This window comes from Salvelinus sp. IW2-2015, linkage group LG2, assembly GCF_002910315.2.
Source record: "Salvelinus sp. IW2-2015 linkage group LG2, ASM291031v2, whole genome shotgun sequence".
Lineage (NCBI taxonomy): Eukaryota > Metazoa > Chordata > Actinopteri > Salmoniformes > Salmonidae > Salvelinus > Salvelinus sp. IW2-2015.
This window is the reverse complement of record NC_036839.1, coordinates 10,656,900-10,728,988: the sequence shown is the minus strand read 5'-3', so window position 1 is coordinate 10,728,988 and position 72,089 is coordinate 10,656,900. Positions and strand designations below refer to the sequence as shown.

At 41.9% G+C, this 72,089-nt stretch overlaps 1 protein-coding gene across 2 annotated transcripts; it reads left to right on the top strand.

The window, feature by feature from the left end:
- Positions 1–24,903: 24,903 nt before the first annotated feature.
- On the top strand, positions 24,904–54,885 carry stat4 (signal transducer and activator of transcription 4). 2 transcript variants are annotated; one of them, XM_024001920.2, is made up of 23 exons: positions 24,904–25,022; positions 25,530–25,658; positions 27,778–27,913; positions 30,323–30,421; positions 30,690–30,861; positions 34,624–34,709; positions 35,820–35,971; positions 36,109–36,267; positions 36,501–36,593; positions 38,966–39,025; positions 39,251–39,271; positions 42,888–42,981; positions 43,293–43,334; positions 44,757–44,840; positions 48,231–48,329; positions 48,427–48,562; positions 48,893–48,945; positions 49,256–49,350; positions 49,789–49,925; positions 50,291–50,482; positions 53,225–53,270; positions 53,463–53,562; positions 54,483–54,885. In XM_024001920.2, exons 2-23 carry the CDS (start codon positions 25,531–25,533, stop codon positions 54,504–54,506), a joined length of 2,208 nt encoding a protein of 735 aa, XP_023857688.1. In that variant the 5' UTR covers positions 24,904–25,022; position 25,530; the 3' UTR covers positions 54,507–54,885. The 2 variants fall into 2 exon arrangements, with proteins under 2 accessions (XP_023857688.1, XP_023857679.1); XM_024001911.2 differs by having other exon boundaries at positions 43,290–43,334.
- Positions 54,886–72,089: the final 17,204 nt, after the last annotated feature.

The window sequence follows — 72,089 nt, the reverse complement described above, 5'->3', positions numbered from 1 at the left end:
CCAAAAGAGCAGTTCAAGAAAAGTTAATAAAATATTACCAAATAAACGAAAGTAAAAAAAATGATAAAAAGTAACACAATAACATAACAATAACGAGGCTATATACAGGGGGTAGCAGCAGTGTACAAAACAAATGTAGGGGGGGGGTCAATGTAATAGTCCGGTGGCCATTTGATTAATTGTTCAGCAGTCTTATGGCTTGGGGAAGAAGCTGTTTGGTCCTAGACTTGGCGCTCCGGTATCGCTTGCCTCTGACACCGCCTATTATATAGGTCCTATAGGTCCTGGATTGCAGGAAGCTTGGCCCCAGTGATGTACTGGGTCATACGCATTACCCTCTGTAGCGCCTTACGGTCAGATGCCGAGCAGTTGCCATACCAGGCGGTGATGCAACCGGTCAGGATGCTCTCGATGGTGCAGTTGTAGAACTCTTTGAGGATCTGGGGACCCATGCCAAATATTTTCAGTCTCCTGAGGGGGAAAAGGTTTTGTCGTGCCCTCTTCACGACAGTCTTGGTGTGTTTGGACCATGATAGTCCATTGGTGATGTGGACACCAAGGAACTTGAAACTCTCGACCCGCTCCACTACAGCCCCGTTGATGTTAATGGGGGCCTGTTCGGCCTGTCTTTTCTTGTAGTCCACGATCAGCTCCTTTGTCTTGCTCACATTGAGGGAGAGGTTGTTGTCCTGGCACCACACTGCCAGGTCTCTGATCTCCTCCCTATAGGCTGTCTCATCGTTGTCGGTGATCAGGCCTACCACTGTTGTGTCATCAGCCAACTTAATGATGGTGTTGGAGTCGTGTTTGGCCACGCAGTCATGATTGAACAGGGAGTACAGGAGGCGACTAAGTACAAACCCCTGAGGGGCCCCAGTGTTGAGGATCAGTGATGCAGACGTGTTGTTGTCTACCCTTACCACCTGGGGGGCGGCCCGTCAGGAAGTCCAGGATCCAGATGCAGAGGGAGGTGTTTAGTCCCAGGGTACTTAGCTTAGCAATGAGCTTCGTGGGCACTATGGTGTTGAACGCTGAGCTGTAGTCAATGAACTGCATTCTCACATAGGTGTTCCTTTTATCCAGGTAGGAAAGGGCAGTGTGGAGTGTGATTGAGATTGCGTCATCTGTGGATCTGTTGGGGCAGTATGCAAATTGGAGTGGGTCTAGGGTATCCGGGAGGATGCTGTTGATGTGAGCCATGACCAGCCTTTCAAAGCACTTCATGGCTACAGACGTGAGTGCTACGGGGCGGTAATCATTTAGGCAGGTTACCTTCGCTTCCTTGGGCACAGGGACTATGGTTGTCTGCTTGAAACTTGTAAGTATTACAGGCTCAGTCAGGGAGAGGTTGAAAATGTCAGTGAAGATACTTGCCAGTTGGTCCGCGCTTGCTTTGAGTACACGTCCTGGTAATCCATCTGGCCCCTCGGCTTTGTGAATGTTGACCTGTTTAAAGGTCTTGCTCACTACCGAGAGCGTTATCACACAGTCATCCAGAACAGCTGGTGCTCTCGTACATGCTTCAGTTTTGCTTGCCTTGAAGCGAGCATAAAAGGTATTTAGCTCGTCTGGTAGGCTCGTGTAACTGGGCAGTGTCACGGTTCTCTAAAGTAGAACCCAGAAGCAGACCAGGACAAGGAGAGTAAGACGAAGGTGAGTATTTATTTACAAGTTTAAATGTAGTGATAGAAAAATCCAAGTAGCGGAGCGGGCAGCGGAGGTGAGTTGATGGAATTGAGTAAGCAGATCCAAGGAAGTAACTGAAGTCACCAACGACCAGGTGTAGGGATGGGATTGATTGTTCCGGGAATGACTGTAGCAGAAAAAACGGAGGTAAGTTCAAGCAAGCCAAGACGTACAAAACAACAAAACAAACTCTATCAACACTGGAGGCTGATACGCTGGCACAACATACTGTTCATGGCTAACGGATCCGGCAGGGAATGGATGTCAGGTTAGCGCTTATGAAGTGGAGGGGTGATGATCAGGACCAGGTGTGCAGATAGCTGATGGGATACAGGTGCGGGTACTCAGAGATCCTCCAACTAGCTACGGTCGCCCAGCAACCAGACAGGGGTGCGTTCCAGACACCGAAAAAAACTCCAGGACAGAAACACAGGCAATAAAACAGAACTCAGGAAGCGGGGATTCGTGACAGTACCCCCTCCGACGAACGCCACCGGGCGTACTACCCGGAGCGCGCCAGGGTGAAGGCGTAGGAAGTCACGAAGCAGGTCAGCATCAAGGATCTGACGCCGAGGAATCCAACTCCTCTCCTCTGGACCATAATCCTTCCCAATCCACAACGATACTGGAACCCTCGACCCCGCCGCTGGAGTCCATGATGCGGCGCAACCGTGTAGGCAGGACCACCTCCGATCATCCGAGGGGGAGAGGACGGAGAGGGGGCAACAGAGGACTGAGGAGACCCGGCTTGAGGCAGGAGACATGAAAGGTGGGGTGTACTCTAAGCCGTTGCAGGCAACTTGAGTCGAACCACACAGGATTAATGATTCTCTCTACCACAAACGGAACAATGAACTTCTGTGACAGTTTCTTCGACTCAGTCCGTAGAGGAAGATCCCGTGTAGCCAACCAAAACCTTATCTCCCGACGGTATAAATAGCGGGAGCAGGAATACGGGCGACGATTCGCCTGGATCTGATACCGCTCCGAAAGCTCTAAGGAGGGCCTTCCTGCCCGATGCCAGCGGTCCGGTGGCAACGACGAATGTGGGCCTGGACAGAGGGAACCGAGAGATCCCTCTCCTGAGAAGGAAACAAGAGAGGTGGTAACCATACAGGCACTGGAAGGGAGACATCCCAGTTGCAGATGAAGGAGAGTATTATGGCAATACTCGACCCAGGGTAACTGAGAGGACCAAGAGGTGGGATCAGAGGAGACAGACACCGCGCAGCGTGGACCCATCTTCTGTTGCTCTTCTCCCGCCTGAACCATTAGATTGGGGGGTGAAAACCAGATGTGAGATCTGACTGTAGCGTCCAATGGCCAACAGAAAAGACTCCAGAACAGCAGAGGTAACTGAGGACCACGGTCAGAAACCATAATGTCACTGGGCAATCCGTGGACTGAAAACCTCCCTAACAAGGATCTCGGACGGTCTCAGTGGCCGATGGATTCTTGAGATGAGGACAAAGTGACGAAACTTACTGAATCTGTCACATGGTCAGAATGACCGTGTTCCCAACAGAAGAGGGCAAACCCGTGACAAAGTCCAGGGCCAGATGCGACCAAGGCGCCGGGGAATAGGTAGGGGGTGAAGAAGCCCAAAGCTGGGCCGATTGGGTACTTTATTCTGCGCAACAAACAGACAAGCGGCAAACAAACCTCCGGTATCTTCTCCCATGGCAGGCCAGCCAAATTCGTCTGCGCAGTAGCAGCCATAGGTCCGGGCAAACGCCAGGGTGACAAGCTATATCTTGCTGCCGTGGGGACCCACTGAAAGGACATCAGAACGGACCGACTCAGGCAACGAACAACCGACCGGGTGGACCGTTACCGGGGCCGGGCTGCGTCCGAAGGGCGCCATCACATCTGCCTCAATCTCCATGTAACGGCTTCCAACACAAGGTTCTGGGCATAATCGTCTCAGTCTTGGCCCCACTCTCCTCCGTCTGGAGACATCGGGACACGCGCCCTTGCCGTTCTTCGACCCGAGGTCCGGAACGTCAGGGGAAAAAATGCAATCGTCCAAAAACAAAGCCCACCTGGCCTGACGGGAGTTGAGACGTTAGGCCGATTGCACGTAAGCCCGATTCTTGTGGTCAGTCCAGACCACAAACCGGTTGCTCCGCTCCTCCAACCAGTGACGCCACTCCTCCAAGGCAAGCGCTTCACAGCGAAAGCTCCGTTTACCCACATCGTAGTTTCCTCAGCTGGTGAAGACGAACAAGAGTAGAAGGCGCAGGGATGGAGTTTAATACCGTCAGTGGAGCTACGCCTGGGACAGGATGGCGCCCACCCCCACATGTCAGATGCGTCCACCTCAACAACAAACTGACGGGAAGTGTCAGGTTGAGAAAGAAATCGGTTGCGTTGGTGATCGCTCTTCAAGTTGTCAGAAATGCCGCGTCTGCCTCAGGAGTCCAACAGAAAATTCTGGTGCAAGACGTCAGAGCAGTTAAAGGGCGGCCACCCGGCGTAAATCACGGATAAACCTTCCGCTAGAAGTTCGCAAATCCCAGGAATCTCTGGAGCCTGCAATCACGTACCGGGCCGGGCCCAATCCCCGAACCGCCCGACACCTGTTCTTGTCCATCTTGATCTACACCCTGGGAGATGATGTAACCCGAGAAGGATGTAGTGGGGGCGTGAAACTCACACTTCTGCCTTCACAAACAGACGGTTCTCCAATAACCGCTGCAGGACCTGCTTAACATGCTGGATGTGCTGGAAAGCTCCTTGGAGAAAATTCAGGAATGTCATCCAGGTAAACGAACACAACCAGCCCGATCATACCCTCCAGCAACGTATTCCAAAACTTGTGGAACACTGCTGGAGCGTTGGAAAGGTCCAAACGCATCACCTGGTACTACGAAATGTCCCATAGGTGTGATTGAACCCAGGCAACCACTCGTACCCCTCTTTGATCCGAACAGATGATACGCATTGCGTTAGATCAAGCTTCGTAAACACAGTAGCACCCTGTAGAAGAATCGAAAGTGAGCTCATCAGGGCAGGGGTACTTGTTCTTGACCGGTAATATCATTCAACCCCCGATAATCAATACACGGTCGAATGAGAGCCTCCTTCTTTACTCAAAAAAAAAAATCCAGCTCCCAGGGGTGATGAGAGGACGAAGAGACCTGCACAAGAGACTCCTTTATGTAGGTCTCCAGGGCTTCCCGCTCAGGTCGAGAGATACTGTATACCGTCCCTTGGGAAAGGCACTCCAGGGAACAGATTAATCGTTACAATCATAAAGGTTCGGTGGGGAGAAGTGACTGAGGCTTCTGCTTACTGAACACCTCACACCAACTCGTGATATTGTTTCAGGAACAGGGACATCAGGAGGAGCCAGACTCAACTGACCCGACTGGGGACAGCATGAGAACAGGCAGTCCTGCAGGCAGCTTAGCATGCCACTCATGCTCCAACTGAGTTACCTTCCAGTCACCCATCGAAACGAGGGATTGTGTTCTCTTAGCCAGGGTATCCAAAGAACCAGAGGAACATGGGGGAAGGCAAAATGAAAAAGAAATAACCTCTGAATGATTCCTCGACAACAACATCTTAACCGGTTCAGTCTCATAGTGATCCGGCCAGACTACTGCCGTTCAGAGTGTTGCTTCAATGGCTTCCGGTAATTGCTCCTTGGAAAGCCCCAGCTGTTCCACTAAGTCGGCATCAATGAAGCTGTCATCGGCACCTGAAATCGATGAAAGCGTTAATCGCTAAACTCTGATTCTTATTTATGAGGTAGCAGGAAAACGAGGTCTGACAGGGCTCTTGAGAGGTTGAAACTGGCTCGCAACAAACCTCCCAAACTAACGAGCCGGAGCAGTTTACGGGCGCTGAGGAAACGGAGATGTAATGTCCCGAGCTACCACAGTAGAGGCAGCTGTTGGTCTCACGTCTACGTTGGCGCTCGTCCTTGAGTTACCCGTGCCGCCCACTTGCATAGGTTCAGGATCTGGCGGCAGGACTCCTCCACTAATCCCGTGTGAGAAAACATGATTAACCTTCTGGTCCACCTCCTGACCCGAATGGTAACCGAGTAGCTGATTGATTGGACCGGACCCACTGCTTCTCCCTCCTTCTCTCTCGAACTCTGTTATCCACCCTAATAGATAATGCGACCAAACTGTCCAGGTCACAAGGCTCCGGATAGGAGATCAGCTCCTCCTTGAGTTGCTCCGACAACCCCTGGTAAAAAGCCGCTTGTAGTGCCTCCTCATTCCACCCACTCTCCACAGCCAATGTCCGGAACTCAATCACAAAGTCTGCCACGTAACGAGCTCCTTGGCGAAGAGAGAACAACCGCTTAGCTGCGTCCTTACCTCGGACTGGATGGTCAAAAGCTTTCTCATCTCTGCCGTGAACTCCTGGTATGACGCCATGCAGGTGTCCTGTTGTTCCCAACAGCTGAAGCCCATTCCAAGCTCTACCATGCAGCAGTTCAATAACAAAAGCTATCCTAGCCTTGTCTGTGGCGTAAGAGTGGGGCTGCAGATCAAACACTAAACCACACTGCATAAGAAATGAACGGCATCTTCCCAAATCCCCTTTGTATTTATCAGGCGTCGGTACCTTGGGCTCACGGAAGGAAACCGCTCCAGAAGCGGCAGGTGAGAGGGGTGAAAACAGGTGGTGGAGAATCTGCCGGCAAACTGAGCGTGATCCTGGATACTCGCCAAGCTAGCAGAGAAGTTCTGGAAATCGCTATCTCCTGTAGCGCCGTGCTGTGTTGTCCCAATATCTTCCCCTGATGGGTAATGGCATGTCGAACGGAGTCCAGGTCCGCTGGGTTCATTCCTGTCCGGATCGTTCTGTCACGGTTCTCTAAAGTAGAACCCAGAAGCAGACCAGGACAAGGAGAGTAAGACGAAGGTGAGTATTTATTTACAAGTAGCGGAGAAAAATCCAAGTAGCGGAGCGGGCAGCGGAGGTGAGTTGATGGAATTGAGTAAGCAGATCCAAGGAAGTAACTGAAGTCACCAACGACCAGGTAGGGATGGGATGAGTGTTCCGGGTGAATGACTGTAGACAGAAAAAACGGAGGTAAGTTCAAGGCAAGCAAGACGTACAAAACAACAAAACAAACTCTATCAAACTGGAGGCTGATACGCTGGCACAACATACTGTTCATGGCTAACGATCCGGCAGGGAATGGATGTCAGGTCAGCGCTTATGAAGTGGAGGGGTGATGATCAGGACCAGGTGTGCAGATAGCTGATAGGATACAGATGCGGGTACTCAGAGATCCTCCAACTAGCTACGTCGCCCGGCAACCAGACAGGGTGCGTTCCAGGACACCGGAAAAAACACTCCAGGACAGAACACAGGCAAAAACAGACTCAGAAAGCGGGATTCGTGACAGGCAGCTTGCGTCTGGGTTTCCCTTTGTAGTCCGTAATAGTTTTCAAGCCCTGCCACATCCAACGAGCGTCTGAGCCGGTGTAGTAGGATTCAACCTTAATCCTGTATTGACGCTTTGCTTGTTTGATTGTTCGTCTGAGGGCATAGCGGGATTTCTTATAAGCGTCTGGATTAGTGTCCCGCTCCTTGAAAGTGGCAGCTCTAGCCTTTAGCTCGATGCGGATGTTGCCTGTAATCCATGGCTTATGGTTGGGATATGTACATACGGTCACTGTGGGGATGACGTCGTTGATGCACTTATTGATGAAGCCGATGACTGAGGTGGTATACTCCTCAATGCCATTGGATGAATCCCAGAACACATTCCAGTCTGTGCTAGCAAAGCAGTCCTGTAGCGTAGCATCCGCGTGGGGGCGAATCTGACCACTTCCGTATTGAGCGAGTCACTGGTACTTCCTACTTTAGTTTTTGCTTGTAAGCAGGAATCAGGAGGATAGAATTATGGTCAGTTTTAACAAATGGAGGGTGGGGGAGAGCTTTGTATGCATCTCTGTGTGTGGAGTAAAGGTGGTCCAGAGTTTTCACCGGGGACGTCCGTAAAGAAGTTTTTAGGACATCACCTTATGGTCCCGCCAAAAATTACTTGTTTTATTACACATCACCCTTTGTTACTGTTGTCAAGCACTTCAAGTCTCTGATTGGTGAACCACTGATTCATTCCAAGCTCTTTGTCTGTTGGCAAGGTTAGGGACACCCACATAGTGCTTTCAACATACAACATATTTGGCACACAATTACCTTGGGAATTTTCATTTATACAGTAACTATTATTCAACATGTCCTCACATGGGTTTTGAACTTACAACCTCTTAGTTCACGGCATTCCGATCTTCCTGCTACGCCACCATGTCCGTGTGAATGACTGAATTCACCTGTATTGCTACACTTTGCACTTCAAAGTAAATCTCAGCTCTGTTAAAGGTACTGACAGACTGACAGACATGGTGGCTTAGCAGGAAGATCGGAATGCCGTGAACCAAGATGTTGTGAATTCAAATTAACGTAATCAATGTAATCCTGTTAGTCAAATATGTACTTTGAAAGCACTGTTCATGTGTGTGTGTGTCCCTAACCTTGCCAGCAGACAAAGAGCTGTGAATGGATCAGTGGTTCACCAATCAGGGCCTTGATGGGTTTGGACATTTTTTTTTTCTTCAAGTGCAGTCGCAAAAACCATCAAGCGCTTTGATGAAAATGGTTCTCAAGAGGACCGCTACAGGAAAGGAATAGCCAGAGTTACCTCTGCTACAGAGGACAAATTCTTTAGAGTTACCAGCCTCAGAAATCGGCAATTAACTGCACCTCAGATTGCAGCCCAAATAAATGCTTCACAGAGTTCAAGTAACAGACACATCTCAACATCAACTGTTCAGAGGAGACTGCGTGAATCAGGCCTTCATGGTTGAATTGCTGCAAAGAAACCACTACTAAAGGACACCAATAAGAAGAAGAGACTTGCTTGGGCCAAGAAACACGAGCAATGGACATTAGACCGGTGGAAATCTGTCTGATGAGTCCAAATTTGAGATTTTTGGTTCCAACCTCCGTGTCTTTGTGAGATGCAGAGTAGTTGAACAGATGATCTTTGCATGTGTGGGTCCCACCGTGAAGCATGGAGTAGGAGGTGTGATGGTGTGGGGGTGCTTTGCTGGTGACACTGTCAGTGATGTATTTAGAATTCAAGGCACACTTAACCAGCATGGCTAACACAGCATTCTGCAGCGATACGCCATCCCATCTGGCCTGCGCTTAGTGGGACTATCATTTGTTTTTCAACAGGACAATGACACAAGACACACCTCCAGGCTGCGTAAGAGCTATTTGACCAAGAAGGAGAGTGATGGAGTGCTGCATCGAAGGACCTGCCCTCCACAATCACCTGACCTCAACCCAATTGAGATGGTTTGGGATGAGTTGGACCGCAGAGTGAAGGAAAAGTAGCCAACAAGTGCTGAGCATATGTGGGAACTCCTTCAAGACTGTTGTAAAAGCATTCCAGGTAAAGCTGGTTGGGAGAATGCTAAGAGTGTGCAAAGCTGTCATCAAAGCAAAGGGTGGCTATTTTGAAGAATCTCAAATGTAAAATATATTTTCATTTGTTTAACACTTTTTTGGTTACTACATGATTCTATATGTGTTATTTCATCGGTTTGATGTCTTCACTATTATTCTACAATGTAGAAAATAGTCAAAATGAAGAAAAACCCTTGAATGGGTAGGTGTGTGTCACAAGTGTAGAGAAGAGTAGGCAGGAGACAGTCGCAGGTTTAGAACTACTGAATTTATTAAAGCACCATACATAAAAGCGGGACGAAACCCAAAGTTTCCAAAGTACTCGGGAAATAGTAGGAGAGATTCCTCTCAGGAAAACAAGCAACATTTTACTACATGATTCCATATGTGTTATTTCATAGTTTTAATACGATTTCATGTTGCTAAAATGCTGTCAGTTCCACTTTAAGAGTCTCATTAACTAATGTCAAAGTGTGTCAAACATGTAAGTTGAAAACTTGTATGGTAACCCTTTCTTGCAGTCAAGTGATCACATCGCATTCTAGTGGGCTCATGGGTGGAATGTTATTCATATTTTTCAAAATGTCATAATTAATAAACATTACTTTTTTTTAAACGCTGAACATTGGTGTTTCTATGTCAAATGGTTGTATTAGATTTCAGTCTTTTGTGATGTATATAAAGTGTAATATTGGGATGCAAACTCTAAATGTAATACATTTCAACTCTGTATCAGACATGGTACGGGTGTCTTCTTCTTTTTAAGTCCAAAACCAGGTGTGTGAGGTGTATACTTTTGTTTCAAAGTAGATTTGTTTGACCCTGATTTAAAGGTTGTTAAAATATCTGCTTGTTTCTGTGTGGATGTCCCTGACCTTGCCAACATACAAAGAGCTATGAATGGATCAGTGGTTCACCAATCAGGGCCTTGATGGGCTCAGCAACAGTAACAAGACGTGGTGTTTAAAGAAACCTTTTCTTTTTTTGGAGAACCATCAAGCAACGTCCTAAAAACGTCTTTAGGGATGTCCCAGAACAAGCTGGGAACTAGACAAAAACCTGCAGGGTTTGTTCTTGCAACTTTCCCATGAAACGTGTCTGGAACATTAATATCTTATATTCTGAGAACATGACAACCATGTTCGTTGTATGTTTGAAATGTGACATTGATGGAATATTCTCCTAACCCTCAGAAAACTGGACACATGGTAACCAAGTTCTGGGTAAGTTCTGTTTGACATTAAGGGAATGGTCTCTTGGAAACAGTCCTTGCACATCACTGGAACATTCCTATGAAAACGTTAAGTAATTACCTAATGAGACTCTTAAGGGAACGTTTTTTTGTTAGCTGGGTCACTACCAAGAGTTCAGGCACTCATAGTTTAATGTTTCACATCGGATATTTATTTATTTATTTAACCAGGTAGGCCAGTTGAGAACAAGTTCTCATTTACAACTGCGACCTGGCCAAGATAAAGCAAAGCAGTGCGACACAAACAACACAAACAACAACACAGAGTTACACATGGAATTAACAAACGTACAGTCAATAACACAATAGAAAAGTCTATATACAGTGTGGGCAAATGGCGTGAGGAGGTAAGACAATAAATAGGCCATAGTAGCGAAGTAATTACAATTTAGCTAATTAACACTGGAGTGATAGATGTGCAGATGATGATGTGCAAGTAGAAATACTGGTGTGCAAAAGAGCAAAAAAGTAAATAAAAACAATATGGGGATGAGGTAGGTAGATTGGATGGGCTATTTACAGATGGGCTGTGTACAGCTGCAGCGATCGGAAAGCTGCTCAGATAGCTGATGTTTAAAGTTAGTGATGGAAATATAAGTCTCCAGCTTCAGCGATTTTTGCAATTTGTTCCAGTCATTGGCAACAGAGAACAGGAAGGAAAGGCGGCCAAAGCAGGTGTTGGCTTTGGGGATGACCAGTGAGATATACCTGCTGGAGTGCGTGCTACGGGTGGGTGTTGTTATGTGACCAGTGAGCTGAGATTTACATTTACATTTAAGTCATTTAGCAGACGCTCTTATCCAGAGCGACTTACAAATTGGTGCATTCACCTTATGATATCCAGTGGAACAACCACTTTACAATAGTGCATCTAACTCTTTTAAGGGGGGGGGGGGGGGGGTTAGAAGGATTACTTTATCCTATCCTAGGTATTCCTTAAAGAGTGGGGTTTCAGGTGTCTCCGGAAGTGGTGATTGACTCCGCTGACCTGGGCTCGTAGGGAGTTTGTTCCACCATTGGGGTGCCAGAGCAGCGAACAGTTTTGACTGGGCTGAGCGGAACTGTACTCCTCAGAGGTAGGGAGGCGAGCAGCCAGAGGTGGATGAACGCAGTGCCCTTGTTTGGGTGTAGGGCCTGATCAGAGCCTGAAGGTACGGAGTGCCGTTCCCCTCACAGCTCCGTAGGCAAGCACCATGGTCTTGTAGCGGATGCGAGCTTCAACTGGAAGCCAGTGGAGAGAGCGGAGGAGGCGGGTGACGTGAGAGAACTTGGAAAGTTGAACACCAGACGGGCTGCGGCGTTCTGGATGAGTTGTAGGGGTTTAATGCACAGGCAGGGAGCCCAGCCAACAGCGAGTTGCAGTAATCCAGACGGGAGATGACAAGTGCCGGATTAGGACCTGCGCCGCTTCCTGCGTGAGCAGGGTCGTACTCTGCGAATGTTGTAGAGCATGAACCTACAGGAACGGGTCACCGCCTTGATGTTAGTTGAGAACGACAGGGTGTTGTCCAGGATCACGCCAAGGTTCTTAGCACTCTGGGAGGAGGACACAATGGAGTTGTCAACCGTGATGGCGAGATCATGGAACGGGCAGTCCTTCCCCGGGAGGAAGAGCAGCTCCGTCTTGCCGAGGTTCAGCTTGAGGTGGTGATCCGTCATCCACAACTGATATGTCTGCCAGACATGCAGAGATGCGATCACCACCTGGTTATCAGAGGGGGGAAAGGAGAAGATTAATTGTGTGTCGTCTGCATAGCAATGATAGGGAGAGACCATGTGAGGATATGACAGAGCAAGTGACTTGGTGTTATAGCGAGAATAGGAGAGGGCCTAGAACAGAGCCTGGGGGACCACCATAGTGGTGAGAGGCACGTGGTGCGGAGACAGATTCTCGCCACGCCACCTGGTAGGAGCGACCTGTCAGGTAGGACGCAATCCAAGCGTGGCCCGCGCCGGAGATGCCCAGCTCCGGAGAGGGTGGGAGAGGATCGATGTTCACAGTATCAAAGGCAGCCGATAGGTCTAGAAGGATGAGAGCAGAGGAGAGAGAGTTAGCTTTAGCAGTGCGGAGCGCCTCCGTGACACAGAGAAGAGCAGTCTCAGTTGAATGACTAGTCTAGTGAGATAAGGCGGAGCTTTACTTAGCATAGACTTATAGATTACCTGGAGCCAGTGGGTCTGGCGACGAATATGTAGCGGGGGGCTAGCCAACGAGAGCATACAGGTCGCAGTGGTGGGTGGTATATGGGGCTTTCGTGACAAAACTGATGGCACTGTGATAGACTGCATCCAGTTTGCTGAGTAGAGTGTTGGCGGCTATTTTGTAAATGACATCGCCGGAGTCGAGGATCGGTAGGATAGTCAGTTTTACGGGGGTATGTTTGGCAGCGTGAGTGAAGGAGGCTTTGTTGCGAAATAGGAAGCTGATTCTAGATTTAAATTTGGATTGGAGATGTTTAATATGAGTCTGGAAGAAGAGTTTACAGTCTAGTCAGACACCTAGGTATTTATAGTTGTCCACATATTCTCAGTCAGAACCGTCCAGAGTAATGATGCTAGTCGGGCGGGCGGGTGTGGGCAGCGATCGGTTTAAAAGCATGCATTTAGTTTTACTAGCGTTTAAGAGCAGTTGGAGGCCACGAAAGGAGTGTTGTATGGCATTGAAGCTCGTTTGGAGGTTTGTTAACACAGTGTCCAAAGAAGGGCCAGATATATACAGAATGGTGTCGTCTGCATAGAGGTGGATCAGGGAATCACCTGCAGCAAGATATATCAAGATATACGGTAATAGGTAATAGGGGTTGCCACAATGGCGGCGGATAATTTTAGAAAGAGAGGGTCCAGATTATCTAGCCAAACTGATTTGTACAGGTCCAGGTTTTGCAGCTCTTTCAGAACATCTGCTATCTGGATTTGGGGGAAGGAAAAGCTGGGGAGGCTTGGGCAAGTAGCTGCGGGGGGTGTGGAGCTGTTGGCCGGGGTTGGGGTAGCCAGGAGGAAAGCATGGCCAGCCGTAGAGAAATGCTTATTGAAATTCTCGATTATCGTGGATTTATTGGTGGTGACAGTGTTTCCTAGCCTCAGTGCAGTGGGCAGCTGGGAGGAGGTGCTCTTATTCTCCATTGACTTTACAGTGTCCGAAAACTAATTTCTGTTTGAAAAAGCTAGCCTTTGCTTTCCTAACTGACTGCGTGTATTGGTTCCTGACTTCCCTGAAAAGTTGCATATCGCGGATACTATTCGATGCTAGTGCAGTCCGCCAAAGGATGTTTTTGTGCTGGTCAAGGACAGTCAGGTCTGGAGTCAACCCAAGGGCTATATCTGTTCTTAGTTCAATTTTTTTTTAATGTAGATGCAGGCAATGAGGCAGTGATCGCTGAGATCCTGATTGAAAACAGCAAAGGTGTATTCAGAGGGCAAGTTGGTCAGGATAATATCTATGAGGGTGCCCATGTTTACGTATTTAGGGTTGTACCTGGTGGGTTCCTTGATCATTTATGTGAGATTGAGGGCATATAGCTTAGATTTTAGGACTGCCGGGGTGTTAATTAAGCATATCCCAGTTTAGGTCACCTAACAGAACGAACTCTGAAGATAGATGGGGGGCAATCAATTCACATATGGTGTCCAGGGCACAGGTGGGAGCTGAGGGGGATCTATAACAGGCGGCAGGCAACAGTGAGAGACTTATTTCTGGAGAGATTCATTTTTAAAATTAGAAGCTCGAACTGTTTGGGAATAGACCTGGAAAGTATGACAGAACTTTGCAGGCTATCTCTGCAGTAGATTACGACTCCTCCCCCTTTGGCAGTTCTATCTTGATGGAAAATGTTGTATTTGGAGATGGAAATATCAGAATTTTTGGTGGCCTTCCTAAGCCAGGATTCAGACACGGCAAGGGCATCAGGGTTGGCGGAGTGTGCTAAAGCAGGGAGTAAAACAAACTTAGGGAGGAGGCTTCTATGTTAACATGCATGAAACCAAGGCATTTACGGTTACAGAAGTCAACAAATGAGAACGCCTGGGGACACGCAGTGCCTGGATATGATTTTACAATGTCTTTAACTTATTTTTATTTTTGTTTGAATGCTTTGAACTGAAAGGATATATCACAGATTTGCATACTTTTTAGTTAAAGCCAATGAGAGGAGCTCAAGATTTGAAATGAGGTCAAATGAGCATTACAATAAAGAGTAAACTGACCCAGGGATGAATGATGGCTGCCACACCACACAGCACCTGCATGCTCTCTCCCACGCCCACCCCTCCAGCCACTGTTTGGCCATTGACTCCATGCTTTCTCCTGTTTCCTTGCGATTAATAATTGGACCTCTCTCTTGGTTTATCATCCTCTTTGCCCCATAAATCAAGAGAGGAATGGTACCAACTCCAGCATAGAGCTCCACTTTGCCCTGCAGCCATGACAGGGGCTCTGCACTCCAGTGACACAGAGTATTCCCATGTGTATCTGTGTATGGATCCCAGGGTCAGTGCTGCCAAAAGAAACAAAAGATGGCTTGTAATGTTGTGACCAAGGGCCCAAAGGCTAATTTGTAAGGAAAAAGAGAAACTTTCATCCAAAGATGCCTTGGGAGGCAAATCAATCAAAGTGATGAGCAATATGTCTTGACACTAAATAATACATTACATGTTCTCTCTTCCAAACTGTTTTTTTGTACATTTTGTTGTATTTATTAATAAACATCACATTCAAGCATTAATTGAGGTCCACTGTGCAAGGGAGAGCAGAGTTCCACTGAAGTCCACAGTGAGAATATTAGAGAAGAGACTGTGGAATGATTTCACTATGAACCCTTTACTGATGATAGCATGTGACAGTCTGCTGAGCAAACCACTTCCTGAATTGGGTAGAACATATTGTGCTTTGCCATGTTGTGCTATATTTTCCAAAATATAGCTATTTTTAGTCTCCCTTTACGTAATACTTTATCTATGCAAACAACAACTTTCTACTTCAGGAAGTTGACATCTAATACACAGGTGGATCTGCTCATACATAAAATTCTAGATTATTTTCTCATAAACTATGTACAATACAAAGGCTAATACTGTATCAATTGGCATCTGTTTCTATGTCCTGTTGGAATATGCTAGCAAGGTTAGAGTCAGAATAAGCTAGTCTGCGCACATTCAAAAACAAATCTTTAATCTTTTTAATTAAATCTTTAACTATGAAGTTGAACATTTTTATGAATGTATTTTAGGGAGGATAGGGAGGATTGCATCAAGTGTCAGAGTTCAACTTCACAATAAATGTTTTTACATGTTGTAAGGGCCATCTAGTGGAAAGACTGCTGTCATTACACAATGGGTGCACCCTACAAGGTTTACTTATTTTCTCAGAATGGTCTGAAATGTGTCCAGTTCAGTCTTATTTTCTTTGCACAATTGAGAAACAAAGCATTGTTGTGACTCTTGTTGTGACTCACCTAATGATATGTAAGCTCCTATCAGGAATAAGAGAGCTTAAATTCAATACAGGATGTCATCAAGTGATACTATTAGGTTACCGACGGACATTGGCTAGTAGTGAAAAGGTTTGTGAGAAGAAAGTTAGACCCCTCATGGTTGGATTAAATAGCAGCTCAGAAGCTCAGTAAATAGATGACAAATCAAATTGTAATTGATTTACTACTATTTGTGAGTAAATTATGCACTTTATCTGAAAATGGTGAATGATAATATAAGTGAAGTCCAATGATGTATTTCAGTGATCATGTTGTGAGTGCAAACTCTAACCAGATCCAAAATAAAAGTAGTTATCATTAATAGCAGGCTAAATGCAGGCCCGATGTTGTTTGTTGAATACTGTTTTGTTGTGTGCAAATGTGGTGAAATGTACAACCTAGTAGTGTTTGGGAGAATCTCAATTGCATTTCCTTGATTCCTCAATTATTCTCTCCTTGTCACCTACTCAAAACCCACTGGATGAAAAGGTCAGTGGGGCGAGATTGGATGAGAAGGTCACAGGGGAGGAACCTCTGAACTTTTGAGAAGGAGGCGAGGAGAGGAACCAAGAAAATGCCATTTATATTCTCCCTTTTTCCTGTAGTTTGAGACAAGGCCTCTAGATGGCATGCTAACACAGACATAAATGTACACAGAACAAAAATACAAACGTAACATCCAACAATTTCTAAGATTTTACTGAGTTACAGTTCATATAAGGAAATCAGTGAATTAAAATCAATTCATTAGGCTAATCTATGGATTTCACATGACTGGGAACACAGATATGCATCTGTTGGTCACAGATACCTTAAAAAAAGAAAACCAGTCAAAAAACCAGTCAGTATCTGTGTGACCACCATTTGCCTCATGCAGCGCAACATCTCCTTTGCATAGAGTTGATCCGGGTGTTTATTGTGCCCTGTGGAATGTTGTCCCACACCTCTGCAATGGCTGTGCGAAGTTGGTGTATATTGGCGGAAACTGGAACACGCTGTCCTACATGTCGATCCAGAGCATCCCAAACATGCTCAATGGGTGACATGTCTGGTGAGTATGCAGCCAATGGAAGAACTGGGACATTTCAGCTTCCAGGAATTGTGTACGGATCCTTGCAACATGGGGCCATTATCATTCTGAAACATGACGTCATGGTGGCGGATGAATGGCACGGCAATGGGCCTCAGGATCTGGTTTGAATGCCATCGATAAAATGCAATTCTGTTCGCTGTCTGTAGCTTACGCCTGCCCATACCATAACCCCACCGCACCATGGGGCACTCTGTTCAAAATGTTGACATCAGCAAACCGCTCGCACACAATGCCATACACGCTGTCTGCCATCTGCCCGGTACAGTTGAAACCAGGATTAATCCGTGAAGAGCACACTTCTCCAGCGTGTCTATGGCCATCGAAGGTGAGCATTTGCCTTCTGAAATCAGTTACAAAGCTGAACTGCAGTCAGGTTAAGACCCTGGTGAGGACGAAGAGCACGCAGAGGAGCTTCCTTGAGACGGTTTCTGACAGTTTGTGCAGCAATTCTTTGGTTGTGCATAGTTTCATCAGCTGACCAGGGTGGTTGGTCTCAGACCATCCCGCAAGTGAAGAAGCTGGATGTGGAGGTCCCGGGCTGGCATGGTTACATGTGGTCTGCGGTTGTGAGGCCGGTTGGACGTACAACCTAGCCACCGTGCTTCTACACCTGCATTGCTTGCTGTTTGGGGTTTTAGGCTGGGTTTTTTGTACAGCACTTCGAGATATTAGCTGATGTACGAAGGGCTATATAAAAATAAAAAATAAACTTGAAACTTGATTGACATCCAAATTTTCTAAAATGACGTTGGAGGCAGCTTATGGTAGAGAAATTAGCATTCAATTATCTGGCAACCGCTCTGGTGGACATTCCTGGAGTCAGCATACCAATTGCACAATCCCTCAAAACTTGAAACATCTGTGGCATTTTGTTGTATGACAAAACTGATCATGCTGTTAAATCAGCATCTTTAAAAAAGATATATATATTAACTCATCCACCTCTTCGGAGGACAAATATATTTTTGTTTTCTTTGACAGCTTTTCTGCTCCATATACATACACTTTACATATACATTTTACATACATAGTACTTTTATATAAATCAGCCCCATAACAATAATACATTATCAAACATAAACTCTTTAATCCCACCCCTCAACCACTCTCAGCCTATCCCACCTATCAGCATAGACCACTCTCGTTTGGTTTCCATGTGGTTTTAATCATTCCCATCTGTTCATTTCCAGCTGCCAAAGAGAAGTGGAAAATTGGAAAGTGGTCAGAAATATCAGTAAAGTATAGCTGTATTAGACACATTATTCAAAGAATTTGTAAAAACTATTATCAATAAAGGTGGCATATGATTCACACTTTTAAATAAATGTATGTTGTCATCACCCAATAAAAAACAAATTGTATCTTCATTATTAATCAAATCCAAGGTTGATGCAAGGATATCAATGAAACTACCAATGTCAGAATCAGGTGATGAACAAAAATGGACACTCCTCTCACTATTGATGTTCTACAGTGGTGAACAGCATTATAAGGAGACATGTCATAAAGCATGGTTGTCAACCATGTTTCTGAAAGGGCAACAATGGAAAGTTCATGACTGAGAGATGACAGATAATGAACAAGGTGGTCATGATTTTTAGGAAGACTGAACGTTCATATGAAAGTTAGAAAATAAGTTTGTCTTGGAATTAGATAAACTGTTATACAGGTTGTAAAATTGCTTAACATTAAATTACTTATTTCTGGTAAATGTCAGGAAATGTTTATCTGGATCAAACACAATCATTATATTTATAATTGACTTCATTAATATCTAATGGGTTAAAAACCATGTTATCAGGTTTGACATCCTGCCCAACTAAGTGATTATGGACTACAGGAAAAGGAGGACCGAGTATGCCCCCATTCTCATCGACGGGGCTATAGTAGAGCAGGTTGAGAGCTTCAATTTATTTGCAAATTATGGTGGAAAATAAATATTTGGTCACCTACAAGCAAGCAAGATTTCTGGCTCTCACAGACCTGTAACTTCTTCTTTAAGAGGCTCCTCTGTCCTCCACTCGTTACCTGTATTAATGGCACCTGTTTGAACTTGTTATCAGTATAAAAGACACCTGTCCACAASCTCAAACAGTCACACTCCAAACTCCACTATGGCCAAGACCAAAGAGCTGTCAAAGGACACCAGAAACAAAATTGTAGACCTGCACCAGGCTGGGAAGACTGAATCTGCAATAGGTAAGCAGCTTGGTTTGAGAGAATCAACTGTGGGAGCAATTATTAGGAAATGGAAGACATACAAGAAACTGATAATCTCCCTCGATCTGGGGCTCCACGCAAGATCTCACCCCGTGGGGTCAAAATGATCACAAGAACGGTGAGCAAAAATCCCAGAACCACACGGGGGGACCTAGTGAATGACTTGCAGAGAGCTGGGACCAAAGTAACAAAGCCTACCATCAGTAACACACTACGCGCCAGGGACTCAAATCCTGCAGTGCAGACGTGTCCCCTGCTTAAGCCAGTACATGTCCAGGCCGTCTGAAGTTTGCTAGAGAGCATTTGAGATGATCCAGAAGACGATTGGGAGAATGCCATATGGTCAGATGAAACAAAAATAGAACTTTTTGGTAAAAACTCAACTCGTCGTGTTTGGAGGACAAAGAATGCTGAGTTGCATTCAAAGAACACCATACCTACTGTGAAGCATGGGGGTGGAAACATCATGCTTTGGGGCTGTTTTTCTGCAAAGAGACCAGGACGACTGATCCGTGTAAAGGAAAGAATGAATGGGGCCATGTATCGTGAGATTTTGAGTGAAAACCTCCTTCATCAGAAAGGGCATTGAAGATGAAACGTGGCTGGGTCTTTCAGCATGACAATGATCCCAAACACACCGCCCGGGCAACYAAGGAGTGGCTTCGTAAGAAGCATTTCAAGGTCCTGGAGTGGCCTAGCCAGTCTCCAGATCTCAACCCCATAGAAAATCTTTGGAGGGAGTTGAAAGTCCGTGTTGCCCAGCAACAGCCCCAAAACATCACTGCTCTAGAGGAGATCTGCATGCAGGAATGGGCCAAAATACCAGCAAGTGTGTGAAAACCTTGTGAAGACTTACAGAAAATGTTTGACCTCTGTCATTGCCAACAAAGGGTATATAACAAAGTATTGAGATAAACTTTTGTTATTGACCAAATACTTATTTTACACCATAATTTGCAAATAAATTCATAAAAAATCCTACAATGTGATTTTCTGCATTTTTTTTTCTCATTTTGTCTGTCATAGTTGAAGTGTACCTATGATGAAAATTACAGGCCTCTCATCTTTTTAAGTGGGAGAACTTGCACAATTGGTGGCTGACTAAATACTTTTTTGCCCCACTGTATGTACATACTACCTCAATTGGGCCGACCAACCAGTGCTCCCGCACATTGGCTAACCGGGCTATTTGCATTGTGTCCCGCCACCCACCACCCGCCAACCCTTCTTTACGCTACTGCTACTCTCTGTTTATCATATATGCATAGTCACTCTAACCATATCTACATGTACATACTACCTCAATCAGTCTGACTAACCGGTGTCTGTATGTAGCCTCGCTTCTTTTATAGCCTCGCTACTGTATATAGCCTCGCTGCTGTTTTTCACTGTCTTTTTACTGTTGTATTTATTTCTTTACTTACCTATTGTCCACCTAATACCTTTTTGCACTATTGGTTAGATCCTGTAAGTAAGCATTTTATTGTAAGGTCTACACCTGTTGTATTCGGCGCACGTGACAAATATACTTTGATTTGATTTATATAGACAGGTGTGTGCCTTTCCAAATCCTGTCCAATCAATTGAATTTACCACAGGTGGACTCCAATTAAGTTGTGGGAATATCTCAAGAATAATCCATGGAAACAGGATGCAGCTGAGCACAATTTCGAGTTTCACAGCAAAAGGTCTGAATACTCATGTAAATAAGGTATTTCTGTTTTACATTTTTAATAGATTTGCAAAAAATTCTCAAAACCTGTTTTCACTTTGTCATTATGAGATATTGTGTGTAGATTGATGAGGGGAACAAAAATATTTCATCAATTTTAGAATAAGGCTGTAACGTAACAAAATGTGTAAAAAGGGAAGGGGTCTGAATGCTTTCCAAATGCACTGTATACTCAAATGTACTAAGATGATGATAATGACTATTATGATTTGACTTCACAGTAAGTTTTACACTGCTTTACTAAAGTTTATTTTATTCCTTTGGTACTAGTATTCAAAACCTTTCATTGTGTATTTATTTTGCTTGTAAACATATTTCATCACACAACCATTGATCCAAAATATAGGTTTACTCTGAAATATGATACATTGGTTTAATCACCAAAACACAACAGATTTAAATCTTTTCAATTTAGTTATTTTAACAACCAGTTAATCCAATAGCAAAACATTTAAGATACATGTTTCAAAATTGCCCTTTGAATGTAGTATGCTACAGTACTGTAAATTACAGTACATTACATTGTTTTCACATTAGGCAATACAATTGCACTACCCTCTAAAATTGACTGAATATCGCATTTCCATAATTTCTATCCCATGTGTGATCAAAGGTGTGATCATTGAAGACATCTTTCACAGTGTAGTCAAATGAAAGAAATGAAAGAGACAATGTTTAGCAGACACTAGTTTGCATCAAGCGAGTCTTGAGCATTTGGCCATAGATTGCAGTAAATATCAATTTTTCATGCACCTGGTGAAAAACCTTTTGGCATGGCGAATCCAAGCCTGACATACAGTAAGTCTGGATTGAAATCAGTGCATGCCTCATCCATAGCCTGAAGGAGGGTGGTACGCTCATGGGGATAGCAATCTTACATCTCCCACCTGTATTGTAATTGTTTATTGTATTTGACAGTATTGTATTACACTTTATGTATTGTAGTGGTCCTGATCATAAGAGCATGGCACTAGCAACACCAAAGTTGTGGGTTCGACTCCCACTGGGGTCATGTACCAAAATGTGTTCGCTGTTGTCACGTTGGATAAAAGAGTGTCTGCTATGTAAATGTAATATATTACAGTATTACAGTACTGTATTGGCCAATGCAATTTTAGTAAAGCAGACCCCCCCCCCGTCAATGAGATCCCAACAACTTTATTTTTTGCATTCATGCTTACTGTATAGGGAAGGGGTATGTATTTAACTGCGAGGTACTGGGCCTGCTGGTTTTCTATTCTACCTGATAATTAATTGCACATACCTGGTGTCCCAGGTCTAACTCAGTCCCTGATTAGAGGGGGACAATGGAAGAAAAAAAGCTGTGGTCGAGTTTGAAGGGTATTGGGGATGAATTTCTTTCTTGTTTTGGACTTTCTGGATTATTTGCGTATTGGTATTGTATTGACATTGTTTTACTGCACTGTAGGAGCTAGATACAGAAACATTTTGCTGCACCTGCTGTGATATCTGCTAATCTGTGTACACAACTGATTTGATTTGTTACGTACGGTCTCTGATCTTGTCAATATCAGATTATTTTTATTTATTTACTGTGAACTAAAATCATAATAGTCATCATCATCGTAGTACATTCGAGGATGTAGAGTACCAGTCAACAGTTTGGACACACTGTCACATCAGCCTTCGCTTTGGCTCCCCCTCCTGTCCAGCTCAGGCGTTCTGCGTCGCCTGCCTTCTAGCTGCTGGCGAACCTGTAGCTGGCAAACGCCCTTCACTCATCAACCCCGGACTTGTCTGGTCATCATTGCACACACCTGGTTCCAATCCCTACTATATCACTGTGTATACATTCCCTCTGTCATTTGTCTTTTTCGGTCATTGTAAATGCTGCTTGTTTTCCTGAGAGGAATCTCTCCTACAATTTCCTGAGTACTTTATTATTTTACACTTTGGGTTTCGTCCCGCTTTTATATATGGCGCTTTAATAAATTCAGTAGTTCTAAACCTGCGACTGTCTCCTGCCTACTCTTCTTTACACTTGTGACACACACCTACTCATTCAAGGGTTTTTCTTTTCTTTTTACTATTTTCTACATTGTAGAATAATAGTGAAGACAACAAAACCATGAAATAACACATATGGAATCATGTAGTAACCAAAAAACTGTTAAACAAATCAAAATATATTTGGGATTCTCTAAAGTAGCCACCCTTTGCCTTGATGACAGCTTTGCACACTCTTGGCATTCTCTCAACCAGCTTCATGAGGTAGCCACCTGGAATGCATTTCATTCCACTTGTTAAAAGTTCATTTGTGGAATTTCTTTCCTTCTTAATGCATTTGAGCCAATCAGTTGTGTTGTGACAAGGTAGGGGTGGTTTACAGAAGATAGCACTATTTGGTAAAAGACCAAGTCCATATTGTGGCAAGAACAGCTCAAATAAGCAAAGAGAAATGACAGTCCATCATTACTTTAAGACATGAAGGTCAGTCAATACGGACAATTTCAAGAACTTTGAAAGTTTCTTCAAGTGCAGTCGCAAAAACCATCAAGTGCTATGATGAAACTGGCTGTCATGAGGACTGCCACAGGAGAGGAAGACCCAGAGTTACTTCTGCTGCAGAGGATAGGTTCATTAGAGTTACCAGCCCTAGAAATTGGATCAAATAAATCAAATAAATGCTTCACAGAGTTCAAGTAACAGACACATCTCAACATCAACTGTTCAGAGGAGGCTGTGTGAATCAGTAGTCGAATTGGTCGAATTGCTGCAAAGAAACCACTACTAAAGGACAACAATAAGAAGAGACTTGCTTGGGCCAAGAAACACGAGCAATGGACATTAGACCGGTGGAAATATGTCCTTTGGTCTGATTTTTGGTTCCAACCGCCGTGTCTTTGTGAGATGCAGAGTAGGTGAACAGCTGATCTCAGCATGTGTGGTTCCCACCGTGAAGCATGGAGGAGGAGGTGTGATGGTGTCGGGGTGCTTTGCTGGTAATACTGTCAGTGATTTATTTACAATTCAAGGCACACTTAACCAGCATGGCTACCACAGCATTCTGCAGCGATATGCCATCCCATTTGGTTTAAGCTTAGTGGGACTATCGTTTGTTTTTCAACAGTACAATGACCCAAAACACATCTCCAGGCTGTGTAAGGGCTATTTGACCATGAAGGAGAGGGATGGAGTGCGAAAAACCCTTGAATGAGAAGGTGTGTCCAAACTTTTGACTGGTACTGTATATATAATACTTGTTTATGTTTCTACTTTACATACATACATTTCATGATGTAGTTCTCAAAATCTGCCGTAGACAAAAGATTACATGTCAAATCTATAGGTTTACCAAACGGTTAATTGATTAACAATTAAAAGCAGTCGGGTTAAGTAATAGTAAAATGTATTTTAACAAACGAGAAGACAATCATATCAAAAGGAATTTGAGCATTGTATTGTGAAAAGCAATTCCTTTATATGAACATGTATTTCAATGTGAAACATGTATTTCTAGATGAAAGACTAAATTTGGTGAAAAGGTGACAGTATGATCGTGTGTGTTGTACTCGGTCAATTGACAATGTGCTTAGAGTTTTGAAACAACTGCCTTTTTGAGTATCTGTTTTGAGTGAAAATGTAGCACATACTTGTGAAAATTGCACCAAGGCTAAAAAAAATGTGATCAAACTGAAATACCCGAATTCATCAATCCATGTGTTGCATAGTTCCACAAAATGATGCGCTTATTAAATACCATTTGTATTTCCTATTACATATATGCATTGCAAATAGTAAGTAGGGAGGCCTACTATTGGTTATGATTTTTTTTTTTTTTAACCAGTGTGTTAATTTTGTACAGTTCAAATGTTGTTGAGAAATTAGATTAGAATTAGTCCCTCACTCTAAACATCAAATGATACATGTATATAGTACATTATGAATGAGCCACAGGGGGCGTATCGAGGGAGGGAAGTGACAAAACCTATAGAACAGCCCTATAACATGACGAACAACATAAAACGACAAGGTTCGAAACGTACAATAGTCTAAAAGAGGAAACGAGAGAGAGAGAGAGAGAGGAGCATTGACAAGCATTCACATGACTTGTGTCGCCTAACGTGGATATTTCTGTGATAGCGCACCAGTCCAAATACACAGGTAGGCTTTCACAAACGATGACGTTTTATAAACTTTTTGATAGTCATTAACCAGAACGATTTGATCTTGCTCCGCTACAGAAATTAAGGTAGGCAAAGCTTATGCTGCTGTAAAATGGGATTTACAAGAAATCGCATGTGGTAGGCTTACTTGACAGACAGTTACCAGTCGACAAGCATCAGTAATAGATCTATCTATATTATTCATTACTCCGAATATATTGTGTTATTGGATAACGAAAGACATAAACAGTTTAATAATACAAAAAATATATATATATATTTGCAGTATGATACGCATTTGAAACGCAATATGCGTCACATTTTTATAATAGGTAGGCCTAGGCCCTAGAGTATGCTCTTTTTGAATAGTCTACTTTATCATAAACTATTATGTTACTGTACCTGGACAAAAACTCCACAAGCACCGAACCTTCAATCATTTTCACAGAAGTGTAATTGATTTGGCTGTTTTAATTTGCTTTGGGCTGTTGGAATTGTTCCTCAGCATGAGTCAATGGAAACAAATTCAACAGCTCCAGATCAAATACCAGGAGCAGGTGGGCTACCTTTATGATGACAACTTCCCTATGGACATACGGCAGGTGCTCTCCAACTATATTGAGAGCCAGGACTGGTGAGTGTGTGTGTATGTGTGAGCGTGTGTGAGCGTGCGTGGCATGCATTTGTTTGTGTGTGTGTGTGTGTGTGTGTTGTGTGTGTGTGTGTGTGTGTGTGTGTGTGTGTGTGTGTGTGTGAGAGAGAGAGTGTGTCTTGGTCTGTGTGTGTCTGTCTGTATGCATGTCTGTGTGTATGTCTGTATGTGTGTTGGTGCTTGTGTTACTGGTACAGACTGTGGTGGGCCGTCAGGGCCTGCAAGGCCTTCTCTGCTGGCCTAACATCATCAGAATATAATTTTTTTTTTAAATATATTTTCCCACAAATATGTATTAAATTATTCCCCAGAGTAAGAGTTATACTCTTCATTTCATAGCTTTCCTCTTGGTTGCACTGCTTCCAGCCCCAGGTTGAGATTTGGAGGGCTGGTCTTTATGTTAGATCTTTTATCCAATCATATTCAGCCATCATGTGTTGCCAGGGGTCTAAAATCTGCCCTCAGGCCTTCAGAATCAACAGTGCGGGCGCTTGTAGCTTATAGTGAATGGAAATAAAAATTTTGTGTCAACCAATCAGCTTTAGAGTTGGCTATTGTACGCCTGCTGGCTGGCTCCAGTGTTACACAGGAGCCAGCTAGCAGGCGTAGTGCGTGCACGTCTTTTMATTGGATTACCAATATTGAGAGGCAGGTCCTATGGGCAGGTCTATGCAGATCTAGGAAACTGAATTTGATAAACGAATTAATTCGCGTTCTACTAAGCTGTTTTTTCAACCCACAATGGCGGAAGGAGGAGAAGATATCGATTTGGTCGAGGATATAATTATAACGCCATTCTCAAGACGAACTTTTCAAGAAAAGTTAGACATTGTAAGGAGAGGTCGCCCGACGCCACAAAGCCTGTCACAGGCGGGAAAGGGGTTCGTTCGCTCGCCACTTTCAAAGTTTCAACTACGAGCGCTGTCAATGGCTCATAGGCTCCGAGAAGCACTGCAAACTGTACTGCTGGGAATGCCTATTATTTGCAAGTGATCGATTTGGTGTTTGGAGCCACACTGGCTTTGCAAACTTGAGTTGTCTGTTAAACACTGTTTACCCAAAAATGTCAATTTGTCAATTTCAAGGTGACGCAACGCCTGGTTATACTGCGTTTCTGTCTAAATGTATAGTGTCTAGAGCCATGGCATCATAATGAACGTAATAAGAGGTGGATTAATTCGGGTGGGACTGTGTAGTACCTCACTGAAGGCCTAGGCCCCAGGCCCACGGCACGCCACTGTGTACAGTAATATATATAATAGATATGAAGTTGGGTTTCCAGCGAGCATGTTCAGGAACTAAAACACAGCATGTGGATACCATAATTGGTAACACTTTACTTGAAGGGGCAATAAGGCATCCATAACACCTTTATGAGACCAGCCATGACACCTTAATGAGTGTTTTACTGCATTAACTCATCATGGTAATCCAGCTGTGACTGATATTCATGTGTTGGGTCGTTCCATGAAATGAGTCACTTTGATATTTTTAGACGAAATTGTGAATCAATATTGGATTTTAAAAGCCAGTTATATTAAATGAAGTACCCTTTAATATAGACCACATGGACAATTCAATGAATCCGATTGTTAATATGAAAAAAAGTATTATGCATTTTGACATGTCCGCCTCTGTACTCTCTGTGACTTCTCTGAAGATTTTAACCCAGTTAAACCACTAAACGTTTTCACCATCATTGTAAAGTCCTATTTATTTTGTTGCTTTGACGGAAGATTATTATTTATTACATGTGATTAGGGATTCATTTGAAGGTTAAAAAAAAGAAGAGTTTTAATATGGTGAAACTATTCCTTTTTAAATATTTTTTTCAAATCATAGTGTTAAGGGAGGTGAGCTGGTTCTACTCTCTGGGTAGAACCAGAGGTTATTGCGCTTGTACAAAACAGCAAAAGAAAGCATTTGATGATATGACATGCTGAAAAAGGAGAATGAGTGATTTTCCCCCTTTTCCCTTGTACATTATAACATGATGTATACAGTATGTTCTACATGCTCTTATTAATAACTTGTTTTATTGAGCACTGAAAACTGTTCAATTAGATACAAAGCTAAGACAAAGTGTATGTGTTTTTTCCAGGGATACTGCCGCAAACCATGAGTCCATGGCGACAGTTCTCCTCAGCAATCTCCTGTCTCAGCTGGACAGGCAGTGTTCTCAGGAACAGAACTTCCTACAAAGACACAACTTGAAGTTCATCTACCAGCAGTTACAGGTGCCACAATAACCTCCCTTACAATATCATACACCTAACCTGGTAAAAACCAGACTGAACTCTGCGCTAAATCAGTTTGCCAGGCAACCATATACCCTGCAGATCCAACATTGATAACATTAAACAGTCTATCCTTGTCATTGATGCATTTAAGCATTGAGGGGATTAAGTACAACCAACCAACAACTTCCCGGAACTGGGGGGTGGCACTGTGTAGTATGTTATGATAGTATGTATGTGTGTGTGTATGTGTTCAGTGTGGAAAAGGAAGTGAAAGACGAGAGCTGTTCATTTGTGTGTTTTTGTCACCTTTAGGGATTGGCTTACGGTTTAGTGGCATTCCTCAAACTGAGCTTCCTTTCACTTGTGACGTTGTATGTGTGTTGTATGTCATTTTTGTTCCAGACAATTTCACCTCTTATCCTATTCAGGGGAATCTAAATTCTATTATGCTCTCTGAGGTCTCAGGACATTGACTGGCAGTATATTTCTTAGAATCTCTGAGAATTGTACCTTAAAACACTGTAACAGGAACAGGAAATAGCTGTTTGAGGCTGATGGCTGAGGCCGGCGAGGCCATATTTCTGTATAACACAACTGATGTAGGAAAGACACATACCTCATCAGAACCTTGTGGTTTCCAGAACTTCCATTTTGTCTGTGTGTGTATTTGACTGTTTGTTTGTGTGTACAGATGGTGTGATGTTTCTCAGAGGAAGTAGTAGCTCAAACACAAGAGGACACAAGAGGTTTGGTTTGGTGTGGCGCTTGGAGATATGCATGTTGTTATTGTTTAGGTGTGCTGTCTATTATGCACAGATGACAGATGGAAAGTGTCTCTTTCCATGCAATCATTTGTGCTGAGTCTACCTTGAAGGTATACAAGCATTGTTTAGGGTCCACTCTTTTGAACTCAGTCAATTTAGGGAATTCAATGGAAATGCATTTCATGAATTGAATAAACTCTCCTCCACTGGTTCATACATGAATTGCATTTTGTTGTGAGGGATCTGACCCTAACCTTGAAAAAATAAATATGTCACTGAATGAAGAAAACGGTCAACCCACTATGCAAATACATTAGTACTTAGTACTGGAAATAAATATTGCAGTGTCTCATCTAAAGCTAGGAAATGCTGAGTGGTTGGCTCTAAGGGGATTTCTCAGTCTGAGGGAGGATCTGAATACAGTGGGCCGAAGGACGCTGCTGAATGCTGCTGAACTGACACTGTTTGTTTGTGATGTAGTCGTCATTGTGATGGTGGTAAAGGGTATCGCGTAGGTTTTCAAGATTGAATCCCCCTTCTGCCTTTCGTTGCACACTCAGATCAGTAGTTACAGACAATGATTGAAAGAGAAATCAGGTTTCACATGTTCACATCAGAACTTTCCCTTGTGTCACAGAGGCCTAGACAGAATCTGTGGAATTTTGTCAAAAACAGACAAAGATGTCAAGATGCACATGGTGTTTGAGACATGTTTTGCACAGAACTGAGTTCAGATCCCAGAGACAGACAAAACACAAACTAAAGGGACAAATTATGGGCATGTTCATCCATGGTTGTATTCCTTAGGGATCAACGTAGCAAACTAGTACTTCTTATTGGGGTTCAGGTAGTACCACCCCGTTTCATTCTGTTTTCTTCATTTTCGTTGCCAGTAAACATGTCCCATGTCTGTAGGCCTTTTTACACTAAATTTCTCCTTGTTTAGACTGTCATAGTACATTACTTTTGGTTTTGTTTTCATACTGAGTCTGTACCTGGTTCAGTCACATTCTTTCCTATGGAATGATTTATGTTGTTTCTTCACACACCTGATGGCATACTTTCTCTGTGAGTTGTGTCGGTGGAGAGGTTGGAGAGAATGTACAGTGTCTGAAAAACACCTTTCAATACTTCCTTATTAACCAATTTACACTATACATTATAAGGAGAAGGTAGAGCAAACCTGAGCCTCCCTGTTTTACCCACACTCTTTTGTATTTCCGAGAAAGAATCTCAGTTGAGAGAGGAAGCTTTCAAAGAGCTCTTAGAAACTCGCACAATTTGCACAATTCAGGAGACACTCATACAGACAAGTCAGTTAAAATGTTGTTGTTTTTAAAATATATTTTGTAAGTATTTTCTGCTTTTATTGACAGGGATACCCATGAAATAAAGAGGGAGATAGATTGTGGGCATAATGTTAATAAGTGCGCTGGGACCAGGATTCGATCCCATGCAGGCAGGGGGTGGTAGGCTGGACCAGGACTCGAACTCAGATCCTGCAACTGTCAAACTAACACATTAACAATTTCACAGAGAGATTCGAATCGCTTGACAAGGTCTCTAGGTGTTTGACATCTCCATGCCTTCCTGTACATGTATACATGTGTCTGTGGATTCATATGTCCATGTTCTTTTTCAGACTAAATGCAAAGCCAACCCTCTGCTGATGGCCGGGGTCATTTCCAGTTGCCTCAGAGAGGAGCGTCGTATCATCTCCACAGCCAGCATTCAGGAACAGGTGAGTTCCTCTGTTACGTCATCAGGAAAGTCCCTTGTGTTTCCCGCTTATCCTTTTATATCTTCTTCCTCGAAACACCTGGAAAGACAGAGGCAGTAACAGGAAGAGTAAAGACTAATTGCAATAGGAAGGTATCTGTGTGTGTGTGTGTGTGTGTGTGTGTGTGTGTGTGTGTGTGTGTGTGCGTGCGCGTGCGTGCGTGGGTGGGTGGGTGGTTGTGTGTGCATATGTGTGTGTGGTTTACTTCACCTCATCATCATCTTGATAGGGCCCATTGGAGAAGTCAATGCAGAATTCGGTGGCCTTCGAGAGACAGAAGAACATGGACAACAGGGTGGCGGTGATCAGGAGTAGTGTGCAGATGATGGACCAGGCAGTGAAATACCTAGAAGACATGCAAGACGACTTTGACTTCCGCTATAAAACTCTCCAGTCTCGAGGTCAGCCATACACCTAATCTGAAATGCCCTTATAGACTCCCCTAAGATCTGAGATGATTTTACAGCTGTCGTATAATATTGGATAGCTGTAAGTAAAATGGCAATAGCTGCACATTGCCCTCTGATGGCCTGATGTGGTGAAATGATTGACTAACTATAGGCAACACTTGACTTAAACCACAGAGTTTTTAAACCCAGGAGCCCAACATTGCAATACTTCTAGGAACGCTTGCGAAGCAGACTCGGCAGACCAGGCCCGGGTATTTATTTACCTTTATTTAACTAGGCAAGACAGTTAAGAACAAATTCTTAATTTACAATGACGGCCTACTCCAGGCAAACCCTCCCCTAATCCGGAAAACCCTGGGCCAATTGTGCGCCGCCCTATGGGACTCCCGATCACGGCCGGTTGTGATACAGCCCGGGATCGAACCAGGGTCTGTAGTGACGGCTCTAGCACTGAGATGCAGTGCCTTAGACCGCTGCCCCAGTCGGGTATGGGGTTTATCAAGTTAATAGAAGTGAAAAAAAGTGTAAAATCTAAATGCAAAACCTAGATTTGAGCCAATGTCTTAATTAGTTGAAACCTTGTTAAAGTGACAAACTGACACGTTTTCATTTTCATCAAAAACAACTTCATATCAAAGGAATGCCTTTGATTAGACGGCCTGCACATCCGCAATTCGGCTCGAGACAACTGTTAGACCCGATGACGTTCCTGCGCATCAGCTTAGCGAGCCAACATTGCCATCACCTACAAGCGTGATCGAGGGTTTTTATTGGAGAGGCAGTTTCTGGATATCTTAGTTTGTAGTATCTTTGCTTAAACCCTGCAGGTATAATGCAATATGATGTGGTTATAATGCATTGTAAGACTTGTCATAAGCATGTATGACCCCCTTTTAATGTCTATTCTTATCATCTCATTATGATCCTGACTGAATGACAACCATAGGTTTTAAAGGAGCAATAAAAAAAACATGTTTAATTTCACCAAATTGTAACGTTCTGTCATGATGAGCACATTTTCAGGTCCAATGCAGCCATTTTTATCTTAATATCAAATAATTTCTGGGTAGTAGTGATTGTGTTCAATTAAAATGGTCAAAAACAAGCAAAAATTGCTTCTTAGCAAGAGCAATTTCTCAAGAAGGAATTTTGCTAGGACCTTCTGGGAGTGGTCTGAGTGGGGAGGGGAAAACGGAAAACTAGCTTTTATTGGCAGAGAGGTTTGGAATGTTCTTTCTTGTTGGTATATTAACCAATTTACCGACTGGTGATGTCACCAGGCAGGCCAAAACTCCATCCCACCAAAACGGGCTGAAATTTCAGGCGGTCTTTTCAAACAGCTCAAACAATCATAATTCTTACACAGTATTATTCCAACCTCATAGTGTGGAAATACATTTAAAACACAGAAAAATCTAGTTTTTGATTGCACTGGACTTTTAATTAAAAACATGTTTTCCTATTTCAAGAGGTTAAATACAAAAATTACAATAGTAAGTGGTAACAGAGATGACCGTAACAGGGTTGACGATTTAATCTTAATTCAGCCATAAATCCCTATGTGATAGGGGGATGTAAGCTTGATGTGTGCAACAGGGAGAGGCAATTGATAGAAGCTTCTCAATAATTGTTTTTATTGTTAAAATATTTCTAGCCTGTCTATCTATGAGGGTTGACGTGTTATGCTCGACCCACTCAGTTTTCCACCACAAAACACAAGAAAATGGCCAAAAAGAGTCGAACCAGCTCACCTGCTTTTACGCTATGATTTGAATATCAGATATCCAATCTTTCTTTTGAGAAAAACATCTTAAAAGGAATAGTTTCGCCATATTAAAACTAGAGTTTAGTTCACATAACAGGGTTGACCCTAAAATTATGTACAGGTTTGTTTTTAAATGAATCGCTAATCCCATTAAATAAATACAAATCGCCAGAAATGACTTTGTCGAAGCAACAAAATAACTAAGACTTTACAATAATGGTGAAAACTTTTGGGATTAAAGGGGTTAAAATCTTCTGAGAAGTCACAGAAAGTGGATTTATTTATCAAGTCTATATTCAAATAAAAAATTGGATTTATTGAATTGTCCATGTGGTCTATTAACCTCTCTAGGGTATGTGGGACGGTAGCGTCCCACCTCGTCAACAGCCAGTGAAACTGCAGGGCGCCAAACAGAAATCCCATAATTTAAATTCCTCAAGCATACAAGTATTTTACACCATTTTAAAACTACACTTGTTGTAAATCCAGCCAAAGTATCCGATTTCAAAAAGGTTTTACGACGAAAGCACACCAAACGATTATGTTAGGTATGAGCCAAGTCACAGAAAAAGACAGCCATTTTTCCAGCTAAAGAGAGCAGTAACAAAAAGCAGAAATAGAGATAAAATTAATCACTAACCTTTGATCATCTTCATCAGATGACACTCATAGGACTTCATGTTACACAATACATGTATTTTTTGTTCGGTAAAGTTCATATTTATATCCAAAAATCTGAGTTTAGGCAAGACGCTACTGTATCACTTGGCAAAAAGCCTAAGAAAATGCAGAGCGCCAAATTAAAATGAATTACTATGAAAATTACTATAAAATCAAACTTTCATTAAATCACACATGAAAGATACCAAATTAAAGCTACACTGGTTGTGAATCCAGCCAACATGTCAGAATTCAAATAGGCTTTTCAGCGAAAGCATACGATGCTATTATCTGAGCATAGCACTTATAGTAAACAAAAGAGAGAAAACATTTCAACCCAGCAGGCACGACACAAAACGCAGAAATAAAAATATAATTCATGCCTTACCTTTGACGAGCTTCTGTTGTTGGCACTCCAATATGTCCCATAAACATCACAAATGGTGCTTTTGTTCGATTAATTCCGTCTATATATATCCAAAATGTCCATTTATTTGGCGCGTTTGATCCAGAAAAACACCGGTTCCAACTTGCTCAAACGTGACGACAAAATATCTCAAAGGTTACCTGTAAACTTTGCCAAAAAATTTCAAACTACTTTTGTAATACAACTTTAGGTATTTTTTAACGTTAATAATCGATAAAATTGAAGACGGGATGATATGTGTTCAATACAGGATTAAAACGATATTTGATTGAAGCGCATGTCCAGGACACCTGGACATGCGATGGCCGTATTTCTTCTTCATTACACAAAGGAATAACCTCAAATTATTTCTCAGGACTGTTGACATCTAGAAGAAGCTGTAGGAACTGCAAGCAATTCGCTTAGAAATCTGGTTTCCCAATGAAATCTTATTGAAAAGACAGTGACCTAAAAAAAAAACTTAGGGTTTCGCCTGCTAAATAAGTTCTGTTATACTCACAGACATGATTCAGTTTTAGAAACTTCAGAGTGTTTTCTATCCAAATCTACTAATAATATGCATATCTTATCTCCTGGGGATGAGTAACTGGCAGTTAAATTTGGGTATGCTTTTCATCCAAACGTGAAAATGCTGCCCCCTACCCTAGAGAAGTTAAAGGGCACCACATTTAATATAACATGCTTTTAAAATCCAATAGTGGTGCACAATTTCTACTTACAATTTCAAAGTGATGCAAAGGGGACTCATTTTGTGGAACGACCCATGTACCAATCCCAGATTGCGCCATTAAAGTGGTGCAAAGAAGTGCAACACTTTTATTCAATGTAACTTACATCAACCGTACATGGGTTCCCACTATGTTTTATCCTCTGTCATGCTGGATGTATTTTTGTCCCTTAGATCCAGTGGACAGGAACACAGCGGTGATGAAACAGGAAGTGACCCGACTGCAGGAGATGCTCAACAACCTGGACTTTAAGAGGAAGGTGTGGGAACACTACATACATTAGATAAACCATCAATTAGCTATGGTTGTTACTATAGGTCTAAGCTTTGTGTTTAGCGTGTAAACAGTTGAACATCAGCGATGCCTTATCTTTGAGTAATATGCATTTATTTGAATTGGGGCCACCGTTTCTGTCATGCAGTTGCTGTCTTACACAATTTTAGTCTATACAATTCTATATGAATATTTACCATATAGATACAATGGTTAAAAAGAAAACATTTTGGGGGGCTGCAAAGTGTGGAGAGCACTGTTGCATCCAGCACGATATTGCTAGTTAGATTTTCGTCTGACACTGCAAGACAGCTGAGTGAGTTTAGATATTGAAGTCGTGAGGATATTTATTGAATTCGCTTCGGGGACTAATCAACAAAACACACGTTTATGTATAATATTATAATATATGGCATTTAACAGACACTTTTATTCGATGAAACTTACATGAATAGTACATGGGTTCCCAGCCTAGGCGCCAACGTTTTGTGGGGGGGCGTGGGAACTTCCTTGATTTGAGGGGTAAAAAAAACTATACAAATGTTGTTGTTTTTTGTTTGTTTTTTACAATTCGTGATTGTTTATACCAATCAAAAACGATGCATACATCTGTGAAGCTTCAGGCTAGAAACAAGCAGTACATGCCAGAGGAAGATGCAACTCTGATGCAATGTGGAATTTCTTTGGTTTTTCTCTATGGCATTCAGAAAATGAGCTACGACCTAAAGTCGAGGAGTCAAAGAAATTGGACTTTGCTTGGAAAGAAATCTCATATGATGTGTGACTCTGTCGCTATCAATTGATCCAATCACTTTCTGCAAAAGATAATATATCGACGGTTCATATAAATGATCCTGATAAAACATATTTGGTAGCGGAATAGCATTTGGAGAAATCGGGTCTAGACTATTTTCCCTATCCATTATTCTTGTTAAACCACATATAATTGCAGGAAATTAACTTTAAAAAATTACATTTTCCAACGTCAATCATGTTGGGGGAATTGAACCCACAACACTGGCGTTGCTAGGATCATGCTCTTACCAACTGAGCCACACAGGACCAGCAGTGAGTTGTTGTTATTGTTCCCCCATAGGAGAACCTATCTAAAATGAGTGACGTGATAAAAGAGATTGATGCTCTGATAGTGTCCCAGCTGAACCCAGAGCTGATGGAGTGGAAACGCAGGCAGCAGATCAACTGTATAGGTGGCCCACTGCTCACTGGACTGGACCAGCTCCAGAACTGGTAATGCAACCAAGCATGCTTACACACATACACACACACACACATTACTCAAACGTATAACTATATCCCAAAATAACGTGGGATTTTAGGTCAACCTCAATTCATGCACACCCCCTGTCACCCTCTCTCTCTCCCAGGTTTACTCTGACAGCCCAAAGTCTGTTCCAGATGAAGCGTCAGCTGGACAAACTGGGGGAGCTTATATTAAAGGTGACGTATGAGAGCGACCCCATCCCACTGCAGAGACCGCAGATGGAGGAGCAGGTCAAATACCTCATCTACCACCTCATCAAAAGGTACTGACCTCAACAAAGCCGAACACCTACTCTAACCAAGTGCATGAAGTATCCATATCACAAAGTTATTTTCCAAACAACTGGAAGCATAGGGAAGCTAGATAACAGGGAAATGAACTTGTGACTGTTATGTTGCCGCCATCCAATTCTAGGTGGCATACACAACTGCTATTATGCTATTGTAGTTCTCTTGTAGGCCATCGTTGTGTCATCCCTTTGTACAATGTCCACAGCTCCTTTGTGGTGGAGAAGCAGCCATGTATGCCAACCCACCCCCAGAAACCTCTCATCATCAAGACCGGGGTACAGTTCACAACCAAAGTCAGGTACTGTATGTGTATTAAGATGTAACACAACTCAATACATGGTGCTTATCAATCCGTTGTGTGTGTGTGTACATCTTAAATATACACTCACCAGAGAGTTTTTTAGGTACACCCATCTAGTACCGGGTCTAGTACTTTTGCCTCCAGAACAGCCTGCATTCTTCTGGGAATTTTAAAATGTGCGGAAATGTTCCACAAGGATGTTGGTCCATGCTGACGTGATGGCATCATGCAGTTGCTGCGGATTGGACGGCCGTACATTCATGTTGCGAACAGCCGGTTCCAACTCATTCCAAAAGATGCTCTATTGGGTTGAGGTCTGGGGACTGACCAGGCCACTCATGTAAACTGAACTCGCTGTCATGTTCCAGGCAATGTTTTTCCACTCCTGAATTGTCCAGTGTTGGTGATCGCGTGCCCACTGGAGCTGCTTCTTTTTGTTTTTAGCTGATAGGAGTGAACCTGGTGTGGTCATCTGCTGCAACAGCCTATCCGTGACAAGGACCAATGAGTTGTGCGTTCCAAGATGCCATCTGCACACCACTGTTGTACTGCACCGTTATCTGTCTCTTTGTGGCCAGCCTGTTAGCTTGCACAATTCTTGCGATTCTACTTCAATCTCTCTCACCAACAAGCTGTTTTTGCCTACAGAACTGCGGCTGACTAGAGGTTTTTTGTCTGTCACAACATTATCGGTAAACCCTAGACACTGTTGTGTGTGAAAAGCCCAGGATGGCGGCCGTTTCAAATCAAATCAAATTTTATTGGTCACATGCACGTGATTAGCAGATGTTATTGCGGGTGTAGCAAAATGCTTGTGCTTCTAGCTCCGACAGTGCAGTAATATCTAACAAGTAATATCTAACAAATTACTCAACATATACCGAATACACACAAATCTAAGTAGGAATTAATTAAGACTATATACATATGGATGAGCGATGTCAGAGGGGAACGGACTAAGATACAGTAGAATAGTATAGAAAACAGTATATACATATGAGATGAGTAATGCAAGATATGTAAACATTATTAAGTGAATGAGATACCGTAGAATAGTATAGAATACAGTATATACATATGAGATGAGTAATGCAAGATATGTAAACATTATTAACATTTACATTTAAGTCATTTAGCAGACGCTCTTATCCAGAGCGACTTACAAATTGGTAAGTAACTAAGATACCATAGAATAGTATAGAATACAGTATATACATAATGCCAGATATGTAAACATTATTAAAGTGACTAGTGTTCCATTCCTTAAAGTGGCCAGTGATTCCTAGTCTATGCCTATAGCCAGCAGCCTCTAATGTGCTAGTGATGGGTGTTTAACAAACCCTTGTGGTGCCCCAGTGTTGAGTTTCCTACCTTCACCACCTGGTGGCGGCCCGTCAGGAAGTCCAGGACACAGTTGCACAGGGCGGGGTTCAGACCCAGGGCCTCCATTTTAATGATAAGCTTGGAGGGTACTATGGTGTTGAATGCTGAGTAATAGTCAATAAACAGCATTCTTACATAGGTATTGTAAAGAACACGATGGGAGACAGAGAGCTGGTTTCAAGTGCAGGGAGCAGCTGGTGTTTATTGTAAAGGACCACAGGAGGAGGCAGGTAGCTGGGTTTCAGTCAGAAGGTCATATACAGGGGGTCCAAAAAGGCAACAGTACAGGCAGGGAAAAGGCTAGTAACGTCATCCGGGAGATCAGGCAATATGTAGGTAACAGGAAATCCGATAGGCTAAAGTACAGGCAGGGAACAAGCAAAAGGCGTCGTTAGTGAGGCAGGCAAAAACTATCATACACGGGAGGAGTAAATTACGGGAAAACCAGAAGTCCGAATAGAAATGTGTCACAAAACAAAAAACAATACCTCACAATGATGGGGTGCAAAGAGCTGAACTAAATAGTGTGTGATAAAGACATACAGGTGTGTAATCAGAATTCAGGTGATTGGGATCTGGAGAGCGAGCTGCTAATATCCAATAGTTCTTCCGGGTATATGTAATGACACAAAACATTTCCTGAGCTAATAATGTAAAAAAAGAATACATAATAAAACAAAATACTGCAAAGTTTTCTAAGAGCTAGTATTGATGCTGCCATCTCCGTCGGCGCCATATTCTATTTGTTGGTAATCCAACAATTTGTTGGCTTCTGTCACCGATGATCATCCCACGCTCAAAGTCCCTTAGGTCACTTGATTTCCCCATTCTAACGTTAAATGGAACAGTAACTGAATGCCTCAATGCCTGTCAGCCTACTTTATATAGCAAGCCACGGACAAGTGACTCACTGTCTGTACCTAATAAACTGTCAGGTGAGTGTATGTTTTCGCTAAATATTTATGTTTTGTCACTTTTCTGTCTAGATTGCTGGTCAAACTTCCAGAGGTGGATTACCAACTGAAAGTGAAGACAATATTTGACAAGTGAGTATTAGTGTAATGTAACACAGCAATATGTGGCACATTTGCTTCAAAGTGATCACTCTTTGCAAGCTCTGTTAAACAAACTGACAACACTGTGTGAACATGAATATATTTCAGAAACGTAATGTTTCATAGACATCAATATATTCTTCATTGACGTTTATAAGCAAGCTAGCACTACATTACTGAGTAATTTATGTACTGTATTATCTTCCCTGTGTGTAGGGACCTCCCCCCTGGCAGAGTGTGAGTATATCCATGCAACCTCAATGTGGGATGTTCTGTGGGGATTTCCTGTTCTTGTTATTTAGGCCAATATTGAACCTTCTCATGTGGCATGTGTGTACATGAGGGTTCTTCAATAGTTCTTTGGGAAGGGTGATGGTTCTATGTGGAACCATACTGACCCAAATAACCTTTTTAGCCCTTCAATAGTTCTTTGTAGTTCAAAAAAGGGTTCTTTCCTCTTTTAGTGATAATTAAAATGTAGGGTCGGTGGCTCAATATAATATTTTGGGGCGTGGTTTTTGCACAGCTCTTTTTGTGCAACAATGTGTCATTCTAGTTTATCTAATATGTTATGTTACGCTGTAACATGTTATACATTGGTGTAAAAAAAGTATTTCTGATAGTTTTTATACTGAATGTTATCAGATCTTCAACCAAAACCTAACATTAGATCAAGGGAATCTGAGGTTACGAATAACAAAAAAAACGGATGCTTATTTTATTTATTTAATTAACAATTACACTCAATAACTGATTGTGCCACCTTTTGCTGCAATGACTGCAACCAAATGCTTCCTGTAGTTGATCAGTCTCACGTCGCCGTGGGGGAATTTTTTGTGGGTTTTCAAACATTAACTGCTCGTTTCAAGTCCTACCACAACATCTCAATTGGGAATAGGTCTGGACTTTGAGTAGGTCATTTCAAAAAGTCAAATTTGTTGCTTTTTAACAATTTTGATGTATACAGTTGAAGTCAGAAGTTTACGTACACTTAGGTTGGAGTCATTAAAACTCGTTTTTAAACCACTCCACAAATTTCTTGTTAACAAACTATAGTTTTGGCAAGTCGGTTAGGACATCTACATTGTGAATGACACAAGTCATTTTTTCCAACAATTGTTTACAGACAGATTATTTCACTTATATTTATTTCACTGTTCACTGTTCATTTCAGTGGGTCAGAAGTTTACATACACTAAGTTGACTGTGCCTTTAAACAGCTTGGAAAATTCCAGAAAATGATGTCATGGCTTTAGAAGCTTCTGATAGGCCAATTGACATAATTTGAGTCAATTGGAAGTTTACCTGTGGATGTATTTCAAGGCCTACCTTCAAACTCAGTGCCTCTTTGCTTGACATCATAGGAAAATCAAAGGAAATCAGCCAAGACCTCAGAAAAAAATTTGTAAACCTTCACAAGTCTGGTTTATCCTTGGCAGCAATTTCCAAATGCCTGAAATTACCACGTTCATCTGTACAAACAATAGTACGCAAGTATAAACACCATGGGACCACGCAGCCACCACGCAGCCGTCATACCGCTCAGGAAGAAGATGCGTTCTGTTTCCTAGAGATGAAAGTACTTTTGTGCGAAAAGTGCAAATCAATCCCAGAACAACAGCAAAGGACCTTGTGAAGATGCTGGAGGAAACAGATACAAAAGTATCTATATCCACAGTTAAACGAGTTCTATACCGACATAACCTGAAAGGCCGCTCAGCAAGGAAGAAGCAACTGCTCCAAAACCGCCATAAAAAAGGCAGACTACGGTTTGCAACTGCACCTGAGTACAAAGATTGTACTTTTTCTTTCTTCCTCTGGTCTGATGAAACAAAAATAGAACTGTTTGGCCATAATGACCATCGTTATGTTTGGAGGAAAAGGGGGATGCTTGCAAGCCGAAGAACACCATCCCAACCGTGAAGCACGAGTGTGCTTTGCTGCAGGAGGGACTGGTGCACTTCACAAAATAGATGGCATCATGAGGAAAGAAAAGGATGTGGATATATTGAAGCAACATCTCAGACATCAGTCAGGAAGTGAAAGCTTGGTTGCAAATGAGTCTTCCAAATGGACAATGACCCCAAGCATACTTCCAAAGTTGTGGAAAAATGGCTTAAGGACAACAAAGTCAAGGTATTGGAGTGGCCATCACAAAGCCCTGACCTCAATCCCATAGAAAATTTGCGGGCAGAACTGAAAAATCGTGTGCGAGCAAGGAYGCCTACAAACCTGACTCAGTTACACCAGCTCTGTCAGGAGGAATGGGCCAAAATTCAACCAACTTATTGTGGGAAGCTTGTGGAAGGCTACCCGAAACATTTGACCCAAGTTAAACAATTTAAAGGCAATGCTACCAAATACTAATTGAGTGTATGTAAACTTCTGACCCACTGGGAACGTGATGAAAGAAATAAAAGCTGAAATAAATAATTCTCTCTACTGTTATTCTGACATTTCACATTCTTAAAATAAAGTGGTGATTCTAACTGACCTAAGACAGGGAATTTTTACTAGGATTAAATGTTAGGAATTGTTAAAAACTGAGTTTAAATGTATTTGGCTAAGGCTTCAGCTCACAGACGGATGGCCTGACATTCTCCAGTAAAATTCTCTGATAGAGAGCAGAATTCATGGTTCCTTCTATTAAGGCAAGTCGTCCAGGTCCTGAGGCAGCAAAGCATCCCCAAACCATCACATTACCACCGCCACGCTTGACTGTTGGTATAAGGTTCTTACTGTGGAATGCAGTGTTTGGTTTTCGCCATCTCATCCAAAAAGTTTACTCAAGTTTGCCAAAAAGCACCTGGAAGCACCTGGATGATCATCAAGGATTTTGGAAGAATGTATAACTTTTTGGAAGAGTGAGTTAAAGCAGTTCTGCATAGAAGAGTGGGCCAAGATTCCTCCACAGCGCCGTGAGAGACTGATAAAAATCTACAGGAAGCGTTTGGTTGTAGTCATTGTAGCTAAAGGTGGCACAACCAGTTATTGAGTGTAAGGGGGCAATTACTTTTTCACAGCACTGTATATGACTATGGCCAGTGACGGTGTCTTGTGAAAGACTCACATATGGCCTTGCGTCATTTGAGAATTGTCGACTAAGACAGTAGTTCTCAATTCTCTTATCAGGGACCCCCAGATGTTCCAGAGCTAGCACACCTTATTAAACTTGCTGATAAACACAATAATAAAACGATGGGATTTTAACAATATAATGTGGCTATTAAACCAGAATTTTAAAAACGGTATGGTTCTACAAAGAACCTTTGAGATTGAGAAAGGTTCTTTATAGAACCATTCTCCATAAAGGTTCTATAAAGAACCATAAAAAAGGGTTCTATATAGTCCCAAAAAGGGTTGTAACCATAGCAAAACCCTTTTTTGGTGCTATATCAAATCTTTATTAATGGTTCTTTATAGAATCTTAGGAAATCGTTCTTTATAGCACCATACATGTTCCATTTAGAACCTTATGAGTATGGTTATTTTCATAGAACCTTCAAAAAAAGGTTCCATATAGCACCACAAAGGGTTCTGCTATGCTTACAAGCCAAATAACCTTTATTTGGCGCTATATAGAACCATTTGTTTTTAGTGTGTAGGGAGAACAGTGACAAAGAGAGAAGTATGAGATGTGTCAGATGACACAGTTTAAGTGAGCAGAATAATCCCCTTTTTAGCTGCCTGGAATCCAACTTGAATTGTTGTTTCTACCGCTGCATGTGTTTGCCATGTACAGTATCTTAGCTAATTCTGTTGTTGTTGCTGTTCTGTGTTTGTATGTGTTTGCTTGTGTGTGTGCTTAGTTCAGACTACTAACTACGGCTTTGCCCCGTCCCTCTCCATTCAGAAATCGTCAGTTCTTCATCCTGACTACCACCACCAAAATAATGGACGTGGAGGAATCATCCAATGGCTGTCTGTCTGTAGAGTTTAGACACTTGGTAACCTCTGACTTTCACTGTCCCCACTTACACACTAACATATTCATAATAATTAAACCTCAATCTGTTAATCCACAGGTTTAGTGAAACATTTTAGTGGAATCAAACTAATTTGGTTCAATGGAGCTGGCTGGCAACAGTTATATTGGAAATAACAGACAACTGTTTGCAAAGACCCTATTATATAGTCATTTCTTTTTAATAAGATCGCCCTGGCCTAGCTGTACATGACAGTGTGTGAATAGTTCATTTGATATTAATGTAAGTATATTTATTATGCATTGATATCATATTTGTATCTTCTTCAGCAGCTGAAAGAGAAGAAATACGTTAATGGAACCAAGGTGAACGAGGTGAGAGAAGTAATATGAAAGTTGAACAAGACTTTTAGTTTTTCCATGAATGATGGTTAAGTGACCTTTAGAGTGAGCTTGACCTTTGAAACATGACCTTCAGATTTGTTTGCTATCGTAGAACTGCTTTGTCGAGCCAAAGATGGTGGATAAATGAAGATGTCCCACTCAGGCCATTTACCATTGAAAAAAAATGGTCAGTTCCGGTCTGCTTAACGGGGTGGCTCTCCCATAGGCACCAATGCATTAGCAGCTGGGTCTGGTCTGCTTAGTTTATTGACTGTAATGTAACCAGAAAAGATTAGGGAGTGGGATGTCTCGCTTCTTCTTCCGTATCTTTGTAAGAACTTCAAGAGATATATTCTGGTCAACCAGAGATAATTTGATTAGAAGTCATTGGACACAGAAGTGAATTAAGAGTTTAAAACTTATGATTTATTTAGAGGTAAATCATTTGTTTTACTTTGCCTGAGGTTGGGGAGGCAGGTAGCCTAGTGGTTAGAGTGGTGGGTCAGTAACTGAAAGGTTGCTGGATCAAATCCCTAGGCTGACAAGGTAGAAATCTGTTGTTCTGCCCCTGAATAACCCACTGTTCCCCAGTAGGCTGTCATTGTAAATAAGAATTTGTTCTTAACTGACTTGCCTGGTTAAATAAAATATAATATCTTTTAAAAACTGAACTCAAAAACACTTCCATTAAGAAAGAGGTAGTGGTTTTCTTAAAACAGTAGATGGCAACATTGCCAAGGATTTACAAAATGTTCCCCTTAATTTGAAGTTTTAACTCCTTTTCAGGACAATGGTGCTTTTGGTTGCGTACGTTTTCAGATGGCTCCATAACTTATCACAGATGGAAAACCTTGTTAACTCCCTAGTAAACTCCTAATTGAAAAAAACATGTGCTCTTTCTGATAAAGTTTTATCATAGATTTACTTTTGAATTGAAGAAAGGAGTTTATTTTGCCTTTTTATTCATGTGGCTCAACAAAAGTCATGACAAAGCTTCAATCACATAATTTAAACACTAGGATACAGGATCCTTATCTTATTACAGAATATTACTGATGAATAATGCTATCAAACTTCCCCCTATTGCTCATATACTGTAGAGGGAATATAATTATCCTCAAAGATCGTTTCATTGGGTTTTTCGACAGCCTTGTTATGGAATGCTGTTCTTTAATAAATAGGGCAAATTCCTTATCCCGTTGATAGAGCCTGCCGGGTTTTTCATTGAGATGTGTTCAACTTTTTGGTGGGTCCCTCACTGCACAAAAAATGTTTTATTTCCCTCTGCTACTGTATTTAATGTGTTCTGAGAAAAAGGTTTAGTGAAATGTGGTGTAGTAGAGTGTTTGTAAGAGGAAGGCGTTTAGTAAAGTGTGTGTGTGTGTGTGTGTATTTGTATTCTGCTGGTTCCAGGGTCCTGTCTCTGTGACGGAGGAGCTCCACTCCCTCAGCTTTGAGGCCCAGTTCAACATACAGGGCATTAACATCGACCTGGAGGTCAGTCAATTTCTACACACTCCTTCATATCTCCTATATAAGACACACACTCTCCCACACACACATTCTGACAATACTCCACACCATCCCACACCTCAAAGAATCCCCACCCAGTCTTCCAAGCATACATTGTCAGTCGTTATTACAGTGCTTTGCAAAAGTATTCATCCCCCTTGGTGTTTTTCCAATTTTGTTACATTACAACCTGTAATTTAAATTGATTTTTATTTGGATTTCATGTAATGGACATACACAAAAATAGTCCAAATTGGTGAAGTGAAAAAAATTACTTGTTTCAACAAACAAAAAAGTAGTGCGTGCAAATGTATTTACCCCCTTTTCTATGAAGCCCCTAAATAATATCTGGTGCAACCAATTACCTTCAGAAGTCACATAATTAGTTAAATAAAGTTCACCTTTGTGCAATCTAGGTGTCACATGATCTGTCACATAATCTCAGTATATATACAGTGAGGGAAAAAAGTATTTGATCCCCTGCTGATTTTGTACGTTTGCCCACTGACAAAGAAATTATCAGTCTATAATTTTAATGGTAGGTTTATTTGAACAGTGAGAGACAGAATAACAACAKAAATWWCCAGAAAAATGCATGTCAAAAATGTTATAAATTGATTTGCATTTTAATGAGGGAAATAAGTATTTGACCCCTTCTCAATCAAAAAGATTRCTGGCTCCCAGGTGTCTTTCATACAGGTAACGAACGGAGATTAGGAGCACACTCTTAAAGGGAGTGCTCCTAATGTCAGTTTCTTACCTGTATAAAAGATACCTGTCCACAGAAGCAATCAATCAATCAGATTCCAAACTCTCCACCATGGCCAAGACCAAAGAGCTCTCCAAGGATGTCAGGGACAAGATTGTAGACCTACACAAGGCTGGAATGGGCTACAAGACCATCGCCAAGCAGCTTGGTGAGAAGGTGACAACAGTTTCTGTGATTATTCGCAAATGGAAGAAACACAAAAGACCTGTCAATCTCCCTCAGCCTGGGGCTCCATGCAAGATCTCACCTCGTGGAGTTGCAATGATCATGAGAACGGTGAGGAATCAGCCTAGAACTACACAGGAGGATCTTGTCACTGATCTCAAGGCAGCTGGGACCATAGTCATCAAGAAAACAATTGGTAACACACTATGCCGTGAAGGACTGAAATCCTGCAGCGCCCGCAAGGTCCCCTGCTCAAGAAAGCACATATACATGCCCGTCTGAAGTTTGCAATGAACATCTGAATGATTCAGAGGACAACTGGGTGACGTGTTGTGGTCAGATGAGCCCAAAATGGAGTTTTTGGCATCAACAACTTGCCGTGTTTGGAGGAGGAGGAATGCTGCTATGACCCAAGAAACCATCCACCGTCAAACATGGAGGTGGAAACATTATGCTTTGGGGGTGTTTTTCTGCTAAAGGGACAGGACACTTCACCGCATCAAAGGGACGATGGACGGGCCATGTCCGTCAATCTTGGGTGAAACCTCTTCCCTCAGCAGGGTATTGAAATGGGTCGTGGATGGGTATTCAGACGATAATGACCCAAACACACGGCCAAGGCAACAAAGGAGTGGCTCAGAAGAAGCACATTAAGGTCCTGGAGTGGCCTAGCCAGTCTCCAGACCTTAATCCCATAGAAAATCTGTGGAGGGAGCTAAAGGTTCGAGTTGCCAAACGTCAGCCTCGAAACCTTAATGACTTGAAGAAGATCTGCAAAGGGAGTGGGACAAAATCCCTCCTGGATGTGTGCAAACCTGTGGCCAACTACAAGAAACGTCTGACCTCTGTGATTGCAAAAGGGTTTTGCCACCAAGTACTAAGTCATGTTTTGCAGAGGGGTCAAATACTTATTTCCCTCATTAAAATGCAAATCAATTCATAACATTTTTGACATGCGTTTTTCTGGATTTTTTTGTTGATATTCTGTCTCTCACTGTTCAAATAAACCTACCATTAAAATTATAGACTGATCATTTCTTTGTCAGTGGGCAAACGTACAAAATCAGCAGGGGATCAAATACTTTTTTCCCTCACTGTACACCTGTTCTGAAAAGCCCCAGAGTCTGCAACACCACCAAGCAAGTGGCACCATGAAGACCAAGGAGCTCTCAAAACAGGTCAGGGACAAAGTTGTGGAGAAGTACAGATCATGACTGGGTTATAAAAAAATATCTGAAACTTTGAACATCCCACAGAGCACCATTAAATCCATTATTAAAAAGTTGAATGAATATGGCACCACAACAAACCTGCCAAGAGAGGGCAGCCCACCAAAACTCATGGACCAGGCAAGGCGGGCATTAATCAGAGAGGAAACAAAGAGACCAAAGATAACCCTGAAGGAGCTGCAAAGCTCCACAGTGGAGATTGGAGTATGTGTCCATAGGACCATTTTAAGCCGTATACTCCACAGAACTGGGCTTTACGGAAGAGTGGCCAGAGAAAAGCCATTGCTTAAAGAAAAAAATAAGCAAACACGTTTGGTGTTCGCCAAAACGCATGTGGGAGACTCCCCAAACATATTGAAGAAGGTACTGGTCAGACGAGACTAAAATTGAGCTTTTTGGCCATCAAGGAAAACGCTATGTCTTGCACAAACCCAACACCTCTCATCACCCCGAGAACACCATCCCCACAGTGAAGCATGGTGGTGGCAGCATCCTGCGGTGGGGATGTTTTTCCATCGGCAGGGACTGGGAAACTGGTCAGAATTGAAGGAATGATGGATGGCGCTAAATACAGGGACATTCTTGAGGGAAACCTGTTTCAGTCTTCCACAGATTTGAGACTAGCATGGGGGTTCACCTTCCAACAGGACAATGACCCTAAGCATACTGCTAAAGCAACACTTGAGTGGTTTAAGGGGAAACATTTAAATGGCTTGGAATGGCCTAGTCAAAGCCCAGACCTCAATCCAATTAAAGATTGCTGTACACCAGCAGAACCCATCCAACTTGAAGGAGCTGGAGTAGTTTTACCTTCAAGAATGGGCAAAAATCCCAGTGGCTAGATGTGCCAAGCTTATAGAGACATACCCCAAGAGACTTGCAGCTGTAGTTGCTGCATAAGGTGGCTCTACAAAGCATTGACTTTGCGGAGGTGAATAATTATGCACACTCAAGTTTATTTATTTTGTGTCTTAATTCTTGTTTGTTTCACAATAAAAAAGATTTTGCATCTTCAAAGTGGTAGGCATGTTGTGTAAATCAAATGATACAACCCCCAAAAATCGATTTTCATTCCAGGTTGTAAGGCAACAAAATAGGAAAAATGCCAAGGGGGTGAACTCTTTCGCAAGCCACTGTAGTCATTGTGTAAGCAAATACTGTATGTGTGTGTGTGTGGTATGTCTGCGTGCATATATGTCTCTCTCTCTGCAGACCTGCTCCTTTCCTCTGGTGGTCATCTCCAATGTTAGCCAGCTGCCTGGAGGCTGGGCATCTGTCATGTGGTACAACCTGCTGACTGACGAACCCAGGGTGAGCTGAACACACATACACACACACACACTACCATTCTTTTGGGTGTTTTATATTTTATCTCACTCTCTTTCCTCTGTGCCGCTCCCTTTTTTAGAACCTGGGCTTCTTTGCCAGTCCTCAGCGGGCCAGTTGGGGCCAGCTCTCTGAGGTACTGAGTTGGCAGTTCTCCACCTTCGCTGGGCGGGGCCTCAACAGGGAGCAGCTGTGCATGCTAGGAGAGAAACTCTTGGGTACGGTGGCCTAGTGGAACACTTTTCATGAGGGCATAACAGTGTTGGAACAGCATACATACACCATTTATTTGCACAGGTCATGAGGAAAAGCACTCCCGTCCCTTACAAGTATTTTGAATTATGAGAGAAAAGGAATGTGAATTGTCATGAGATTGTTCAACATCGGTCTTTGGCTTCCAACCACCACAATAGTATGGACTCCCCTTATATAATCTAAGGTGGTGTTATTTCTGTCCAAGAATACTTGAATATTCATTCTTAGTGTATGAAATATTACTTTTTTGTTGTTGTTGATAATCATAAATCTATGAATCATCTTCACTGTAGGTCAGCAAGCCTCCCAAAACGAATGTCAGGTATCCTGGTCCAAATTCTGCAAGGTCGGTTCTATTGCTTCTTATAGTCCTACTACTACAAGTCTTAAACACAAAATGAAGGATGTCATATCTTACTAGCAAATACTCTAACTTACCACTTCATGTAGAACCTTTCACAGACATACTTGTACTGTCATTCTCCATCTTGACTTGACTTATTCTTTTCAGCTCCTAGTGGAGTCATTCTCCATCAACAATTCATAATTGCACCACTTCCCCTGAGGAATTATTCCAGTGGTCATATTAAATTAATGCCATAAAAAACTTTTAAGGGTAATTCTCATCTCTTTCCCATTCTGTCCGCTTTTTCCAGGAGAATATTCATGGAAAGAATTTCAGTTTCTGGATGTGGCTGGATTCCATCCTGGAGCTCATCAAGAAGCACCTACTTCCCATCTGGAACGACAAGTGAGATTTAGGGCCGGTCAGAAACAACCCATACCCCCTATCCCCTTTCCCCTAGGCACTATGCCATGTGTGGACAATTATTAGGGGGACAGATGGAATTATTGCCATGTTGCTTCTACAATATTCTCAGATCTACATAAATGCTTAGGCGATAGATGCTAGGGGCTACAAGTTGTTTGTGGACACTCCTCTGCGTTGTGTACCCCACTGCTGATCCTTAAGCTAGCCTTTGCTAAACTACAGTGTTGGGTTCAGTACAATTTAATGTCAGTTGTGAATCATTAGGTTCAGTTCCATTTTGAATGGATTTAATGTACTGGATTGATCTATTCACTGCTCAGGGCTATACACCACAGTGTACTGTTAAATCAGTGGGTGTAAAATAAATAATGTAACGGTGCTGTAACTGATGGTGTGTTTTGGGTGTGCTTCCTTCAGCTGCATCATGGGTTTTGTCAGTAAGGAGACTGAGAGGGCCCGTCTGAAGGACAAGGAGCCTGGGACTTTCCTGCTGCGCTTCAGCGAGAGCCACCTGGGCGGGATCACCTTCACCTGGGTGGAGCAGTCCGATAGTGGTGAGGCCTGCTCGGTTGTCAATTACTGTGGTGTCGTGAAAGAATTATCTTCACTATTTGGATTTTTTTTTGCTCTTGAGCCAAAGGGGGACCCCTACATGGAGAGAAAAATTGTCCAGAAATGACCTGATTAGACATAAAGGGTCACACCTCCCCACACCCATGAGTAAAATCATATTGTTTGCCCAAAACGAGTGATTTGTTTGGTTTCATAAGATAATAAATTGATTCATATTTTATCTGAACCATGCAGTCAACATTGAACTCCACAAAACAATTAGCATCTAAACTTCCACAGTGTCTTTAACATTGATTCTGTAAACATTTAACTCTGATTGGCGCTTTGGTTGTGTCTGTGTCAACAGGAGACGCCAAGTTCATCTCGGTGGAGCCGTACACCAAATCACGACTCAGCGCTCTCCCGTTTGCCGACATTATCCGGGACTACAAGGTCATCACAGACGGAGAGGTCCCTGAGAACCCACTAAAGTTCCTCTACCCAGACATCCCCAAAGACGAGGCCTTCGGACGACTTTACAACAGCCAGCAGAGCAAAGGCAAGATGTCTGCCAAGACATGTTTATGATGGAGAGGGTTTTGGTTTATACTGTATATAAAATAATTCTGACCACCTAGGTTCCAGCAACTTCTCTGTGAGTGAGAGTAAGTATGTTATGGGATTGCATCATTTTCTACTCATTATTTGGTGGTGATGTGTTTTTACTAGAGGTCGGCCGAGTAATCGGAATGGCCAATTAATTAGGGCCGATTTCAAGTTTTCAAAACAATCGGAAATCGGTATTTTTGGACACCGATTTAGCCGATTATGATAATAATTTTTAAATTGTATTTATTTTTTACACCATTATTTAACGAGGCAAGTCAGTTAAGAACACATTCTTATTTTCAATGACGGCCTAGGAACGGTGGGTTAACTGCCTTGTTCAGGGGCAGAACAACAGATTTTTACCTTGTCAGCTCAGGGATTCAATCTTGCAACCTTACAGTTAACTAGTCCAACGCTCTAACCACCTGCTTTACATTGCACTCCACGAGGAGCCTGCCTGTTATGCGAATGCAGTAAGAAGCCAAGGTAAGTTGCTAGCTAGCATTAAACTTATCTTATAAAAAACAATCAATCAATCAATCATAATCACGAGTTAACTACACATGGTTGATGATATTACTAGTTTATCTAGCGTGTACCTGCGTTGCATATAATCGATGCGGTGTGCATCGCGAAAAAGGACTGTCGTTGCTCCACGTGTACCTAACCATAAACATCAATGCCTTTCTTAAAATCAATACTCAAGTGGGGCCTCCCGGGTGCCGCAGTGGTCTAGAGCACTGCATCGCAGTGCTATGCTGCGCCACCAGAGTCTGGGTTCGCGCCCAGGCTCTGTCGCAGCCGGCCGCGACCGGGAGGTCCGTGGGGCGACGCACAATTGGCTTAGCGTCGTCCGGTGTAGGGGGGTTTGGCCGGTAGGGATATCCTTGTCTCATCGCGCTCCAGCGACTCCTGTGGCGGGCCGGGCGCAGTGCGCGCTAACCGAGGGGGCGGGTGCACGGTGTTTCCTCCGACACATTGGTGCGGCTGGCTTCCGGGTTGGAGGCGCGCTGTGTTAAGAAGCAGTGCGGCTTGGTTGGGTTGTGCTTCGGAGGACTCAGGACTTTCGACCTCGTCTCTCCCGAGCCCGTACGGGAGTTGTAGCGATGAGACAAGATAGTAATTACTAGCGATTGGATACCACGAAAATGGGGAGAAAGGGGATAAAAATAAATAAATAAAGAATATATCAATACTCAAGTATATATTTTTAAACCTGCATATTTTATAATATTGCCTGCTAACATGAATTTCTTTTAACTTGGGAAATGGTGTCACTCTCTTGCAACAGAGTCAGGGTATGCAGCAGTTTGGGCCGCCTGGCTCGTTGCAAACTGTGTGAAGACTATTTCTCCCTAACAAAGCACACAACTTCACCAAAAGGGGGATGATTTAACAAAAGCGCATTTGCGAAAAAAGCACAATCTTGCCCGACTGTACCTAACCATAAACATCAATGCCTTTCTTAAAATCAATACACAGAAGTATATATTTTTAAACCTGCATATTTAGCTAAAAGAAATCCAGGTTAGCAGGCAATATTAACCAGGTGAAATTGTGTCACTTCTCTTCCGTTCATTGCACGCAGAGTCAGGGTATATGCAACAGTTTGGGCCGCCTGGCTCGTTGCGAACTAATTTGCCAGAATGTTACGTAATTATGACATAACATTGAAGGTTGTGCAATGTCACAGGAATATTTAGATTTATGGATGCCACCCGTTAGATAAAATACGGAACGGTTCCGTATTTCACTGAAAGAATAAATGTTTTGTTTTCGAGATGATAGTTACCGGATTCGACCATATTCATGACCTACGGCTCGTATTTCTGTGTGTTATTATGTTAATAATAATCGGAACATTGAACAATATAACAAACACGAGTAGTGTGTAGACATGAAACACATAAACAATACTGACTGGGGAAAGAACCTAAGGGAGTGCCAGATATAGGGGAGGTAATCAGTGAGGTAATGGAGTCCAGGTGAGCCTGATGATCACTGCAGGTGTGTGTAATGATGGACCCCAGGACTGGTGGTTATTATACAGGTGATGTCGAACGCCGGAGGGCAGGAGCGGGAGTAAACGTGACACATGGACTGTTCAAAACTTAGTTTTATAATTCTGGGAAAATTCTACGTATTCCACGAATACAATTCAAAGAACATTGAGGGGATGTTTTGTGCACCCTGATACAAACATTCTAAGAATGTCATCACAATTGGACAGATTTTGTGTTTTGGGAACCTATCTCTTGTCATATCCCCACATTGTTCCCACAACCTAATGAAATTCGTTAGGAACTTTGAAAGAATCAAAAAAATGTGGTTCTTGCAACATCAAGTGAATATTTTTTGCACCCTAAAAGAAACATTGTCAAATCATCCGCACAACTGGAAAGTTTTTGTGATTTGGGAACATATCTTTTGTGATGTCCCCACAATGTTCCCACCAGACTGTTCCCACAACCTAATGAAACATTCTGGGAACCTTTTAAAGAAAAGACTAAATGGGTTCTGGGAATGTTCTTCCAACGCCAGGGGAATGTTTTATACAAAAAACGGTATAATCATCAGCACAACTGGACAATCAAATGTTCTGGAACTGGGAAGCAGTGTTGATATTGCCAACAATTTGAGTGGTTGTTTACTAACATGCCCATAATCTCCTATTTTTTTTATCTTCTTACAGTCTTTCCATACATACCATCTATGCTGATCCCCATCTCAACTTTGCAGTGAGTACTGAAGTTTAAGTTTGTTAAGATCTTATAGTCTGTGCATACCAGGAGTTGAATGCAGACCTGCGCCGAAGATGTGTATCTGAAATATTAGGCTATGTTAGATATAATTTGTTTCTATAGTCTAAACCATTCCCTTGACTTATATCTCTCTCTCTTTCTCTCCAATGCTGCCGCCCCCGCCCTTAGAACCACACCTCCCCCCTGCTCCTCCCCAGAACCTCCCATGTCCCCTGGGATGTTTGACATGCTCACCCAGCACCTCAGCCCCTTGGAGATTGAGACTGCCGTGAGTAGAGTAACCACCCTATCTTAAACAGACACACTGCAGCTAGCCTAGTCCCAAACTGTAGGCCTATCTAATGTAGCCAACTCTTCCATCATTGCAGATACACAGTTGCCTCTCTATAGCCAGTAGGTGCTGGTATACAATAACCTTTGTCTCAATGTTGGTGATAATACAAGAAATTCAACTCTGTTACACTTGTATGAGTGGAGGCTCCTCAGAGGAGGAAGCCGAACAAAACGGGGCTAAACCTACCTGAATTTGTCCAATACAAACTCTTGTCTGCAACTGTTTGGACTAGTGTTTACACCCTAGATCAGCTAGAGTGTGCAAGGCGGTATTGAATGTGTCACTGTCTGCCACCTTGAATACTCCAATTTGTCTTTCGACCTGTGCACCGACGTTTTAAACTTTAATTCATAGGCTAGGTTGTAGCAACCTCATGATGGGTATGGGGAAAATTTGAGCATCATGTAGGAGCCTAAGCCTATTGATGTTACATTGAGCTGGGTGAATGGAATATGAATGACAGTCATCCAATATTCTGTCATAGAAATAAGGCCATGCTCATAAAAAAACTTAAACAGCACTGACCACAACTGACTTGGTGTATGGTTTATAGTAATGATAGAAGAGCTGGCTATAAAACAGATCATGTACAGGTTGGGACGAGGCTACACCGCAGCAAGGTATTAAAACACTCTGGAGATGAACTAGGTTCAGAAGCCTAGGTTGACTTTATCTCTGCTCTGGCTTTGATGTTAAATACGACTTTTAAGATGATGTTCCTTTTGTAAAATAAATGAGTCATCATGAAGACTCCTTGTAATTCTCTGTGGTGATTGGACTGAACCTGCAGAAACAATCTTTATATTCTAGTTGCAATGGCGTCCGCTATTAAGGGTATTGTTTGACTTTTACAGATGAGTTCTCCGTACTCCGAGTAACACAAGGTGACCTGCAGAGTATGCCAAGTAACTCACTCTTCTCCGACTAGTGGCCTACAATCTCTACGGAATCCCTGTACAAGTGTAATTTTCTCTTACATCTGATCACAATACATTGTTCTTCTATCCAACTGTTAGTATTGTCTTTGAGCCCTTTGTCATGACTACAAAGGTATAATATTATGTTTTGAGCATAAAGTAGATATTACATGCAGTGGTACATCCAGCTTGTTATATCACTTCTCATAAATTGCCATCTTTATTACTTCTGCACAAGTAATGTTAGTATGTTATTATATATATATAAATAGTGTCTTATGCTCCGCTATCAAGAACCAAGTTTTGTACAAATAATAAATGTTTATTATCGCTTTAATCACTTATTGTGTTTTCATTAGTTTACCAATTTGATATTTTTGCACTTAGAGCCCAAGGTGTAATGGTCACATGGTCACAATGGTCGCCTTTGCAACAGAAAAAGGGTTAAACAAATGATGATTTCCCCCTTTCAACTGTCTTCACTACTGCGTAATAGTATACCTGTAGGTAATAATAATAAATAATCATTTATTCAACTTTTATAGTGCTATTCATTACATGATAGTAGGGTTGAATAGTGGGAACCCGGTTACTGAGATTTATCTCCCAAATACACTCCCTTTTCCCGGGATAAATAACTGCAAGACACCAGTACATTTTTATAAATTTTTTATATGAACAGCATGGTGTGAAATGGAACTGTTAAATGATATGCGATGACAGACAGCCCATCTCAGTATGGAGCACAGTTCACAATGCATGTAGACCCATCATGATCACTTTTTTCTTGTCACAGTTAGGCCTACATTTGCCGCAGCGTAGCCTATGACACAGTAATATAAAGGCCGAATGCGCGTCAAATTTACCCATCTCCATCTGGCTTTCAGGGGTCACCTTGTTTTTTAATTGTAAAGATTATTATTTGTTTAATTGCAGCTGCAGAGTTTTAAAACAGCCTGTCACTCAAATATATTGCTTTAAATCAGTGCATGCCCGAGCGCTCTCTATCTTTCTTTCTCTCCATCAACTCCATTCAAATTGCATCCAAAACAGACAATCCTGTTCAATATTGATATATAGCCCTATATATAGATGTCCTAGCCTACCTCTTTTAGGTAATGAATTCAATGCAGTATTAGCCTTATATTTAGCAAATTAATGATGGTTATGCATAATAAGCTTCTAACTTATGGCCTCTGTCTCTTGCGCAATACGCAAGTACCTGTGCTCAGCTGGCCTCTCCTTAAAAAACGCTCCTTAGCTCTTGGAGTCCCATGCAGGAAAGCTAAACTAGAATAGCTTGCTGGACCATATTGTATTTTTAGCATTTCATATACTAATAGACTTCGAAAATGGAAGCAAGCTTTTTTTGCTGAATGTTACATACAGCAGCCAATAGAACTCACGGGTAGTTTGAAAGAAGAGCGAACGCGCGATGGCGGTAGGCTATAGCAGTTCTATATTCAGACCCAGAACCATTCAATCTTTGTGAAGACAAGTGAAGGCCTTCTGTATCTAATTCTAGTCCTATATTATTCAAGGATGACATTAGAATGATAAGATAAGGACAACTAAACTTATTTCATTTAACTGTTGAAAGCGAGGAAGGAATGAAGCAACATTAGAGAGAGAAAGAGGAGGTAGGCTAATAATATTAGGGAAATATTATGAAAGGTATATACTGTATATGGATCAGCCTACTAATTATACAAATAGGCCCTATTCTATTTCAAAATTAAAATCAAATTCACTAGCCTGTAACTTTGTAGCCCGCATGTGGTTCATCAGAATTGCATGTTCTCTTCTGCTTTATCATGGCTTGAACGATGTGCGTAATTCCAGTCCATATAATACAGTGCAATACAATACAGTACAGTAATACAGTTCACACTCAAAAAGATTTTACCTACAGGAGCTAGTTTCATTTATTTACCCAAGAGAGCATATAGCTAGCTACATCTACGGGCTTTTGTTTTTCTGTCGTGCGTAATGTGCTGTAGCCTATATCATATATGCATTGGATAACGGCACAATAATTTGATATTTTTTGGGCTTGGGCTCATTAAATGTTGTTCATGTGGGGCTCATAAAATGTAAACTATTTAATATCAGGCTCAGGTAGCATCAGGTTTGGATTTTCATGCGGATCAAAGCTCTAATCAAATTCAGACTTTTATATGCTTTATAATGGTTTTGAATGATACGGGAAATACCGGGTTACCCAGGAGAAAAGTGATTTATTCTCGGGATGGAACATTTGTAAAATATTCAACTCTACATGATAGTAATGGTCCATGGTCAACACTCACAGTGTATGTATAAAATACTGCACGGGACAAAGCAATAAAAGTCATCAGATTTTCTCTCCTTGAATAAAGGTCATCTCCTTGGAATATTAATTTCCTTTGTTTTTATTAATTGACGACTAGTAATGACTGCTTTTCAGGTCATAACCTATAGTTAAATTGCAAGATTATAGTACAATACAGACAGACAATCAAGTATTAAGTGCTGGAATGTCCAATTTGAAGAGCTTGATCTTTTTCTGGTGCAAAGGTACAGTGTTACTGATTAAACACTAGAAATGCATTTCTAGAAATGCATTTGGTATTTTTCCCCCCATGCAGTAATAATGGACTGTGAATTTTATACTGCCTCTACCCACATAATTTGTAGCACAGGTGGTTATGCACGTACCTATGCACCGTAAAAAGATCAAGTTGTAACGATCGTCTTCGGGAGAAAGAGAGGAGGACCAAAGCGCAGCGTGGTAAGTGTTCATGATTATGTTTTTTAATTAAACTCAGAACACTAAACAAAACAATAAACGATGTGAACAAACGAAACAGTTCCGTGTGGCGACAAACACTGACACGGAAGACAAACACCCACAAACCAAAAGACAAAACAGGCTACCTAAATATGGTTCCCAATCAGAGACAACGACTAACACCTGCCTCTGATTGAGAACCATATCAGGCCAAACACAGAAACAGACAAACTAGACATACAACATAGAATGCCCACTCAGATCACACCCTGACCAAACAAACATACAAAGCAAACTATGGTCAGGGCGTGACACAAGTCCTCCAAATTAGGACATTCCAGCATGTTGTACTTGATTGACTGTCTGTATTGTACCATAATCTTGCCATTTAACTTTTCTAATCATGATCCCTTGTAGGCCTACTTGGTCGATTATTTTGCCTTTGAGCTTCTTTGTATGTGTGTAGGGGCCAGCAAAAGACCAAGTGTATTTCCCAGCTAGGGTCTTAATAAAGTTGTATTGTATATACAGTGGGGAGAACAAGTATTTGATACACTGCCGATTTTGCAGGTTTTCCAACTTACAAAGCATGTAGAGGTCTGTAATTTTTATCATAGGTACACTTCAACTGTGAGATGGAATCTAAAACAAAAATCCAGAAAATCACATTGTATGATTTTTAAGTAATTAATTTGCATTTTATTGCATGACATAGTATCTTGATACATAGAAAAGAGAAATTAATATTTGGTACAGAACTTTGTTTGCAATTACAAAGATCATACGTTTCCTGTAGTTATTGCACAGGTTTGCACACACTGCAGCAGGGATTTTGGCCCCTCCTCCATACAGACCTTCTCCAGATCCTTCAGGTTTCGGGGCTGTCGCTGGGCAATACGGACTTTCAGCTCCCTCAAAATATTCTTCTATGGTTCAGGTCTGGGAGCTGGCTAGGCCACTCCAGGACCTTGAGATGCTTCTTACGGAGCCACATCCTTAGTTGCCCTGGCTGTGTGTTTCGGGTCGTTGTCATTGCTGGAAGATCCAGCCCAACGACCACTTTTCAAATGCTCTTACTGAGGAAGGAAGGTTTTGGCAGGAGATTTCGGCGCATCCATGGCCATCCATCCTCCCTCATATGGTGCAGTCGTCTACCCTTTGCAGAAAAGCATCCCAAGAATGATGTTTCCACCTCATTGCTTCACGGTTGGGGGGTGTTCTTTGGGTTGTACTCAACCTTCTTCTTCCTCCAAACACGGCGAGTGGAGTTTAGAGCCAAAAAGCTCTATTTTTTGTCTCATCAGACCACATGACTTCTCCCATTCCTCCTCTGATCATCCAGATGGTCATTGGCAAACTTAAGACGGGCCTGGAAATGCGCTGGCTTGAAGGGGGACCTTGCATCGGCTGCAGAATTTATTTACGGTGTAAGTGTGGTTACTATATTGGTTTTTCTTTGAGACTGTGGTCCAGCTCTCTTCAGGTCATTGACCAGGTCCTGCCGTGTAGTTATGGGCTGATCCCTCACCTTTCTCATGATCATTTGATGCCCCACGAGGTGAGATGATTGCATGGAGCCCCAGACCGAGGGTTGGTTGACCGTCATCTTCTTCCATTTTCTAATAATTGCGCCAACAGTTGTTGCCTTCTCACCAAGCTGCTTGCCTATTGTCCTGTAGCCCATCCAGCCTTGTGCAGGTCTACAATTTTAATCCCTGATGTCCTTACACAGCTCTCTGGTCTTGGCATTGTGGAGAGATTGGAGTCTGTTTGATTGAGTGTGTGTACAGGTGTCGTTTATAACAGGTAACAAGTTCAAACAGGTGCAGTTAATAAGGTAATGGTGGAGAAAGGAGGGCTTCTTAAAGAAAAACTAACAGGTCTGTGAGAGCGGAATTCTTACTGGTTGGTAGGTGATAATACTTATGTCATGCAATAAAATGCAAATTAATTATTAAAAATCATACAATGTGATTTTTTTTATTTTTGTTTTAGATTCCGTCTCTCACAGTTTGAAGTGTACCTAATGATAAAAATTACAGACCTCTACATGCTTTGTAAGTAGGAAACCTTCAAATCGGCAGTGTATCAAATACTTGTTCTCCCACTGTACATTTCAGAAAGTGAATAATGTAAAAAACTACTCAATAATTGTGATTTTATGTGGTTGGCCTATTAGTATTCCTAGAAGAAGAAAAATACTTGGGATTTGTGCATGTTTTGGTTTACGCTGTTTCCTTTACGATGATGCATACACTTTGGATTACTGATGCTATGTATTGGCCAATGAGAGGCTTTAAAGCCATATTGGTACTCCTCGGAAGGAGCAGTCCTCTATAGGAATTAATGGAATTCTACAGTATTTCAATGAATTGTTCAAAGACAAAATTAGATGTATTTAAGTATGTATTTGTTGTATGGGGAAGTAACCTTAGTATTCTCTACAAATTTCTACTTAAGCAAAATGTTTATATACTGATTGAAGTGGATGAGAAAAATACAAGAAAAAAAACATTTTTTTCTACCACCATCTTTGAAAATGCAAGAGAAGTCCCAGTGCTAGCCATCACTCTGGTTGTAATTCTCTGATGGTGTCCACAAGATGACAGCAGTGTATGCAAAAAGTTTAGACGGATAACTTGAAGTATGAGTACAGCAAAGCTGTCATCAAGGCAAAGGGTGGCTATTTGAAGAATCCTCAAATATAAAATATATTTTGATTTGTTTAACACTTTTTTGGTTACTACATTATTCCATATGTGTTATTTCATAGTTTTAATGTCTTCACTATTATTCTATAATGCAGAAAATAGTACAAATAATGACAAACCCTTGAATGAGTAGGTGTTCTAAAACTTTTGACTGGTAGTGTAGACCAAATTACTATAATGAGACATCGTCGCCTCAGATGAGAACGACCGACTCCCCAGGGTCATGTACTACATACAGAAAACCCTCAAATTGTTGAAATAAGTAAATCAAATCAATGATGAGAGAATAGCCAGATTAACTGATAACTGAAATAGCAGTGGCGATGGCACTCTTTTGCTAGGTGCAGAGATGTTTTATAGGTAATAAATCTGTAGGGGACTTCTGTGAATGCTACATACTCAGCATATTCCTAATCCAGAGGTTGTGAGTTAAAATCCCAGGTGTGGCCACTTTCAAAAGTCAGTATTATAAAGTGATCATGTCAAATGTAATCATATTTTCATTGATTAAAGGTTTGTACACTATTTTAACTGAACAGTGTTCCACTTACCTTAAAACCCCCATCCCATTTCTGTCAGGACCCGGTGCGAGAAACAGTCACTTAATAATTGGCAGAACCCAGAAGATGAGGCAGACACAGCAGTACTAGAGATGGTGGTTTAATGAAAAATGGATATCCTCCAAAATACAACGAAAAATCCACAAAGTGGTAAAAAACAGCAGGGAAAAACAAACCTCAAAAGACTACTCAAATAATAAACAAGAACAAAACCAGAGAACCTCTGGAAAATCCAACAAGAGAAAAGTCTATATAAAACAAGGCTTGGGCTGGGGCTGGGTGCTAACTTACAAACACTGAGCAAGGAACTAAGGAACACACAGGGTTTAAATACTAACAAGGGAATGACTTACAGGTGCAAACAATAATTGGAGCAAGAAAAACAAAAGGTACAAATAAGGTGCAAGGGGGACATCTAGTGAACAAAACCTAAACAGTCCTGGCCAAAACCTGACAATTTCATTACTTTACTTACTTATAAAGGTTTGGGACACCTGGGACCATCACACGATGTCCTGACGAATGGTAAAACAAATGTCCTAAGAACATCTTGAAAATGTCCTGACATGGTCTTCAACAATGCCCTGGAAACTTACAGGGAACTAGACAAAGTTTCTTTGTCCTGATCTTGTTTATTTATTTTCAAAATCAGTTCACAATGCGTATTTTAATTGTCTACACCTGTCTAAAAATGTTGGCACAATCAGAAACATGATCGAGACACAGGACGCATGTTAGCACCAGGTATAAACATGGCTAAAGGTCCCCCAGAGAACAAATCTCCTGAGAAAGTCTTGAAGATAACCTCACATGGTCCTCAACGACATCCTGGGAACTTACAGCGAACTGTGCAAAGATCCCCCAGAGAACGTTCCCTTGGGACCATCACACAATGTCCTAATGACTAGAAAAATGAAAGTCCTGAGAACTTCCTAAAAAAGTCCTGACCTGGTCTTCATTGTCATCCTGGTAACTCACAGCGAACTAGACCTAGGTCCTCCAGAGAACGTTCCCTTGTGACCATTATGCAATGTCCGAATGATAAATAAATAAATGTCCTGTACTGGACGCCCCCTTTTGTTTGCTAAATGGCCTGAATATAACGTCCCATTGGAACAACCCAGGGACCTTTTTGTAACGTTCCCTAATGGTCATTCTAAGATCTTATTGTACTAGTCAGTCTGTAACAATCCAGGACCTGTCGGAAATGCCCCCTTGTGGTCATTGGATGTCCCAAGGATAACGTCCTGTCAGAGCCAAGAAGGAACCTATTTGTAATGTTCCCTAGTGGACATCACATTACTTTATAATAACCTTATACGGGGGACATTACAAAATGTCTGAATGTTGTGAATGTTTATATATATTTTTTTCAGTTGATATAATTTCAAAGTATGCATTAAGGTGTCTGCAATAGAATGCACAAATGTAGACATTAATAAATGCATTTCCAAAACCTTTTTTACAATAGTGGAGTAGTACAAAAATTGCATAAAGTATCTTACTAGACAGTGCTTGATATAGACTCAGCATTCTTGTTTTCAAACTGATTGAATGTGTAATAGTTAGTTAATCATGTTAATCAGTCTATGACCCAAGTAGGTCCCACAGTGAATGGCAGGTGTCCTGGTCCATGTTCTGCAAGGTAGGTCAAGCAATTATATACACACACAAGCTGGATCATGTCATGTCCTACTAACAAATATCCTCCTTCCCCTCCTTATAGTTTCTCTGTGAATGGGAGTAAGTATGCAATGCGGATGTAACGTCAGGGAAATAAACATAATATTCCGGTAGACACAGCATGGGAATCAGACAACATTATGCAACAACAATTTATTCAATTTTCAGTGTCACAAGTAAGACACAATATCCATAGGCCTACATCATCTTAGGCCTACATCAACACCTACATCAACACAAAAATATCCATAGGCCTACATCATCTTAGGCCTACATCAACACCTACATCAACACAAAAATATCCATAGGCCTACATCATCTTAGGCTCCAGGAGCTTCGTACAACTGTCCTACAAGATAGACTTGAACAGTTAGCAATATCAGATTTCTCACAAACAAGTATCACTGGTTTATATGTTTAATTCATATACTCAAACTGACGATACTAATGTGTTGCAACACTCAAGGAGAGCGTGCCCAGGAAGAAGGAGAGTAGGTCTAGGTGGAATATGGGCGCAAATGCCTAAAAACAATACATTTACAATAATTCCTATTTCTCATACTTACTTTCTTAAAAAAAAAATTGTTGCTCCCATTCTCCAAAGGCTCGTTGACCAGCACATAGTAAGGCGATCCCCTGAAGGACACAGGAAGGCTTTTATACAAAAGGCTTTGGCCTTAGCCTTAAATGAGGCTATTAACAGTTATAACTTGGTACTTAGGTACTTGTTTTTTTTTTTACAGATTAGTTGCCATGAAGACTCCTTGTAATTCTCTGTGGTGATTGGACTGAACCTGCAAACAAACAAAACAATCTTTATCTTCTAGTCGCATTGTCATCAGTTATGCATTTGTCTGACTTTTACTATCCTTTTGAAACAGATGAGTTTTCCGTAAACAATGTAACATCAATGTCACGTGTGCTCCCTCTCCGGCCTCTAGGTCACCAGGCTGCTCGTTAGGGCGCACACCTGTCACCAGCGTTACGCGCATAATGACACTCACCTGGACTCCATCACCTCCTTGATTACCTGCCCTTTATATGTCACTCCCTTTGGTTTCTTCCCCAGTCGTCATTGTTGCCTACAATCTCTACTGAAGCTCTAGACAAGTGTAATTTTCTCTTACATCTGATCACAGAGCAGGATGGATGAAGCTAAGAGGGGTTACTTTTAATTGAGAACAAAAATGACCCTAAAAAGCTTTGGAAATCATTTAAGGAACTAGGCTGTAGTAGTACTACCAAAAACAAACTAAACAGTATGGACTGAACATCAAGGGGGAGATGGTATATGAAAAAGCAGAGGTTTCAATGAATTAACTCTTTTTTTACTTCTGTTGCCAGCAAGCTGGTTAGCAAAGCTGCCCACCAGTTCTGGTTGTATGGAAGCAACCAAGTCAAGAAGTATTAGTGTAGAGTTAGGGGTTCAGCCAAACTCTTTTTCTTTTGCAAAGGTAGCAATAGCCAAAATAATCAGTATGCGGCAGAGCTAAATGCTCCAAGCACAGGCCTGGATAATATTCCTGCAAGGTTCTTATAGATTCTGCTGAGCAAATTGGCCCTTGTATTACGCATATCGTTAATCTCTCTTGGACAAGGTACCTTTCCCAGGGACATGAAACAAGCTAAAGTTATACCTCTGTATAAGAAAGTGATCTAGTCTGACCCTGGGAATTATAGGCCTGTATCTAGTCCTCTGTGTAACATCAAAGATCCTGGAGAGAGTTGTACATTGAGCCAATGTATGAATATGTTAAAAACAGGGTCTAATGTATGATTTTCAGTCGGGTGTTAGAAAAAACATACTCCACTGATTCATGTCTACTTTACTTGACTGACTTCATCAGGAAGGTTGATGAGGGAAATCTGTGTGGAATGGTACGAAGGCCTTGATACAGAAGGCCTTTGATATAGTTAACACTGTCTCCTAATCTCCAAACTGGAGGCACAGGGGTAAGCAGTAATCCCTTCTAGGCTGGGTAAGTCCTATTTACAGGAAGGAGCAAGTAGTAGAGGTTAATGGTCCACTGTCTCAAGGCAAACCAATGAGTTGTCGCGCTCCGCAGGGGAGGGGTGCTTGGCCTCTGCTGTTTTTATTGTATATTAACAATATGAAAGATGCTTGTTCTTGCCATTTTTTCTTTATTGCGATGACTCTACACTTCTGGTGTCTCACAAAAGTAAAACTACGTTGGAGAGCTACTTAGCACAGAGCTTACGAACATTAGCAAGTGGCTTGGAGATAATAAGCTATATCTGCACTTAGGGAAAACTGAAGCAATATTTTTGATCTAGACCCTAAATGTGTAGATCGTCTGAAACAGAGTGGAGTTAGGGTGAGTGCTGCGACTAAAACCTCTGTTAGCTATTGGGATGTATCCTTGATGGATGGGAGTGTGAGCATGGCAATAAAGTGCTAGGGAAGGTTAATGGCCAGGATTAATTTTTTTGTCTAGAAAGTCAAGCTGCTTGATAAGCACTCCATGAAACTTACTTACGCTATCATCAATGCCTATTTTGACTATGCTAGTACCTCCTGGTTTGGGGCTTATCTAAACTTATGAAGGGGAAGCTCCAGATAGCGCAAGAATAAGTCTGATCAGGGTAGTAGTGAAGGTGAGTCCACGTACTCACATAGGCGGGAGCTGCTTTATGGAACTAACTGTCTGCTGTTGAGGCTAGGCTGTCCCAGATATAGACTAGGTTTGGTTTACAGGATTTATTGGTCCTGCGCCCAGATATCTAAGTGATACTTTCCTGTGTTAGGGATGCACACAATCACAGCACCAGATCAGGTGTTGCTGATGTGTGCTTATACAGGTTCAGGAGTAATGCTGGGAAAGGTACTTTCTTGTATACAGGAGCCTCAGAATGGAATGAGTTGCCTTTGCCCATTAAAAACAACGTCCTCTCTGGGCAGCTATAAAAATAAAGTAAAAATGTGTTTGATGTCTTTTGTCCCCATATGAATAACCCCTATGATGTAACTGGAATGATGAGATAGATGTTCTTCTTCTCTGTTTTTGTTTTATTGTTTCACTGCCATAATGTGTTCGATCTTGTCTAGCCATCTTGTCTCAAGAGGACCACAATGGAAATAAGTCCCAGACTTTATTGTGTGTTATCCTCCATGATTTTATTAATGTGCATGTATGGCTTTTTCAAGTTTTATGTGTGCTTGTTTTTAAAAAAAATGGTTGAATTAATAAACTAAACGTAACTAAACAATACATTGCTCTTTTACCCAACTGTTAGTATTGTCTTTGAGCCCTTTGTCATGAATACATATGATGTTACGAGCGTAAAGTAGATATTACATGCAGCGTGTTATATCACTTCTCATAACTGGACATCTTTATTACTCGGTGTGCACACTGTTGATTTCTGTTTGTCTCTGTGCATAAGTAATGTCAGTCGGTTATTGTTGGAAAATAGCTACTCTATGAAGAACCAAGTTTTGTACAAAGAGTAAATGTTTATTGCAGCACTGACGTCTTCATTCAGTTTTCCAATTTGATATTTTTGGACTAAGCGTCGAAGGTCTCTCCAATAGTAAAAGGGTTTAACAAAATATGATGTCCCCCATGTTCTTTACTACTGAGTAATAGTATACCTATAGATAGTCATAATAGTAATGGTCCATAGTCAACAAGTCAACAATCACACTGGATGGATAAAATATTGTACTGGACAAAGCAATATTTTTAATCAGACTTTCTCTCCTTGAGTAGTTTTCCTGCATTCAAATGTGAACCAAATGTTATGTTTTTGTCTTTAGTTTTTTTCTCCCAGTTCTTCAGAACTGCAACATTTCCTCTTTTTATGATGAAATATTTTCCTGAATGGTTCAATCCCAAATGCAGAAGTGATTTTCATTTTCACTTGGCATTTGACCAGCTACAGTTGTTTGCATCAAGAAGTGGCTACTGTACTGTATTGTACTGTATTGTAGTAAAGTTGGAAAGTACCCTGGGCTGTCCCTTATTAAGTTACTGCATGGGGGAAAACATCTCTAATGTTTTGCCAAGAAGGTGCCAAGAGCTTGCTTCCTACTGTAGTTTATGTTTGACATGAAAGTATGAACGCTGACTCACTGGGTTTACTTTGCAATGAGACACTGTAGCATGATATAGGAGTGTTGTAGGCCTACTTTGGGCCTACTGCCTCTACCAACAGTTTGTGACACAGGTGGTTATGCACTCACCCATGCACTGCAAAAATATCATGCTCCTCTTCAACTGTCATTTAAGGAATAAGGCATGCCCGGGGATTATTGTGAATGGCACACTGAGGCTGTTCTTATGCACGTCGTGAAGCGGAGTAGGCTAATAGTCTGGCTACACTGTAAAGGGGTTACAGTGAATTTGACAGTAGCTTACAGGCAGCTTGGTTGCAAGTAAAATTATGTATTTCAAATTACAGTACACCTACTTTAATATAAATACAATATTGTTGTGCCACAGAAGCAGTATGTCCCTCCTACTTTGATCTCTACTTGACAGCTGTAATTGTCATGACATTATAAGTTATGTTCAGTGTTTTTCTGTTGGTTCAGTAGTTTAGTTTCTGTTGAGCTCCAGTACAGATCACACGTAGGTGTCCAGAAACTAAAGTGTTATAGTTAACTTGTCTACAATAAACATCCTGCAGAGAGAAGGTTGTCGTGGACCTTCTTCCCACACCATCCACATATTAGAAGGTCTGTGGAGCTACAACAGAACAGTACAGTTTATAGCCAGCTAACGTTACAGTCCAGTTTTGTCATGTAATTCCTCTTTTGTTCTCTATTGCTCCTCCATTGTTCCTCAAGCAAGGGGGAGGCCGATGACATCACTGATTCCCATCAGACCAACTCCTTGAATGCCTTACTCCTTGAAGTTTGCAGTTGTGTCTAAAAAACACAATTTTGCTTAAAACTTGCAAACATTTACCCTTTAGTGTGTGTACTTTAATGTATTTATATTTGGGATATCGCTTTTCAACAGTAAAAGTAAAAAGTTGCTGGAGGACATCAGATTCCAAACTGTCAGCGACTGTAGGGCAAAACAGATCAAAAGGATATGGCAAAATGCTCAACCATTTAAGGTTTAAGACTTGCTGCCACTCCAATCTATCCCCTATACATTTTAAATGGATGGGGCACTATAACCACATAGGAGTTAAATTGGTACAGCATTCTCACTCACGGGTGCAACAAATATAGCCTCTTATTTAGCCTCTTACAAGGCATGTTGATGAGCCAGAGACAACAATATCATGCACCACTAGTGGTCAAAAGGTTTTTGGAGCTTCAAGGATACAGTACGGTACTGTGTGGTGTTGAATGACAGTACCATTCAAAATACAGCAATTATTTCCCCGCCCACAACATTTTTCAACGATGCACCATAATTTACAGTATGCTGCAGTAAAACGTTTCAGAGTATTTTACTGTCGATAACCCACTATGTCAAATATGACAAATCTGTGCTTTATAAAGGATGTAATAAGCACCTCTTAATAAAGGCCTTGTAAATCATATTAAATTAAGGCTTCACAAAGCATTTATAACCCTGTCCTGCATCTTGGTAGAGCATTGCAATGCCAGGATATTGGCTTCGACCACCCATATGTAAAAAAATATATTCAGACCTGACTGTAAGTCGCTTTGGATAAAAGTGTCTGCTAAATGTTATATATTATATTATATTTCACTAAAACATTTCTAGGATGGCCCAACCTCTTTCCTCTTGGGAGCATAGTTAATATTGGATTTGATCTCAACTTCCCCCAAAATGCTGTGCTGCAAGATGACATACTCTAAAGTGCAGTCATGCACAGCAAAAAAACGTTGGTAGGGCTTTTAAATTATACATTTTTTCTCTAAATTACGTTTCCTTGTTTTTTTTCTCCAGGTTTCGTATGTCCCCCCATTTGTTTCTGGTTCACCCCAGTTTTTTCACACTAGTTTAATAGAAAAACAAAATGGATGGCTTAAACTACATCAGGTACAGTAATTACTTTTGAGTTCTGTGAAAATCTAAGAAACTTGGATCTTTGAGTGTAGTTGCCCTTTAATTCAATGAGCATTCCTCGTAATGCGATGTAGAGCCTATATAGATGTGTTATGAATGACAGAAGATGTCTCACTTCAAACTATGTATTACAGCACACTTCATAAATTGTCAATAAATAGGCTATTAAGGTTCTTGTCACGATCGTCGTAGTGAGGAGACCAAAGCGCAGCGTGATGTGAATAGATCTTATTTAAAGACAACTAAAGAACACTGAAACAAACTATTACAAACTATACAAAATAACAAACGTGACGCTAATGATAACGAGTGCAGACATGCAACATCAACATAGACAATCACCCACAAACCAAACTGGAAAATGGCAACCTAAATAGGATCCCCAATCAGAGACAACGAAAAACAGCTGCCTCTGATTGGGAACCAATCCAGGCCACCATAGACCTACGTATGCCTAGACTACACACACAACCTAGACATACAAAAACCCTAGACCAGACAAAAACACACCCTGACCTAACCAAAATAATAAAGAAAACAAAGATAACTAAGGTCAGGGCGTGACAGTTCTGCTGATTTATGAAGGTTCTCTCATTATTCACAGGTTACTGCAAGGTGTGAGAGGTATTTACGTGGGTTGATGGTTTTACAAAGCTTGAGTTTGTGTGTGTGTGTTTGTCATAACCAAGAGGATTTGGAGTTGATCAACCGGAGACTACTGCACCAGGTATTCCTCTTCTGTTCCCGTGCTGGAGACCAGGGCTTGATTACAACCAGTCAAAATGATGCCAACATTTTGTGGCTTATCTTTCAGCGGGGGAGTGAGTGAATGTGTCAAAGACTTGCTTGACTGGGCCCAGTACCGTGCGGTATGGCTCGTTTTTGTTGTGTGCTTGTTTGTGCACTGAGGAACATGTCACTTGGTTCCAGAAGAAAGACACTTTCAATTTATGTAGGTTGGGGGCTTTCATCAAGGTAAATGGTTCTTGGTGTAACGTCGTCCCCAGGCTATTGCACACACAGCACATATAAGCCTGGGATATCAACCATTCAAAGTTGGCTTTAATGGGAATGACCATAGAATTCTATAGGAGTAACCTTAATGAGTAAAGTAGTTTGTCATCGTCACTCCTTAACACAATCAAAAAGTCATAATTATTGCCAAACCCTACCCATTTCCACAATGAATCTTTTAAAATTTGATTTTAAACCTAACCCCGACTAATGAAGGCCAAGTTTGATGTGTTGGTTCACCAAACCTTTCACGCATTTGGCAGAAGTGTCTGGGAAAGAGACTAGGTGTAGTGTAACTGACATGATATCACTTTAGAGCGTATGCCATCCTTCAGCACAACATGTCATCCTTTATAAAGCACATTCTTATATCATAATAGACATAATGGGTTATGTCACATTTGACATTGCTGATTATGTCACACAGTTTTTATATCACAGAGTATTATTTATTTTTTGTGTGTTATTTGTCAGTTTCTTGTATTATTAACTACAACCGAAAATAACTTTTGGACATTAGTTTGGCGGTCACGCACTAGAAATTCGAGCAGAAATTCCCTGGCCTGGAACCATTGTTTGAACATCCTGAGGGAGGTCTATTAATCAAAACCAAAACGCAGGCGCCGGCGAAGAGGAAGAAGTGGGGCCCTAGTCAGAGTCAGGCGGCGTGCATACCATCCACTGCTTCTGATTGTACTTGTATTACTCGTTAATATTCAGTCCCTGGACAATAAAGTACACAACCTCAGGGCGAGGATCTCCTTCCAGAGAGACATCAGGGACTGTAACATACTCTGTTTTACGGAATCATTTCCCCCTGTCCATTCACCCAGCAGGGTTCTCCATCCATCGTGCTGACAGGAAGAAAGAACTCTCTTGAGAAAAGAAAGGCAGAGGGGTTTGTTTAATGATTAACAACTAATGGTGTGATTGTGGTAACGTACAGGAACTCAAGTCCTTTTCTTCTCCTGATCTGGAATACCACACCATCAAATGCCAACCACATTACCTCCCAAGATAATTTTATTCGGTCATCGTCGACGACGTGAGTAAGTCATTTAAGCGTGTTAACCCTGGCAAGGCTGCTGGCCCAGATGACATCCCAAGTCGCATCTTCAGAGTATGTGCAGACCAGCTGGCTGGTGTGTTTGTGGGCATATTCAATTTCTCCATATTCCAGTCTGTTGTCCCCACTTGTTTCAAAATGTCCACCATTGTTCCTCTACCCCCCAAAAAAGGTAACTGAACTAAATGACTATCGCCCCGTAACACTCACTTCTGTCATCATGAAGTACTTCGAGAGGCTATTTAAGGACCATAACACCTCCACCTTACCCGACAACCTAGACCCACTACAATTAGCATACCGCCCCAACAGATCCACGGACGACGCAATCGCCATTGCACTGTACACTGCCCTATCCCACATGGACAAAATAAACACCTATGAAAAAATTCTGTTCATCGACTACAGCTCAGCCCCTCCTGTACTCCCTGTTCACCCATGAATGTGTGGCAATGCATGTCTCCAACTCAATCATCAAGTTTGCTGACGATACAGTGGTAGGGCGGATTACCAACAATGACGAGACAGCCTACAGGAAGAAAGTGAGAGCCAGGAAAACAACCTCTCCCTCAACTTCAACAAAAGGAAGGAGCTGACTGTGGACTACAGGAGACAGCAGAGAGAGCATGCCCCCATACACATCGACGGGGCAGCAGTGGAGAGGGTCAAAAGCTTGAAGTTCCTCGGCGTGCACATCACTGATGATCTGAAATGGTCCCTTCACACAGGCAATGTGGTCTTCAACCGCAGAAGGCTGAAGAAATTTGGCTTGGCCCCTAAGACCCTGGCGAACTGCTACAGATGCACCATTGAGAACATCCTGTCGGGCTGTATCACAGCCTGGTACGGCAATTTCACTGTCCGCAACTGTAGGGCTCTCCAGAGAGTGGTGTGGTCAGCCCAGCGCATCATCGTGAGCCCACTCTCTGTCCTCCAGGACATCTACAGCCCCTGGTGTCAATGGAAGGCCAAGAAGATTAAGGACCTCAGCCACCCGAGCCACAGCCTGTTCACCCCGCACCCATCTAGAAGGAGTAGACAGTACAGGTGCATTAAAGCTGGGACCAAGAGACTGATAAACAGCTTCTATCTCCAGGCCATCAGACTGTTAAGGATCCGACCATTTTTTTCACCAACATTTTCGCCTTAAATGAAATACCGAAATCTAACTGCCTGTAGCTCAGGCATTGAAGCAAGGATATGCATATTCTTAATACCATTTGAAAGGAAACACGTTGAAGTTTGTGGAAATGTGAAATGAATGTAGGACAATATAACACATTAGATCTGGTATAAAAAAATACAAAGAAAAAAACAACCGTTTTATTGTATTTTTTTGTACCATCATCGTTGAAATGCAAGAGAAAGGCCATAATGTATTATTCCAGCCCAGGCGCAATTTAGATCTTGGCTACTAGATGGCAGCAGTGTATGTCCAAAGTTTTAGACTGATCCAATGAACCATTGCACTTCTGATCCAAATTGTGTCTCAAGATGGTCCAAATGGGCCAAATTGGTTTATTAAAAACTTGTCAAGTTCATAACTGTGCACTCTCCTCAAACAATAGCATGGTATTCTTTCACTGTAATAGCTACTGTAAATTGGACAGTGTACTTACTCACTGACTTGAATGTCCCCATGGGGAAATTTTGTTGCAGTGTCATCTACATGTCTAAAGTGGCGTTTAAATACAAAACAAAATTGACAATACAACTTTCATAACAG

What these genes read in the sequence shown, in the direction of transcription:
- stat4 (XM_024001911.2), top strand. Translation starts at nt 25,531, where the DNA reads ATGAGTCAATGGAAACAAATTCAACAGCTCCAGATCAAATACCAGGAG. An exon ending in CTGGACCAGCTCCAGAACTG is followed by an intron (nt 35,972 to 36,108) that starts GTAATGCAACCA and finishes TCTCTCTCCCAG; the next exon opens with GTTTACTCTGACAGCCCAAA. An exon ending in CTTCCCATCTGGAACGACAA is followed by an intron (nt 49,351 to 49,788) that starts GTGAGATTTAGG and finishes TGCTTCCTTCAG; the next exon opens with CTGCATCATGGGTTTTGTCA.